The sequence below is a fragment of the Solanum dulcamara genome, chromosome 6 (genome assembly GCF_947179165.1).
Source record: "Solanum dulcamara chromosome 6, daSolDulc1.2, whole genome shotgun sequence".
Lineage (NCBI taxonomy): Eukaryota > Viridiplantae > Streptophyta > Magnoliopsida > Solanales > Solanaceae > Solanum > Solanum dulcamara.
Window position 1 is genome coordinate 55,586,343 of NC_077242.1, and position 72,089 is coordinate 55,658,431.

Here is a 72,089-nt window from a genome sequence, read left to right on the forward strand (position 1 = left end):
TCAGTCGAGGGGTACAATATTTATATAAGGGTAGGTGGAACCTGGATCAAATAAAGAGGATGCGAGACGATGACATAATAAAATCGTACCTATGATCATATCATCTGAAGCCTTAGTTTCTTTTCTAGCTAGGGCATCATAAAAGTGGGCCTGGGCTCCTCTACCTTACGCATATTTGTACTTATCCCGACCCGTATACCAAAACTATTAGTAATAAAATATCAGGGTAGAAGACCAATATTATAACTAAAAACAATATAGAAATAACAGGAACATAAATAAACGGCGAAAGCACACCGAAATATAGACTAACCAAAAAATCCTTTCCAGAAACTGAAAGGCATAAGTACAAAGCTACTACAAAAAAGTACAAGTCCCAAAAGTGGACCACATAAACAAAGTTATCTCAAAATTAGAAAATAGGGAAAATATAAGTACAAAGGCAGACGGGTAAATCCAGTACGCTATGTGCTCACCCTTTCCTCCGATCAAGATAGCAGCTAGGTTGAATCAACGTCAACCACTAGTACTCGAACCTGCATCACATAAACAGATGCAGAGTAAAGTATGAGTAATAAAACAATAGGTACTTAGTATGCATCATAGGCTAACCGAGAAAGATAAGCAAAAGTAAACCAAAATACGAGAAAGCAACCACAACCAAAGACCGAAAAGAAGTATATATAGGTTTGTACACGAGCGTACTCAATAAAAAGGAGAAAGAATCTAGCTAAATCCTTCAGGATCCCATAAACTCGATGGTTACACACATACACAATTATAAGGTAATAACCTAAACGGACCACCATAAGCTCGACAACAGAAAGGATAGTTGAAGTAAAATGAATAGAGCCAATAGAGTTCCAATATTATCACCAATTTTCAGACTTGAACTGAATCATCTCAAAGCCTAAAACTTTAACCCAAAGTTGGGAGTAGATGAAAACATGAACCGATGATTCATTAGGAAATTCGACATTGAACCACATGTAATATGGACCACAGACTTCAACTGGGTAATTTTAGCAAATGAGTCAAAGTGAGTAATCTAGACCTCATATATCAATCGGGTAGCTGTAACCAAGGGGTCAAACATGGTTAAGCTAGACCACGGACTTCAACTGGGTAACTGTAGCTAAGGAAACAATCACAAATAAGCAGGACCATAGATTTGAAATGGGTACTATAGCTAAGAAGTCGATCACAAGTAAGCTAGACAACATACTTCAATTAGGTAACTATAGCTAAGGTATCAGATTGAATTAGAAACAACGACCATTAGAGCGCCACCAGTAGTACCCCTAAACCGGGTGCCATCTATATATCACTACAACCTAAACCATATACAACCAGAATCATCCCAAATACTCCCAGAACTAAAAACCAAGCGATACAGAATCGTTAGGAGAATAGAGAATTATGGAAGTAAGGTCGCAAGAGGTTTTACCACCTAGCTAAAGCTCAGACTATCAGAGTTGAGTCTACTATATCGGTCTATAGGGAGCTAACTATTCAAAACGACATCAAAGAAGTTCTAAGGCCCAACGATACCAAAATTGTGCAAGTCTAAGAAAACACTAGTCTAAGTCTAGACTAAGACCAAACATGCCTCCAAACATATAACCACATTCACAATATACATCAAAAGGCATGGACAATCAACAATAATAAGATCTAAGACAAGAATTATAGGAAGTTAAAATGGTTGACATCCAAACCCCTCCAACTCATATAATTCAATATACAATTATCTAAACATGCTCATTCTCACAATGGGGAAATCATAGCCCACCTATAGGTTGATCATGCGCTTCAACTCACAAAATCTGAGCTTTCTCTTTCTGAACGGCCTCGAAATGCTGCCATGCTTTTAAAAATAGAATCATATTGTTATGGTCATTTGGATACTAAATTCATAATTTTTAGAGACGGACCAAACTTTAGAGCCCAAAATAGAAAATATGGGACCCACATCTAAAATTTCAAAATTAACCCAAAAAGAAGGTCTTGGACACGACCCCAACAAGTGTTCCAAAAAGAACCAAATTTTATACACAAAAATCATCTATAACGACACATGCATCAAAAATCCACATTTCGAGCAAAAGTAAACAAGCATGGCAACATCTATAAGCATTAATTAGTTGAAAACGAAGCTCCCCCGACCCAAACCAAGTATACTACGATGTTCCTTATGGAAAAAACCACTATTTAGCCTCATGAATCATTGAAAACGGAGATAAGATGACCAAGAAATAATCCACCAAAATCCATTAAAATTCCAACTCAAAAATGATAAAGGTGGTAGCTTAAATATCAAATTTACCTCCAACAAAACTTTTAATGCACTCCTCGAGCTCACCAAAGCGTTCCCTTTGGAATTATCTTGAGGTTAGACCTTTAAATCGCCAAAATTGCATTTATATAGATGAAGAAATACAGTTTGAAAGTTCTTCAAAATTTCACTTCAAAAATGGACACTGCAGCAACTAAAATAAAGATTTTACCTCCATCAAATGCACCAAATCAGTTTTTGAGCTTCCCAATGAATTTCTTGTGAAATTCTTTTAAAGATAGTCTCCTGAATCGCCAGATTTGGACTTGAAAAGCTCAAGAAATTGGGATTTAAAGTTGAGAGAAAATGCTAAAAAAATCTACACTGTGCACCAAAATTTCTAGTTTTTGGCTATATATAAAGTCTCTAAGTGGACCCTCGGAATTCGTTCCAAACCAGATAAAATTAAACTAGATATGCTACCCTAATAAATTCAATATTTTGAACTCAATGGCACATTTGAAACTCTCATACGAGACCATTTTAATAAAACTGGATGCCACACCCAAGTGTCATTTAAGCCAAATTCCACAGCGGGCCTTGAGATTAGATCGAAAGCCTCGGAAATTGAACCAAAGGTTGTCCTATACCAAAATCTATATTCCAAAACTAACTCTTCTGCTAGAATTTTGAATTGGAGCACATTTTCTAAAAATATTGACCAAAGTCAAGCATAGGCTAAGTTTCAAAGTCAAAAGAACCAAATATCCCCAAACACGTATCGATTGCCTCAATACTCATGCCAACCATGTTTCTCTCCTAATTTGGTCATTCTGGAGCTGATGGAACCATCAGAATTTGAATTTGAGGTCTCTTTGACCCAAAACTCAAAAAGTCACAACTAAACCAACTTAGGCCTTCAAAATACCAAATCGGGCTCGAGACCTCTAAATATTTAACCAACGCTTCTTCTAGACCAAAAACTATACCCCAAATCCAATGGAGTTGTCGAAATTCTATTCTGAGAATCGAAACTCCAAAAGTTGACCAAAGTAAACCTTGGCCTAAAATTCCTCAAAATTCCCAACACAAGACCTCAAATCTTCGTTACAAGTCCAAAACTGAATCCGTAAACTCTTCTAGACCAATTTCCATATTCTAGACCTACTGGATTCAACATAATTCCATTTTGAGACCCGTAGGTCTAGTTTACCCCAACTACTTCTTTTGAACACTTAAGCTTATGAAAAACTCAAAATTTCCAAAGACAAAACTTTTCGTAGGATTTACTAGAAACCAACATCCCGTACCAATTAGAAATGGCTTAAGGAAACTAAAGGGAGGGGTAAAATAGTTATTTTATAAAGTATTCAAAAATGACATTCAGGGTCATTATATTTTGGAACTGAACCAAAGTTCATTTTAGAAAAAGCATGGCGTTCCAGAGCTAAACATACTGTCATAATTTCAACCCGAGCATATTTACAAAGAATATTGACCAAAATCAATCTTTTTCTAAATTCTAACACTTAAAATGCCAAATCGTGCAAACTCAAAACGATAACCCCGAATCCAAAACCAATGATCATACTAGACCAAATGATCCATTTGTAGCTGATGGAACTAACAAAATCTTCATCGAACATTAGAATATGTAAATGTTGACTAAAGTCAACTCTTATAAGCATTAGACCTCAAAATTAGCCAAACTCACTCAAAACTCACACGACCTATTTAGGAAGCATGCCACTAATCCCAACACATCATAAATGATACAATCAATCTACGAGGAGGGGGAAAATAGTAAACACATAAAAAAACATGGAAATGACCACTAGGGTCATTAAAAATTCCATGTTTCGACTGGTAATTTCATGAACCTGTAGCATCCAAATGATTTATAATTATGCTATTTTAGATGTATGGCTCTGATTATTAAATTATCAAAATTTTATGCTTTCAAATAAAGTATCTCTTAGTTATGATTAATTTTAAAATCATGATTTTGGAGCTACTCTTTATTCTTTTATCAATTTTTTAGAATTACAGTATTATCAGATTATTATTGTATCAGTTTTATGCATGTTTTCTATTAGAGTAATACTTAGCACTGAACAAACTTAGGGATAAAAAATTTTGGTCATGTTCCTTTCGTAGTAATCTCTAATTCTCAGAACTATGTGCTACAACCATAGTATTTGTCTTGAATAGACATTACCTTAGTGGATCCACATTAGCTCAGATTCAACATTTATATCTTGGCAAGTATATTGGGCCCTTTTATTGGAGTAATACACCATACTTCATGTTGTAGCTCATATAGTTATATGTCAGTTTTAGTATCTCCCACAGTCCGTCGGATTTCAATTATTGCATAATTAAGTATTCAGTTTATTTAGTAATATTAGTTCAGTTTATCAGATAATTAGTCATTGCATCTGCATGTTTTACTAATTTAGCATGTTTAATTACCATATTTATCATACATATTCCTCATACTCAATATATTCAAATTAATTACCACATACTTCTACCTATATTGTGTAAGTTTTGATGATTCCCATTCACTCACGATTAATACTATTTTTAGTTAGAAGCAGTTGAGATATTAGTCCTCATGTTTCGAGGATAACTATATCTTTTCATTTCAATATTTTTATTGCATTTACAGATTTTGGAGTTAGCTGGGAGCTTGGTCCTAGTAACTCATATTTTAGTAGAGGCTTTTCAGGCAGACAATTAGCCAAGGTTATATTGCTCCTTAGGATATTTGTGTCTTAGTATATCGAATCTTAAGGATATTTCAATTTTATCTTTTGCATTTGTGTTCATGTCTTACTTCATGTTAATCTTAGTGTCATGCCATTCCATGAAGTTATTTCGGGATCACTTGTTGCTCTAGGAATTTTGTCACAACTAGGGATAGTCTCGGGTCAAGAAATACTTAGTATCAAAGCATCAAGTTTAAGTGTCTTAGGGTGTCCAAAAGTCGTGTTAAGTGAGTCTTATTCATGGATACGAAATATTTATGAATAAGAGGCTGTGAGATGTTTTAGGAAATACTTCACTTTTTTCATACTCTCAGTCGTATGATATACTGTAACTCTATATAATTTCCTTCTAACTCTTCCTTTATACATTTACAAAATCATGTCTTCTAGAATAGCCTATGTTAAAAGGAACCAGAGTTAAGAGCAACAAGCACCACCATCTCCAGTATCCTTTAGCTGAACAAGTGTCTCATGCTGAGTTTAGGGATGCTTTTCAAGTGCTAGCCCAACTTATGGATGCTTAGGCTAAACAAGAGGTTGTGGCCCCAGTCAACCCAATTGCTAAAATGACTGCTACAAGAGTTTATAACTTTACCCCGATAAACTTTCTAGAGTTTTATAGTTTAATGAAGAACGATAATCCGTAAGAGTTCATTGATGGTATCAAAAAGATTATCAAAATCATTTATATCATATAGGTTGAGATTACTGAGTTAGCCTCTTATCAGTTGATGTGAGTGGCTCAGATATGATATAAGTAATGTAAGGATGATAAGTCTAAGGATGCATTCCCACTTGATTGGGAAAAGTTTGAGGATGCTTTTCTTGATATGTTCTCTCCAATGAGTTGAGGGAAGCTAAGGTTTAAGAGTTCATTAATTTTAAGAAGGGTAACATGATGGTGAAGGAGTACTCTTTGAAGTTCACCCCACTCTTAAAGTATACTTTGATTATGGTGGTTGACTCTAGGTCCTGCATGAGTAAGGTAGTCTCTAGTGTTTTTAAGATGGTAGTAAAAGAGTGTAGAATTGTGATATTGATCAAAGAGATGGATATCTCCCTTTTGAGGACTCATACTTAACATATTGAGGAAGAGAAGGTTAAAAAGGGTACTAGGGATAACAAGAGGGCTTAGACAAATAGTATTGACTACTCTCATCAAAAGTCTAGAGGTGGTAGTCGTTCTCAGTTTCGCTTAAAATATTAACGATAATATATGGCGGGAAAGGTCCCCCACCGTACCCCTAACTAAACAAAATAGTTATATACATCAGCGGCCAGTACCAAAAACTAGGTTCCAATATGATGGAGCCTCTTCCAGCTGAGCTGAACAGAGTCCTAAGCTAACGAACTCCCAAAACCTGTATTTGTACCTGCGGACATGAATAATAGCCCCCCGAGAAAAGGGGTCAGTACGACATATGTACGGAGTATGTAAAACATAACATAATATGACTGGAAGCATATCTGAACCAGACAGCAGAGGATAAAATGTCATATAAGAAACCTAAATACCTATATCCTATGTATCATAAAAGCATGCGTGTTCAAATTATACCATATAGCCATCCCTATTAGGGATCCGGTGAATACATTTGTAAAATCATCACAGGCCCAATGCCATCATCCCCTTATTACAACACATCATCATTATATATATACATACGTATCCCAACCCTCTAGTAAGGGGCGGTGGACAATGTAGTGAATTGCACAAATCTGATAACCGACCCGAGACTCGGCGAAGAAGTGTTACAGTATACATAAGAAGATTAGTGAGTAACTAAAAGAAATTTAAATCATTATCAGAGACTCGACCGTATAAGAGGAATAAGCTATCATCTGAGAATCAGAGTAGTAGTGTAATTATGTCAAGTGTCTTCTAACTATCACTCGGGGCTATATCAATTAGGATCTCTGGGACCCTAGACTTGTACTAAAGTAAGGACAAATTTCTAATGGAGCCATATACGTTTGTTATCATATAGTCGGTAAGACTTGGGGCCTGTACCTTTGTTATCTTTCTATCATATAGAAGTCTCCAGGGAAATAGTTCAACTATTATAAGAGTTCGATATTCAAATTGTAAATAGGAGATGTTTACAGATGGAATTACCTCGGAGCTCGTATCATATTTAACTTACAACTAGGACATGCCAAAAGAAGAAAGAAGGTAAGCTCTATATAGTCTGTACTTTCCTTCAGGTGATCATCATATACATATTTCGTACCCGACCCATCATGGTGTTTGGTGAACAACCATGGCATCATAACCCCATTTTCATGCCAAATACATCTCAAGATAAAGGAAGAATAGTTCTACTTACATTACTTTTTAATACGTAGAAGCCTTGAAAGGCAGTACCCAAGCTTTGTAGGGATTCCAACATCGAACAGTGGATCGGTATTATGAGGAGTACTCAGAGTTCTGGGAATGAAATTATCCCCTCAGTTCACATACAATTCACTTAAGGCTAATACATGCCAAAAGGAATGAAAAATAGCTTTACATACTTACTCCAAAACATGCCAAGAGGAAGCTTCGCATACCTCTTATGGGATACTCTTTATTCCGTTCACCTCATCATCCTTCGAACATATTCAACATGGAAGAAATATGAATATAAACAACCCTTGACTTTTAAGCACCTTAAGTTGTATACGAGTATTCATAGAATTCATTTTCTCATTCGTCTTCTTGACTAGTTCTTTAGTTATTTAAGGCGTTACCGGAAATCAGGCATCACCTCCCCTATAACATGCCCTATACGAATTTCCAATTATATCCCTAATCACTAAATCCAACCAAAAATAACAACTTGTAGCTCCTATACAAGTAAAACAAGGAAACATTACACCATACAAATCCCAACCAATTCGCTTAAAATTATGATACCAAAATAGGGTCTTTAATATTTATTTCATAAAACCTTTCACTGTATGATACGAAGGGTCATGTGGATGCAACCATAAGCTCCCCCAACTCCTTTAGAACACTTTTAGGCCCTCCAACACAACACCACACGACCAGCAGCATCCCCCACACGAAAAATGCCTTATTTGGACTACAATTTAACTATAACGATTCCAATTCAGTTTATTTCGAACATCGAGCATTTACCTGACTTTCCTACACTTCCAGAAGTATATAAGATGTATAATACACTTCATAACGACCCCGTAAAGTCCAAATTTAAAGTATAAGCCTTACCTTACCCGAAATTGGCCAAAACCCGCTAAAATTATGCCTCAAAACTTCTCTAGCGCGCTTTAAATGTTGTGGATGCTTGCTGTCCATTTTGGGATGCACAAAGCCATGATTTTATAGTATTAATACTTCCATACCATCATGGTATATTCTATATAATTTATTTATGGAGCAAAATCGGTACTTACCTTATTTTTCTCCCCAAGCCGTCACATTTTTCTTTCTAGGATTAGGGTTTGTTTTCTTGATCTTTGGCTGATGTTTAAGTGTAGGAACTACTGTATAAGTTACATATACACATATATGGGTGGTACCAAGAGGTGACACATGTCATCCCCTAAGGGGGACACGTGTCTAGCCCCTATTGGGCCACTGTGTCCATGCAAGCAAGATGGGGCTACCACGTGGGAGTGGGGAACACCTCCCCCAAGCAGGTGGGTCACCTTCTTGCTTGAGGTTCTACCACATGTCACTCCATCATTGGCTGCCACGCGTCATTTTTTTCCTTTCTCGTGGGTTTGTAATCTCATCTTATCTCAAGATCCTATGTAATCCGGGCCACATAAGCTTGGTATATCCTCAGGTAGCTTAGATACGTACAACTTCTAAGTTAGTAGCCTACATAGGTAAATCGAGTCCTACGACTCATTACTTGGCCTCTAAATCCTTCCAGATTCCTATGCCTCTATTTCCAACCTTATCTACTATGGGTTATCCCATTCTCCCTTCATTAAAGTCATTTGATAATGTTGTAGCTTATCCAGCTCACATGATAATGTCTAAGGAACTTACGAGATATTCCGGGTTTAAAAGTGTTGGGTGTAACAAAAGCGGTACACTCAAGTCCTACATTGGTGCATATTTATGGGACTTGGTTTTTCTAAAACCCACATCCTCTCGGTACTAAATAGTCCTCCCAACATATAGTGCTCATAGGTATTAAAAACCACTTATAGTTTGAAGGCTAAGCTCATAAGTCATATCATAAAAACATACATAAAACAGTAATTTGTGTCATGCTTATTCTCATTGTTAAAATGTGATAAAGGGTTTGAATGACCATAAATAAAATCATGCTAAATTAGTACCATAGATTTAAAATCAAAGTGAACAATGAAAACTGATATTATTGGACAAACCTTATAACTTTATAAAGAACCGTAGCTTTGATTCTAGCAATAAATCGATGTTCTCTGAATATTTAAAAAACATGTAGGCATGAAAGTGAAAGGAATACTCTCATAGAAGCCTTACATACCTTATTGAAGAAGCTTGATGGATAATCTTGGGAGATGAACCCTAGCCTTGGTGTTTTCTTGAAGTTCTTGAGTGAAATCCATGTTATTTTCATTGAACCGCTACAAAATCAACAATTCACTTTGTCCGCTGGTTTCAATATTCGGTGAATGATGTTGTAGTACAAATTTGGGAGTGAATGAGAGGGATAAATGATAAAAACTATTGTTTTTACATGTTTAAGACCATTTAGATAGCTCCCCAGAGGTTTTAGAATTAAAATACCCTCTTAGAAACTCAAAATCGGCAAAAATCATCATTCTATCGTCATCTGAGAGATGGAACATTGCTTGGGTGACGGTCCATCACCCAGACCTTTGTAACTAGCCCAAAAAATGGCCATTCTATTGAAGTGTGATGGCCAATTCTGACATGCCATCACAAGTCTGACAGACTGTCACTTTTATAGTTTACAGCATCTCTGATAAAATGTTCATAACTTTGTACTCCAAACTTGAATTGAAACAAGCTTGATGAAGTTGAAACGAAGACTCAAAGATCTTTAATTTGATAAGTCATCTCACACCTAACTATTTATATGATGAGAGGTACGGTCATTCGAAGTTAACCCTTATATGAACTCATGCGAAAACTTAGCCGATAGAAAAGCTATGAACTCAACTTAGTGCTAGAGACCTCTTATGCCCCTAGACCATATCCGATATACTTACTACACTTGGTAAAAGACTTTAAAACATATGAATAAATAGTACATCACCCATTCTAACCTTATACACTTACGATAAATAGTTCAGATTCATAGGATAGAATTTGTGAGGAAATTGAGACACATAAACATAGAGCATAAGGGCTGGAACTAAAATAGCAAAAGGGTTATTACCTTCGTCATCTTCATCATTAGGAATGAACAGTTGCAGATATCTATATTTCATGTCTTCTTACGCTTCCCACATAGCCTCTTCGATGAATTGATTCCTCTATAAAACTTTCATTGATGCTACCACTTTGGTCCTCAACTTGTGAACCTGACGATCTAAAATCTGAACTAGCACCTCCTCAAAAGAAAAACTATCCTTCGCCCCAATAGTCTCTAATGGAACACTGAGAGAGGGGTTGCCAACACACTTCTTCAACATGGAGGCATGAAACACGTGGTACGCAGCTGCCAACTCCATAGGAACCTCTAGTTCATAAGCTACCTTTGTAATTCTACTCAGAACATGGTAAGGGCCAATATACCGGGACTAAGTTTTCCTTTTTTACCAAAAAGCATTACTCCTTTCATGGGAGAGACCTTTAAGAACACCCAATAATTAATCTCAAACTCTAAATCTCTCTTTCTTACATCGTAGTAAGATTTTTGTTGGCTTTGAAAATTTTTTAAATGCTCTTGAATGAATGCAACCTTTTCCATTACTTGGTGGACCATGCCTGGTCCTATCAACATAGTCTCACCTACCTCAAACCAGCCAATAGGTGACCTACACCTCCTCCTATACAATATTTCAAATTAGGCCAGTTGGATGATGGAGTGATAATTATTGTTATAGGCAAACTCAATAAGAGCTAGGTGGTCATCCTAATTACCATTGAAGTCGATTTCATACGCCCTCAACATATCCTCTATGTTCTGAATAGTACACTCATCTTGACCATCGGTATGCTTATGAAAAGTTGTATTGAGGTACCTACACAGGTGCCTAAACCCTTCTAAAGTGACTTCCAAAAATGCAAAGTGAAATGAGCACCCCTATCAGATATGATGGTCAAAGGGACTCCATGAATCTTGAGTATCTCTTGAATATACAATATGGCATAATCTTTTATGGAATTAGAAGTCCAAATAGGCAAAAAGTGAGCTGACTTAGTCATTCTATCTACAATCATCCAAATGAAATCATGCTGCCGATGAGGAAAAGGTAGACCAGTAATGAAATTCATATTAATCATCTACTATTTACATATTGGAATGCTCATATTCTGAGCCTTACCACCAGGTCTCTGATGCTCAACTTTCACTTGATGGCTATTAGGACACTTTGCCACAAAACTAGCAATATCATTGTTCATGTAGTACTACCAAAACACTTCTCTCAAGTCATGGTACATGTTGTTGGATCTAGGATGAATGGAGTATATAGAGCTATGAGCCTCTGCCAAAATCCAATCTTTCAATCCATCTATATCAGGAGCACACAATCTATCTTGATATTAGTAAATTCCATTCTCACAAATTGAGAAAGTCTTAATCTTTTCCTTGTGAATTGCATATTTGAAATAAAGCAATATGGGATGACTATATTGCTGCTGCTTCACCTCAATCACCAATGAAGACTCAGACCCATTCTGAATTACAACACCTCCCTCATCAGAATCTAAGAGACAAACTCATAATCACACGAGCCTATGCACTTCCTTTATAAGTTTCTTTTTACCATTTTCTACATGTGCCATACTCCACATAGGCAACCTGCTAAAAGCATCTATAAGAACATTAGCCTTACCTAGATGGTAGATCACACTCATATCGTAGTCCTTGAAGAGCTCAAGATATCTTCTTTGTTAGAGATTTAACTCCTTCTAATTCAAAATATATTGCATACTCTTATAATCTGCAAAAATATCGACATATACACCGTAGAGGTAATGGTGCCAAATTTTCAAAGCAAACACCATAGCAGCTAACTCCAGGTCATGATTGGGATAGTTCTTCTCATGGACCTTGAGTTTTTTAGAAGCATAAGCAAAGCCTTTTCCATTCTGCATTAAAACACAGTCAAGACCCACTCTATAGGCATCACAATAAACCATAAAGTCGTATGTACCCTTAGGCAAAGTCAACACTAGAGCAGAAGTTAATTGAGCCTTTAGGTCCTAGAAACTCTTCTCACAACTCTAAGACCACTGAAACTTTACCACCTTTTGTGCTAGACAAGTCAACGAGGAAGAAATAAATGAAAACCCCTTAAAATACTTTCTATAATAACTGGCTAGACCTAAGAAGCTCTTAATGTCAGTCGGAGTAGTGGGCCTAGGCTAGATTTTCACTGACTTGAATTAGAATTCTCACTTGGAAAACTTAGTGAATAACTATTTATCCTTATGAGTTTGGAGGGTAACCCTGAGATGATTTGTATGCTCCTTTTCACTATGGGAGTAGATCAAGATATTATCAATGAACACTATAAAAAATATGTCAAGATGTTGTTTGAACACCCTACTCATAAGGTCTATAAAAGTTGCAGGAGCATTGGTTAGCCCAAATTACATAACAAGAAACTCTTCATGAGTTTGAAAGGAAGTTTTTGGAATATCACACTCACTAAATTTTAACTGATGGTACCCGGATCTGAGATCAATCTTAAAGAAGCAGGTGGCACCTTGAAGCTGGTCGAACAAGTCATCGATTCTGGGAAGTGGGTACTTACTTTTAATAGTGACTTTATTTAATTGATGGAAGTCTATACATTCAGAGAGAACCATCTTCTTTCGCACGAAAAGAACAGGAGCATCTCATGGAGACATACTAGGTCTAATGAACCCTTTGTCTCAAAGATCTTTCAATTGCTCTTTTAATTCTTTTAATATTATGCCCCGTACTTTGGTACTTCGGAATGATTTCTTAAGCTTCTTAAAAGTTTCCATATGACTTAGATTGTCTACCATGCTATCAAATAACTCTAAGGGAAGGAGAATGAGATACCCCATAATAGGTAAGATTGGAAATAGGGTTATAAGAATTTAGAAGGAGTTGGAGGCAAAGTAATGAGTCGTAGGAATCGATCTACTTGCATAATCTACCAACTTGGATTTCCTACATAATTAAGCTACTTGAGTATACGTCGAGATTAAGTAGCAAAGAATGCGTAGGCTCTTGAAGTAAGATGAGATTATGGACCTACGGAAGGGAAATAAGGAAACGATGCGCCTACTCAAAGCAAGTAGGTGATGCATCTACTTAGGCTTAAGTAGGTGATGCAGAAACTTGGGGTGGACCCCATGCAGCCACGTGGCAGCGTATGATTGGTTGCATGAAGTGAGGTGGAACCCTAGGGGGATGCCACGTGTCACATCCTAGGGAAGGATATATATACTTAGTCTTATGACTAAGCCTTCATTTTCCATCCTTTTTACACTTAGAAAAAAATGAGAAATATGGAGAAAGAGAGAAAAGAGAGCATCCACGGTTTAAGAGAAACTAAGGTAAGTTTCCAATTTTCTCTCCGTGAATTAATTATTTACGGCGTTCCTCAACAACATGGAGGTGTATATATGTGTGTTATATGGCTCATAATCTGATTCTCATCCAAATTTCAGCCAAGAACAAGAGAGAAAATGTGAGAGAAAGAAAGAGAGAAAACGCTAGGGAACAGACCCATTTTTGAATTAAACTGTTGTTAGTAATACAAGTATAACTCCTTGTGTAAGGCTTTGTTTCATGTGATTTAAGATGTTTTAGAAATCTATTTGATAGGGCTATAACTTTTATTTAGACTATAAAATCCATTTTGGCTTTTCTCTGCTCGAAAAAGGGTGGTGAAGCATGGGGGAGCTGCTGCCCAGATTTCGTCTTAGAAATTCTACAAGGACTGCTGTTGTTATTTTGGGCATATCGTTCTATACAAAATTTCTGTAGGGTAATTCGAAATTTTATGCGACCCTAAGACACATGTCTATAAATTTCATTGAGGCCACAAATCTTGTTTCCTTCAATTACCCCTTCGAAACTAAGCGACAATACAAGACAGTAGGCTATCCAGAATTCACATTTTGATAGCTTTGGTGAGTTTTGCCCAATTTTGGGAAAGATAAGGTCTTTACTTTCAATTTGAAGTTTATGGTGTTGTTATATGGTGTATTACACCCCTTGTATGCTGCTGGAAGTTTAATAATGTTGTAGAAATACTCGACGTTCGAAATAAACTAAATTAGAATCACTATAGTTAAATTGTAGTCGGAATGAGGCGTTGTGCGTGTGGGGGCTTCTTTAGGTGTGTGGTGGTTTGTTTCAGGGCCTAAAAGTGTTCTAAAATAGGTGGGGAAGCTGGTGGTTGAAGCCACACGACCCTCCTCTTCGTACGGTTAAAGGTTTTATGAACTAGAAACTAAAAACCTTATTTTGGTATCGTAGCTTTGAGCTAGTCGCTTGGAGTTTGTATTATGTAATGTTGAAGTGAATTTATTGTATATATGCTACAGGTTGTTGTTGTTGGTTGGTTGTATTGCTTAGGGATATAATTGGAAATTCGGATAGGGCATGTTATAGGGGAGGTGCTGCCCGATTTCCGTTAATGCCTTAACTGGTTAAGGAACTAGTAGAGAAGGCGAGCGAGGAAATAAATGTTGTGAATACTCGTAGGTAATATAAGATGATGGAAAAATCTAAGGTGGTTGATATTCGTATTGATTCCATGTTAAATAGGTTTGGAGGACGACGATGAGAACGTGATTAAAAAAAGTTCGTAAAAGGTATGTAAAGCTATTCCTTCTTTTGGCATATTTTGGTAAAAGTATGTAAAGCCTATCTATTATTTCTTTTAGGCATGTCCTAGATCTATGTGACAAGTGATATGTGTATGAATCTTTGGGTAACTCTATTCATGAGCTCTGAACATGATTCATGATTCATAATTTATGTTCACTGTTGAATGTTAAGACTCTTAAAGTAGTTAAGCTTCCATTTCTCAAGTCTTCTATATGCTGAGAAGTAGTGTATGTAAAGTTATTCTTCCTCTCTTTTGGCATAACTTAGATGTAAGTATTATGTATATGAAGTTTGAAGTTATTCCACTCTTAACAAGTTGAGTCATTACTTTTCAAGTCTTTCATGTGATAGGAGCTTGTCTTTTCTTGCTTCTAGAAAGACTAGACTAAATGTGCTATAGGATATGGATTTGGATATAGCCCCATTTATAGATTCTGTATGTAACTCATGACTTGTACCCACTTTTGAATGATAAAGTCCTTGAAGTAGTTGAACTATGACCTTTGAGCCTCCTATAGGTTGAATAGGGTTGGGATGTGTAAGCTCCTATACCTAGGGGCTATTGAACATGATTTATGATGATATCTAAGGGAATTTTGATATGTTATAGAGTTTTGCGTGCACGTATATGCATTATGATATATGGATCGGGCCGAATGTACCTCGGCACATTTTTCTATGTAAGGATCGGGTCGTACGTTCCACGACAAGTTATGTATTATACGGATTGGGCCATCGTACCTCGACATTATTATGCATTATACGGATTGGGCCATCATACCTCAGCATCATCATCTAATATATAGATCGGGACATCATACCTCGGCATTATCATGTGACATATGGACTGGGCCGTCGTTCCTTGGCATGTTCTTGTTGTATGCATGGATTGGGCTGTACATCCCACAGTGCTAATAATATGCATACGGCTATCATGATAGATGATGTGTTTATAACACCGAGTCCCTGAGTGGGCCGGATACAATACGTGATAATGGTATACATGACTTCATTTTATGAGATGTAGGTACAGTACCCTATTAAATGCTATACTTGGTTTCCTGCATCCCTGTTTCAGTTGTTATCTCAGTTATGTATGCTTATATACTAAGTACATGTATCGTACTGACCTTCCTTTCTTTGGGGGGCTGTGTTTCATGCCCATAGGTACAGATATTCATTTCGGAGATCTGTCAGCTTAAGATTTCTGCTCAGCTATGTTGGAAGTGCTCCACTGTTTCAGAGCCTGGCTTTTGGGAACTGGTCCTGCGATGTATATATTTGTTTATGCAGGGGTACGGCGGGGGCCCTGTCCCGCCATATGTTGTCGTTCCTATTCTTAGAGATTTGTAGACATATGTGTGTGGGTTATTTAGGAGTTTATTTCAGTTATGCCTATGCAATATGTTGTAAAAGTTATTATGTGGTGGCAGCCTTGTCGGCTGGCTTTCCCTTTCATGACATGATGCAAATGAAAGAGGCTACACGTGTATGGATATTTTATCACCTACTGGGTTCATGTGTTTGGTTCCTATATCTAGGAGGCAATATGAACATGAAATTTTTTTAACCCATTGAGGTTTTTATGAGCAGTATCACATTATACATAATCTAATTTGACTATAGTCGACAGATAGGTACACGGGGATCCAAGTAGGATCCCAGTTATGGCCTACGGGGTTGGGTCATGACATTTAACTCAAAAAGAGCCATTCTATAAGGAGGGATGGAGATAGGTCGCGTATCAAGAAAATTATCTATACCAAAGTCTATCTCCCTATCATGAGGGACTCTAGGAAGATTTTTTGGGAAGACTTCTAGAAACTCACATACTATAGGGACTGACAGAACAGATGGGGTCTTGATATTGGAATCTTTGACCTGAACTATATGGTAGAGATAACCCTTACAGATCATTTTCTTGGCCTTAAGATAAGAGATGAAATGACCTTTAGGTAAGGTGGAACTACCCTTCCACTTTAAGACTAGCTAAATGGGAAATTGAAACTTTATGACACTGGTTCTACAGTCAAACAAGGCTCTTAGCATTCATTTGTCCTTTCATTGGGATTGACAATAAATAAACAAGCGGAAACTATAAAAGAAATCTTCAAATTACATATGTCAAACAATACCTCTAACCTTTAGATTTAGCGGGGGCTAAGACAAGTCCCTAGCTCACCCTCAATAAAAATAGAATGAACTACAATAGTAAGTATCTAAAGGTCTCAACATATCATAATATAGAAATATAAAAGAGTATTGTTCCTCAAACATCAGAACTCACCAAAAGTAGCCTTCAAATGAAATCTTAATTAGCCACGTGGAGGAGAATGAGGAGGAGCACCGGTTCCTACATGGTGATATCATGTAGGCAAAAGTATGCGTTAGTACTTTGAATGTGCAAAGTATATAGGCATTCAATACAATGTAAAATATTTAGGACATTTATAAGGTAAAGTACATAAATGAGTGCATGCATGAGAAATTAAGTAAAGAACATTTAAATCCTGCATTTGTGGAAATATACATGCATGAGTAATCATGTAAATACCATTTAAAATGTTTATTTATGGAAAGTTAACTATAATCGACATTAAGACTATGTGAGCTATTACATGGAATCCAACATAACCTCCTATGTTGGCCGAAGAGTCTACTTGCCTAGGGTAGAACTCCGTCAATTTTACATTCATTCTTTGACTTTAACTTCAAGGGATTTCCTGGATCCTCTAGCCTAAGACTACAAGGGCTCTTATATTGACACATAATTAATGAGACAATGGATTTCTACTAGGATTTCCTTACCGAATCCCACCTCAATGCCCCATTCGGTGCAAAGTCAAATCCCATGAAATAGTTTAATTCTTTAATATAGTCATAGCATATAGCTTGAGAATTCAAAACATCACATTCGATAAAATAGCTCATTAAAACCTTTGGTGATTCAAATATGCAAGAATTATCCTTATTGCATAAAGAATCCATCATTCATATAATTTCATCATTCTTTTATTTCATAAGAATCCCTTTTGATCATAGACATTGCTTTCATAAATATTCATTTGGAGTCAAATCTTTCAAGTTAAAATTTATTAAAAACATAGTAAAACTAGGTGGGTTCTATTCACTTCAACTTTCAAACATGTATGTAAATAGACTTATGCATAAACACTATGAAATCCATCAATTAAATCATGCTTTAAACAACCAAACATGAATTTCAAGTACCTTTAAAGAGTTAAATAGAGATAATACTTCCAAAGCATCAATCCATACATATGAAATCATTTTGCATCAAAATAGATCAATAATAATTAGTTTAACCATGATTCATGCTATTAAGTAGAAATAAGAATTATCTATAAGAAAATCTTGCTTGAAATCAAGAGATTTAATTGAAAGAGCTTTGGAATCCATGGATTGAAGAACCCACAGATAAACACACACGTACCTTAGAGTAAAGCTTGAAGAGAATTGGGTAAATAAATATAATTAATCATATAATCAAAATACTTTAGGTATGAAAGTGGAAGGAATACTCTCATTGAAGCCTTACTTACCTGGAATCCGAAGCTTTACTCAAAATTGAAGAACTCAATGAATATGTTTGAACCCTAGACTTTTCTCCTCGTAGAAGAATTTTGTTTACTACTCAGAGTATATGAATCACCGGAATAGTATTTCTACACTACTAAAATAAAACTATATTTGAGAATGAGTAATAAAGTGTATACAAATAAGAGTTGCTTGAGAAAGCTTGACTGTAATGACCCATTAGGTCGTTTTGAGAACTAGAGCTTTTATTTCATAAAAGACTCATACCATAAATTTCAGATTAAATGCTGGACTATTCGATAACTATGGTTATTTAGTTGAGGGGTAACTTTAGATAATTAATTTAGTTAGTGGGAAAAATTGATAATTTATTTTATAACCTATACCAGTTATCTCATATTTATTAAAATAAAGTAGAATAGAGTTTAATATTTTATTTTTCCACTACTACGCATAACTATTTTATAAAAGAAAAGAAAAGAGAGAAGACGAGAACTTGCCTGCAAAACAAAAACGGCTTTAGGTAAATAAATTTTAGCCGAGCTTTATTCCTTATATATTCATATATTGATGGTTGCATGGATGGGTAGTTTTAATATTATAGCATTGAGTGGGAAAAAATGGAAGAGATTTTTAAGAGGGCTGTAAAATTGATTTGTTTTCTTTTTCTTTTCTATTGGTTGGATATTAATGACAATCATTGGCAAATGATGCAATGTTTGAAAATCGATGAATTGAGCATTAGTCATTATGTTATATTTTGTATATGTATGGAACAAATTGTGGAGAGATTAGTGTCATGCATGTAGTTCGCAGTAAGTTATTTACTAGGCATGTTCTTTATTTCAATTATAGAAATTTCCTGCGGTATTGCATTAAAAATTCAAGGTTTTGGCATATTAAAATAGGTAATTAAATATTGGGTATATTGTATTATACGAATATCATTAGAGTTATGTTAATTGGAGGAATTAAGACTTAACCCTAGTCTTGAGATTTAAAAAATTGATTATAGATTTAGGTAAGTTTTAGATCTAGGCTAGGCATACAGTAATATGGGTGTCTACAGACTCGTTTGCTTATGAATATTGTATGCTTGATAGATTGGAAACGTTCCAAAGCATTGAAGAAAGGAAAATCATTGGTAAATTAGCTTGTTTGGCTTCGATTCTTTAGTTGAGGTAGGTTATGGTTTATTCTATATCATAGATAGACTCTTAATAGAGATTGATAATCATTGAGTAATGTATGAAGTTACTATGCATTTAATTGTTGTGTTTTGGATGGTTGGTATGTTGTTGTAATTGGTCTGAAATTCCAAGAACATGAAATCCATAATCTTGAACTTTCCTTATCAAAAATGGTGCCTTGAATAAAGAAGGCTTGATGAAATATTGTTAATAAAGTGGAATGTAATAATAAAGAACAATAAATTAATTATATTTGAATCGGGTGTCACGTTCCGTCATGGTATATTTGGATCGGGTGTCACATTCTTGCACATTATATTTGGATCGGGTGTCACGTTCTTACACAATATATTTGGATCGGATGTCATGTTTCGACATGGTATATTTGGTTCGTGTGTCATGTTCCAGTACGGTATATTTGGATCGGGTGTCATGTTCTGGCACGGTAATATTAAAGGAAAACAAATTAAAATGACTTAATGCTATCTAATCTCCAACAACTCATTTCTCCAAAGAGCATGATGTGGAGACCTGAGTCCTCATGTGTGGATCTTAATATTGTTGATTGGTTATGTAATTGTTTATTGTGTTGTCACTTGATCTTGATCTTGTTGGTTGTCACTTGTTAAGTGTTATGGTTGATTTCCCACTATTACTTTATGCATACTAATTTCTATTTTGAGTCAGGCAATGATACCTACTCAGTACATATTGTCCCGTACTGACCCGTACTTGTATTTTTCTTTGTTTTATTTTTGTGGAGTGCACTGAGTGTTCCATCGACTTCGACTCGACCTCAACTCTAGCCAGTGTCCAGTACATCAGGTTCCAGGGTGAGCTATTCCTTCTAGTTCGTGTTGGATTCTCTCGAGCATGGCATGATGTCCTTAGTTTTCCGATACATTAAGTTATTTATTTATTGTGGTGTTTGATATTTTCAGACGTAATATTTTAGAATTAGATGTCCTTGAAGTGATGACTTTCAGATTTTGGGAAAACGTATCTAATAGACTTTAATGGTTTAATTACTTCTTACTCTCATAAATTGAGCTTCCGCGTTATTATCATATTTTATAAGTTGGGGTTTGTATCGTTGGTTCTCCCACTTAGGAGGTTAAGTGTTGGTGCCACTCATGACCATTTTGGGTCAACAAAATGAGGAAATAAGGTGGGTATTTATAGGTGTAAAGGAGGAGCCTAACAATAAATAAAATAATTATAAAGAATGATGTTAAAAATTCAAGGGAAGATTGTGATGTCATGGTGATGTAAAATGAAGGACTATTGATGTCATAGGTGATGTCAAATGGATCTAGATCTTCCATAGTTGGTGAGGTAAATCTTTTTTTTACAGAATATCCTTTTTCAAAGCTTCGTTTGAACAAGATAACTTCCTAATTATGCTTTTATGTTTTCATATGTATTGTAGTGCTAGAAGTCTCCTTTCATGTCATTTAAGAATCAACCGAGGTGGATTATACTACAGTGAGATATGATTTTTCTTCTACAAATACTCCATTTTGTCACAACACCAAGTCTTGCAAAAATTAATTTATTTGAACTACTTAGCCTCCGAATATTAAGCTATGGTCTCCACAAAAGTTGTAGAGAATGATGTTGACATTCTTCAGCAACTTGAATAACCTAATTGGGACCATCCTATAAAGATTTATGCCTAAAATACAAAAGCAGTATCATTTTCATCAAGAATTGGAACACCATATACAACATTTTAGGAGGTGTTACAATATCTCCCCCTTGAGAACATTCGTCCTCGAATGAAACAAGACTTAGCTTAAGTAAAGTAGAGTAGAGTGTAAACCAATAACCCATCATTAATGCAGTAGTGCAATTTAAAACATTGTTCAAAACATATTTCTTAATTTTGCGTGCATATGACAAGAAAAGTTGAAATGCAAGGATTTCAAGTAATTGAGAAAGGAAACTTAATACCTTAGGCTTGGGTAGAGGGAAAAAGATAAGGGTATTTCATCATCTTATTCGTTTCCCATGTAGTACTTTCTACTTTTCTATCCCTCCCAAGGGCTTTGATGGATGCAACTTTCCTTAACCTCTTTACTTGCCGGTCCAAAATCTCAATTGTGACCTTCTCTTAGGTCAAGTTTTCTTCAACATTCACTACTTCCAAAGGCACAATGCAGCTTGGATTACCTACACACTTCCTCAATATAGACATATGGAATACTGGATAAACCGAGGCTAACTCAAATGACAAATCACATTCATAGGACACCTTACCAAAAAGCCTTAGGGCCCTACACCTCTATACGAAATTTTATTCCAAGAGTACTACCCCTTACTACCATATTTAACAAACAATGAGACTTAATAAAGAAACACCCAATACATCATATATTCACCTACATGTCATCAATACCACATTCAAGCCTAGTTCTATAACCACTCTAATATACTTATTTGAAACCATTAACAAGAAGTCATCAATAGCCTACTACAATCACTCATATATCTACAACTACACATTCAAGCCTACCATTTTAACCACTTTATGGCTCCATTGAAGTCAATATCACTTAAGAATTTTCATGCCTACCTTAGCATCTCTACATCCACATTTGCATTAAATCCTACCAAGGGCACACCAATATACTCTTACCTATCTAATGCACATAAAAAGATCCATCTAGCTCTTCTTCCATGTCTATAACCTTAAATGGAGTAAGCATGCTACCATTATCATGATACGAAGCACCCACTCTCTCTCTATCTATCATGACTCATCTAATATCCTTAACATTAGAATATCTAACCGACCTTGAAATCTAGGTACTCCATCTCCCTCTTGTGAAAGAACGTCAATCTTTTTATCAACCCCCAATTTCTTTAATTTAACTAAGGTTGGACCTATGTCTTGCCTTGATTTTACATCCGCTACCAATGATGATTCTGAACTATTTTGAACAAGAATACCACCCTTAGTAATATCAATTCCCCTTTGGATTGGAACTCTTCTTGAAGGCATCTTCTGAAAATCGCAAAGAATAATTGTTAGGGGGAAAAGACCTAGAGTATGCTCGATCGTACGAAATAGATCATGAAACAAGGATGGACTCCTATTCATAATTGTGGAACGTTTCACAACCATGAATAAGACCTTATTTGACGCAGTATGCTGGACTCCGAGAACCATTCAAAACCTCGAGCTCTGATACCAAATTTGTCATGACCCAAGCCTAAGGCCTAAATATGAAATGGTGAATGTGGAACCCGAAAGTACCTCAAATAAGCCTCTTAGCATTCATTTATCCTTTCATAGATAATGACAATAAATAAATAAGAAAAAGCCATAATAGTAAATTTTTAACTTATATATATCCAACAATACCTGTAACTTTTAGATTTAGCAGAGGCTAAGACAAGTCCCTAGCTCACCCTCAATCAAAATAGAATGAATTGCCACATAAAGTGTCTAAAGGTCTCAACATATCATAAGAAAGAAATACAAAGGAGTATTTTTTCCCAAGCATGGGAACTCACCAAAAGTAGCCTTCAAATGAATTTCAATTAGTCACGTGGAGGAGAACGAAGAGGAGAACCACTTCCTACATGGTGATATCATGTAGGAAAAAGTATACGTTAGTACTTTTAATGTACTAAGTATGTAGGCATGTAATACAATGTAAAATATTTAGGACATTTATAAGGTAAAGTATATAAATGAGTGCATGCATGAGAAATCAAGTAGATAGCATTTAAATAATACATATGTGGATGTATACATGCATGAGTAATCATGTAAATAGCAGTTGAAATGTTCACTTGTGGAAAGTTGACTATAACCGACATTACGACCATGTGAGATATTACATGGAATCCAACATAACCCTTTACGTTGGCCAGGGAGTCTATGTTGACACATAGTTAATGAGACAAGGGGTAGCTACTAGGATTTTCTTACCAAATCTCACCTCAATGTCCCATTCGGTACTAAGTCAAATCCCACGAAATAGTGTAATACTTCAATATAGTCATAGCATATAGTTTGAGAATTCAAAATATCATATTCGGTAGAATAGCTCATTAGAACCTTTGGTGATTCAAATATACAAGAATTGTCCTTATTTCATAAATAATCCATCATTCATATAATTTCATCATTCTTTTATTTTATAAGACTTCCTTTTGATCATTTGTTTTCATAAACATTTATTTGGAGTCAAAGCTTTCAAGTCAAACGTCATTGAAAATATAGTAAAACTAGGTGGGTTCTATTCACTTAAAACTTTCAAACATGTATGTAAATAGACTTATGCATTAACACTATGAAATCCATCAATTAAATAATGCTTTAAATATCCCACCATGAATTTCAAAAACCTTCAAAGAGCTAAGTGGAGAAAGCTTAATGAACAAAATAGTGATGTTCTGAGCTTTCTTCAATTGACAACTTTGCTATCTTCTCCCCATTAATCCTGTAGGAACGACAATAATTTTATAAGAATCCAATAAACAAAAATTTAAAATAAAAATAGAAAATGAATTACTTCAACTTCTTAAGATATTCGAAATGGAAAACAAATTCTTCATGAATTTCATCAATCATCTGACCTTCTATGTAACCTTGTTTAGAACAATAATACTGCAATCAAATTATATTTTAGTTTTTGATGGGAAATAAAATTATTCAAAAAAACTATAAAACTATAATTAGATACAATATATCTTACTATCTTCAATGAAAAGAAACTATTGCAAGTCTTGACAAAATTTCCATCAATCCACGATTTCCATGTGTTCCCCGTTGTGACATGGAATTGATTTCTGAACTTTTCAATCGCTTGACCAATCGAATCACATTCATAAGTATGTTCACAATATATTTCATAGATATTTTCATTTTTGTAAAAAGCATATCTTTCGAGGTCTAAATCTTTTACATGGACTTGACCTAAACAGTGACTGCAAAAAAGTAGTTATTATTAGAAGTACATTAATTTCAGTAAATATGATAAAACAAAATTCAAAATTAAACATGTGTTCGTATTATATCCAAATCGCAAACCACATTCCAACCTCATTATTTTTCCATCCATTCTAGGGCTTTCCCACCAATAATTCACCTAAAACTATGAATCTTATGGTTATACTAGTGAATTATGGTAAATAAATCAAGAACAACCACCGTTATAACAATCTAAAGTCTTACACCCCAAAATCCTCATTAGCCCGAATTGTTCTCCACCTTAGGATGAACCCAAATTGTCATGACCCAAATCTAGGGCCTAGACGTGAAACGGCGAATGAGACGCTCAGAGGTACCTCACCCAATCTTCTTAGCATTCATTAAGCATTTCATTGGTAATGATAAACAAATCAAGCGGAAACATAAGGTATTTAGGGACTAAGGGACTTCACATTTAATCAGAGACAAAGACAACCTGACTTTCTTTACTCTATCCAATGATACCTTCAACATTAAGACTTGGCGGGGGCAGAGACATGCCTTTAGCTCACCCTCAAGATTTAGTCAAAAGATACTGAAAAAGAGCTCAAATGTCTGAACATCAAAATAAACTAGAAGGAATGAGAGTGTTTTTCTCGGAACTTGGGAACTCACCACTAGAAGTAGCCTTTAAAGAACAATACAGCCACAGCAAGGAGAGTGTGGAGCAACACCAGTCCCAACATGGTGATATTATGTAGGCAAAAGTATGTGTTGGTACTTTGATTGCACTAAGTATGTGAGCATGCTATGAAATGAAGAATATAAGAGAGAGACATGTATAACCAAAATGTATAAGTGAATGCATGCATGAGAAATCATCATGTGAAACTTTAAAACACTCATTTTGTGGGGAAGTGACCATAACCAACATTTAAGACTATACTAGCTATTACATGAAATCCAACATATCCCCCTACGTTGGCACAAGGGGACTACTTGCTAGTGTTACACCTCACACTCTTGAGTTTAGAATGTTTCTTAAGCTTCTTAGAAGTTATCAGGTGGGTCGGATAATCTACGACACTATCAAACAACCCTAAGGAAGGGAGAATGTGATTCCCTATAGTAGAGAAGGTTGGAAATAGAGTCATAAGAAACTGGAAGGAATTGGAGGCCAACAAATTAGTCATAGGACTCGATTTACCTATGTAAGATACTAACTTAGAAGTCTTACATACCTAAGCTACTTGAGGATATACCAAGCTTACGAAGCACGGATTACATAGGCTCTTAAAATAAGATGAGATTACGAACCTGCGAGGAAAAGAAGAAAAGGACATGTGGCAGCACCTCAAGCAAGAAGGTGACCCACCTGCTTGGGGTCAAGTAGATGACCCACCTTCTTGGGAGGGGGGGTGGACCCCACTACCATGTGGTAGCCCCTTTTTGATTGCATGGATATAGTGGCCCAATAGGGGCTGCACATGTGTCACCCTTAGGGGATGACATGTTTCACCTCCTAGGACCACCTATATATATGTATACATGACTATTAACTTCATTTCATGTTCAAAAAAAGTCAGCCAAGGCAAAGAGAAGAACAAAACCATAGTTTGGAGAGAAAAGGGTGACGGCTAGGAGGGAAAAAAAAGGTAAGTCCCAATTTTGTTTAGTAAATTAATTATACAGCATATAACACGATGATATGGAGGTGTTATTAGTATAAAATCATGGCTTGGTACAGCACAAAACGGACAGCAAGCAGCTACGGCATTTAAATTGCGCTAGAGAAGTTCCGAGGCGCAATTTTGGCGAGTTTTTGCCAATTTCGGGTAAGGTAAGGTCTTCCCTTCAAATTTTAAGTTTATGGTGTTGTTATAATTTATATTACACACCTTTTATGCTTCTGTAAGTGTAATAAAGTCATGTAAATATCGATGTTCGAAATAAACTAAATTGGAATTGTTATAGTTAAATTGTAGTCGAAATGAGGCGTTGTGCATGTGGGGGCTTCTGCTGGTGGTGTGGTGGTGTGTTTAGATTCTGGAGCATGTTTTAAAAGAGGTGTGGATGCTTCTATTTTCAGCCACCTGACCCTCCATCTCGTGTAATTAAAGATTTTACAAAACTGAAACTAGAAACCATCTTTTGGTATCGTAGTTTCGAGCTAGTCGTTTGGAGTTTATGTTGTATATTGTTGATGTGAATTGCTTAAAAATATGCTGCAGGTAATTTTTGTTTGTTGGATGTAGGTATTAGGAGTGTTATTGTAACTTTGGATAGGGCACATTATAGAGGAGAGGTTGCCCGATTTCCGTTAACTCGTTAACTAGTTAAGGAAGTAGTCGAGAAGATGAGCAAGGAAATGGGTTCTGTGAACAATCGTGTATAACTTAAGGTGATGAAAATTTAAGTGTTGTTGAAGCTTTCTCTTGGCATGTTTTTGGCATAAGTATGTAAAGCTTTCTTGTTTCTTTTGGAATATCTTAGATATACGTTATGCATGGTTTGTAGATGAAATATGGGGATAGTTCCATTCATAAATCTCCTATAATAGTTGATCTATTGCCTTCTTAAGGCTTCTATAGGATAAAAGGTAATATATGTAGAGCCTAGTGCTCCTTTCTTTTGGGATATCTTAAATGTAAATGAAATGAGGTATGATATGAGTGTGGAGGTTTTTCCAGTTGTAAGTTCCAAATATAGCACGTGACTCATGTTCACTTCTGAATGTTAAGGCTCTTAAGGCAGCTGAGCTATCACCCTCACGCCTTCTATATGTGAAGACATGATCCATGACTCTTAGTCACATCTGAATGTAAAGTTCTTGAGTCTCCTATATGCTGAATGTTAATTGAATGGATAATCTTCTACTCCTAAGGTCTCTGCGATGACAAACGTCTCTTGTTCTATGAGCTGTTTAGTCTTGTCTGGATATACGTCTACTATTTCTGAGACTCCAATCGATATGAGCCATAACGATATTTCTTAGGGTACTTGAAATGAGTACCACCCTAGTCTTCAAGTGCCAGTTCACTTGGTTGTTTCATTGAGTCTCAGATGATAAGTTAAATTGCACATGGTTCCTCGCTACTCTACTCGTGCAGGCTGTTAATACATCTTTCACTGCACTCCATGAAGATTCGGGCATGATAAATTCACTGTGTCCCATGAAGGACCGGGCATGATAAATTCACCGTGTCCGATCAAGGGCCGAGCATGATAAATTCACTACATCCCATGAGGAGCCGGGCATGATAAATTCACCGCATCCTATAAAGGGCCGTGCATGATAAATAATAAAATGATTATTCACCGCGCCCCTTGAAAGGCCGGGCATGATAAATAACGAAATGATTATTCACCATGTCCTATGAAGGGCCAAGCATAATACACAATGAAATGACAGCTTCACCAAGTCCCTCACTAAAGGGATGGATATAATAGACAAGCATACATATGAAAACATAGTAATGTACTTATAAGGTATGAAACGATGTTGTATACGATGGTATGATGCCATATACATTGATCTGGTAACACCGTGTCCTACGACGGGCCGGGAGTGATATGTGAGGGTGATATACATGCTCTTTTTTCATAGGATGCAGGTATAGTGAACTCTTAACTATCATACTTGTTTCCTACATCCCTATTTTAGTTGTTATCTCACTTATGTGTTGTTAAGCTTTATATACTCAATACATATATTGTACTGAACCCCCATTCTCCGAGGGGCTGCGTTTTATGCCTGAAGGTACAGACGCATACTTTGGGGATCCGCCAGCTTAGGGTTGTACTCGGCAAGTTTGGGAGGAGCTCTGTTGAATCAGAGCCAAGCCTTTCTGTATTAGACCTTCTATGTGTCACGACCCAACCCCGTAGGCCACGACTGGGGTCCGACCTGGACCCCCCTGTACACATATCTATCCGTTGTGGCCACATTAAACTGCAAATAAGGCAATATCATGTAACAAAGACCCACTAGGTGATAATATTTTCATAAACCTGTAGCCCTTTTTCATTTGTATCACAACATGAATGGGCATACAAGCCGACAAGGCTGCCATAATGTAATAACATATATCATATATCATGTAGACCCAGCAGAATCAAACTGATATACACAACCCATATATACATGTCTGCAGACCTCTAAAACTAATAATGATAACATATGGCGGGACAGGGCCCCCGTCGTACCCCTGAATAAATAAAATGATGATATACATCAATGTCTAGTGCCCAAACTATGCTCCGATACAATGGAGCCTCTTCCAGCCGAGCTAAGCAGAATCCTAAGTTGACGGACTCTCAAAACCCATACCAGTACCTGCGGGCATGAAATGCAGCCCCCGTATAAAGGGGGTCAGTACAACATATGTACTGTGTATGTAAAACATAACATAATACAACTAGAAGCATATCTGAAGTAGAGAAACAGGGGATAAACTATCAAAAGTGGAAACCTGTACCTATACTCTGTGAGTCATAAAAGCATGCATGCTTAAATTATACAATATAGCCGGACCTTTCAGGGATCCGGTGAATCATATCTGTAGTATCAGTATCAGGCCCCACGCCATCATCACCTTATTACAACACATCATCATTATATATATATACATATGTACCCGGCCCTCTAGTGAAGGGCTCGGTAGATAATGTAGTGAGTTGTGCATGATAACGGACCTGGACCGGGACTCGATGAAAGAAGTGTTACAGTATACACGAGTAGAGTAGTGAGAAACAAAACACAGTTTAAATCATTATCTGAGACTCAATGAAGTCATCAAGTGAACCATCACCTAGGGATCAGGGCAGAAGGTATCTGACGTATACTCTCTAACTGTCACTAAGGACTATGTAAAAAGGAGTTTTTAGAAATCTTAGATGTATGACAATGTGAAATATCTTATAGCAGTCCGAGCATTGATTATCTCAGAGCCTTTCTTTTTTACAAACAAGAGCTTAGTCGAATCAATTGTTATATAGTCATATAGAAGACTCGAAGATAGCAGCTTACTACTTTAAAGTTTAATATTCAAAAGTGAGTGAGGGTCCTGAAGTCATATTCAGAACTTGGGAATTGAATTACCCCCAAAGCTCATATCATATCCTGCTTACATCGAAGACATGCCAAATGAGAAAAGATAGGCTTTACATACCTATACAAAAAACATACCAAGAGAAGCTTCACATACCTTGTCTAAATTATTCCTTATCCTGTTTGCCTCGCCGTCCTTTGAACCTATTCAACATGAAAGTAATATGATATCAACCCCTCTTAACTTTCCATCACCCTAGGTTACACCTTAGTATTAATGGAATCTATTTCCTTAGTCGTTTCCCTGACTAGTTCTGTTATTTGCTAAGGCGTCGCCGAAAATTGGGCAGCACCTCCCCTATAATGTGCCCTATACAAATTTCCAATTAGGTCTCTAATACCTAAAGCCAACCAACAACAACAAACTGCAGAAATTCACACCAACCATATACAACATAAACTCCAAATGACTTATTCAAAAATACGATATCAAAATAGGGTTTCTAGTTTCCATTTTGCAAAACCTTTAACCGTTCGAAGCGGGGGGGGGGGGTCGTGTGGATGCAACCAAAAGATCCACCACCTCATTTAGAACATATTTAGACTCTGAAACCACAATCCACACCCCTGCTGAATCACCTCACAAGAACACCACTTTATTTCGACAACAATTCAACTAAAGCGACTTCAATTTAGTTTATTCCGAACGTCGAACTTTTTACGAATTTTACCCAACTTCCAGCAGCCCAAAAGGTGTGTGATACACTCTATAATAACACCATAAAGTACAAATTTAAAGGAGAAGCCTTACCTTACCCGAAATTGGCCAAAACTAGATAAAATTGTGCCTCGGAACTTTTTCTAGCGCGACTTGAACGCCGTGGCTGCTTGCTTTCCAATTTTTGCTGCACCAAGACATGATTTTATACTTATAATACCTCCATATCATCGTGGTATATGCTAGATAATTAATTTATGGAACGAAATCGGGACTTACCTATTTTTTTTCCCTTGGCCGCCCTTTTTTCCTCTCTAGCTTAGGGTTTTTAGTTTCCTTTGTTGCTGCTGGAGTTTGCGAATACAAACTGAAAATATTACATGATATACATGTATATTGGTGGTCCTAGGAGTCTACATGTGTAAGCCCCTTAGGGTGACACGTGTCCAGCCCATATTGGGCCACCGCATCTATGCAAGCAAGAAAAGACTGCCACATGGTAGTGGGGCCCACCTCCCCCAAGTAGGTGGATCACCTACTTGACCCAAGAAGGTGGGTCACTAACTTCTAGTTTGATCAGGGAAAGCACAGAAAATGAAGGTGTTGCCATGTGTCACCCTCCCATTGGCTGCCCCACGCAATTTTGTTTTCCTCATCATGGGTTCGTAATCTCATTCGTAATGTCGTCTCACTTTAAGAGCCTATGAAACCCTTGCTACGTAAGCCTTGTATGTAATCAAGTAACTCACGTATGTAAGACTTTTAAATTAGTAGTTTACGTAGATAAGTCGAGTCCTACGACTCGTTACTTGGCCTCCAACTCCTTTCGACTTCTCTTGACCCTATTTCCAACCTTCCCTACCATGGGGTGTCATATTCTCCCTTCTTAGAGTTGTTCAATAGGGTCGTAACTTAAGTGGATCACATACTAGCTTCTAAGTAACTTAAGGAACCTTCCGAGTTCAAAGATGTGGGGTGTAACATCCTTCCCCCTTTAGAACATTCGTCCCCGAATGTTAAATGCAACTTCCTTTAAGACTTTATATAAATTATAGAGGGGTTCCTTTTTTTTATTCTATCACATACATTTCCATCTATACTATTAACATACGAGTGCTCAAGAGTTGGAGTTACCTGTAGACATCGGTTACAGGTGCAAATACTTGTGTTTCATGTTCTCTTTAGTTTCCCCGGTCATCCTCTTTCTGGTTTTGGTTTTTCCACCGTATCTTAACGGAAGGCACGTCCTTAGTCTACAATCTTCTAGTTTGCCGATCTAAGAGGGCGATAGGTTTTTCCTCACGGGATTTCATCTCCTGGACCTCATCTATGGAATATACCCTGGGTGACTCGTCAGTACCCTTGCAAAGCATTCTTATCTGAGACTCCAGTCGATATGAGCCATAACGATATTTCTTCAGGTACTTGAAATGAGTACTACCCTGGTCTTCAAGTGCCAGTTCACTTGGTTGTTTCATTGAGTCTCAGATGATGAGTTAAATTGCATATGGTTCCTCGCTACTCTACTCGTGCAGGCTGTTAATACATCTTTCACTACACCCTATGAAGGGCCGGGCATGATAAATTCACCGCGTCCCATGAAGGACCGGGCATGATAAATTCACCGCGTCCGATGAAGGGCCGGGCATGATAAATTTACTATATCCCATGAGGGGCCGGGCATGATAAATTCACCGCATCCTATAAAAGGCCGTGCATGATAAATGATGAAATGATTATTCACCGCGCCCCTTGAAGGGCCGGGCATGATAAATAACGAAATGATTATTCACCGTGTCCTATGAAGGGCCGAGCATAATACACAATAAAATGTCAGCTTCACCAAGTCCCTCACTAAAAGGATGGATATAATAGACAAGCATACATATGAAAACATAGTAATGTACTTATAAGGTATGAAACGATGTTGTATATGATGGTATGATGCCATATACATTGATCTGGTAACACCGTGTCCTACGACGGGCCGGGAGTGATATGTGAGGGTGATATACATATTCTCTTTTCATAGGATGCAGGTATAGTGAACTCTTAACTATCATACTTATTTCCTACATCCCTATTTTAGTTGTTATCTCACTTATGTGCTGTTATGCTTTATATACTCAATACATATATTGTACTGAACCCCCATTCTCTAAGGGGCTGCGTTTTATGCCTGAAGGTACAGACGCATACTTTGGGGATCCGCCAGCTTAGGGTTGTACTCGGCAAGTTTGGGAGGAGCTCTGTTGAATCAGAGCCAAGCCTTTCTGTATTAGACCTTCTATGTGTCAAGACCCAACCCCGTAGGCCACGACTGGGGTCCGACCTGGACCCCCCCTGTACACATATCTATCAGCTGTGGTCACATTGAACTGCAAATAAGGCAATATCATGTAATAAAGACCCACTGTGTGATAACATTTTTATAAACCTGTAGCCCTTTTTCATTTGTATCACAACATGAATGGGCATACAAGCCGACAAGGCTGCCATAATGTAATAACATATATCATATATCATGTAGACCCAGCAGAATCAAACTGATATACACAACCCATATATACATGTCTGTAGACCTCTAAAACTAATAATGACAACATATGGCGGGACAGGGCCCCCGCCGTACCCCTGAATAAATAAAATGATGATATACATCAGTGTCTAGTGCCAAAACTATGCTCCGATACAATAGAGCCTCTTCCAGCCGAGCTAAGCGGAATCCTATGTTGACAGACTCCCAAACCCCGTACCAGTACCTATGGGCATGAAATGCAGCCCCCGTAGGAAGGGGGTCAGTACGACATATGTACTGTGTATGTAAAACATAACATAATACAACTGGAAGCATATCTGAAGTAGAGAAACAGGGGATAAACTATCAAAAGTGGAAACTTGTACATATACTCTGTGAGTCATAAAAACATGCATGCTCAAATTATACAATATAACTGAACCTTTCAGGGATCCGGGGAATCATATCTGTAGTATCAGTATCAGGCCCCACGCCATCGTCACCTTATTACAACACATCATCATCATATATATATATATATATATACATACGTACCCAGCCCTCTAGTGAAGGGCTCGGTAGATAATGCAGTGAGTTGTGTATGATATTGGACCTGACTCAGGACTCGGTGAAAGAAGTGTTACAGTATACACGAGTAGAGTAGTGAGAAACAAAACACAGTTTAAATAATTATCTGAGACTCAATAAAGTCATCAAGTGAACCATCACCTTGGGATCAGGGCAGAAGGTATATGACGTATACTCTCTAACTGTCACTAAGGACTATGTAAAAAAGAGTTTTTAGAAATCTTAGATGTATAACAATGTGAAATATCTTATAGCAGTCCGAGCATTGATTATCTCAGAGCCTTTCTTTTTTACAAACAAGAGCTTAGTCGAATCAATTGTTATACAGTCATATAGAAGACTCGATGATAGCAGCTTACTACTTTAAAGTTTAATATTCAAAAGTGAGTGAGGGTCCTGAAGTCATATTCAGAACTTGGGAATTGAATTACCCCCAAAGCTCATATCATATCCTGCTTACATCTAAGACATGCCAAACGAGAAAAGATAGGCTTTACATACCTATACCAAAAACATACCAAGAGAAGCTTCACATACCTTGTCTAAATTATTCCTTATCCTGTATGCCTCGCCGTCCTTTGAACCTATTTAACATGAAAGTAATATGATATCAACCCCTCTTAACTATTCAGCACCCTAGGTTACACCTTAGTATTAATGGAATCTATTTCCTTAGTCGTTTCCCTGACTAGTTCTGTTATTTGCCAAGGCGTCGCCGAAAATTGGGCAACACCTCCCCTATAATGTGCCCTATCCAAATTTCCAATTAGGTCCCTAATACCTAAAGCCAACCAACAACAACAACCTGCAGCAATTCACACCAACCATATACAACATAAACTCCCAATGACTTATTCAAAAATACGATATCAAAATAGGATTTCTAGTTTCCATTTTGCCAAACCTTTAACCGTTCGAAGTGGGGGGGTCATATGGATGCAACCAGAAGATCAACCAAATCATTTAGAACATATTTAGACCCTGAAACCACAAGCCACACCCCTGCAGAATCACCTCACAAGAACAACACTTTACTTCGACAACAATTCAACTATAGCGACTTCAATTTAGTTTATTCCGAACATCGAACTTTTTACGACTTTTACCCAACTTCCAGAAGCCCAAAAGGTGTGTGATACAATCTATAATAACACCATAAAGTACAAATTTAAAGGAGATGCCTTACCTTACCCGAAATTGGCCAAAACTAGACAAAATTGTGCCTCGGAACTTTTTCTAGCGCGACTTGAACGCCGTGGCTGCTTGCTTTCCAATTTTTGCTGCACCAAGCCAATTTTTGCTGCACCACTATTTTTGAGGCGACGTTGTGTACACGCATCATTTTTTTTGTATCTTAAGCCCCATGCTCTTACTGCATTCTCAACACAGGCCTTTAACTTAGTCAACGCGTACTAAGTGCGTCTTACTAGTGGTTACACTTTATCCCTGCATACTCGTATCACACTAGTCGATTCATACTTACATATCCCCCTTTTAATTTGTATTCGTATTCAATCCCTGACATCTCCTTGAGATGCTTCCGTTAGGAGTTCTTTTCCCAATTACTCGGTGGAGAACTATAAACTATTATCATAAATCATTTTTCAACCATTATTGAAAGAACCTAGAATCTCTGAAACATCACGGTACTTATTTTAATACTTGACGCTCATGGTCTCATTCCGAGTTTATCTTCGAGTTATGAACAACTCGTCTAATTTACAATAGGAGTTGAGGGCTTGGTATTTTCTTCCAAAAAGAGTGAAACTCATTCGTAGGACATGTTATCATTCACCCTGAGCCCTCTGTTTATATTCCTACAGTACAAATACGGCTGGAAATACCGTAGTCTGAACTTTACTACTTAAATAAGCTTTTGTTCCTCCGAAACAAAATTCTTCAAGTGAAAAGGGTTCCCCTTATCGACGACCTGAAGGGTACCTCTTACAGGTTTAGTTGAACACAGTAGGGGTACTTGGTATCAACTTCTCAGATATCTCAAAAATCAATGTTTCATTTTCTTTTCCCCGTTTTGGGAAAAGTTCGATAGAGTTTCCTCTACAGTTCTTACTATCCCATAACCTGCACGCAGAAAATACCAACAATGCCTCATAGGGCCAACACATATATATTCTCATATCCCATCACAGCCGCACAAGGCTTTCAATATCATCTTACACCGCAGCCATACGGGGCTTTCAATATTAACAATAATATAAAAATACTGGACTTACCTTGTATGTCCAACTTCAAACTGCATCTGTGGAATTTCCTGTTTGCCTTCCTTTCAGGTTTCAACTTTACATTTCAATATTAGTTCCATACCTTACCAAACGGATATCTTTTGTGTCTTTACTTTACTTCCCTGCATGCTTCGTAACTTTCCATATCGTCAATTACTTCCTTCGGTTGATATCGTCCTTCTGTTAAGATCCAAGGTCAGTATAAGGAATTTTCCTATGACTCGGATCTATACCACGATCTCAGATATAGAAGAAAGGTAACATCCTAAATATCATGTAGCTTCTTGTTTACATATATGGCGCAAAACACATCGATAACCAAGACTCTACTAGACATATTCTCTAGACAATCCAAGGATGAACTGCTCTGATACCACTTCTTTCAAGACCCAACCCCATAGGCTGCGATTGGGGTCCGACCTAGACCCCCCCTTTACACATATCTGTAAGTTGTGGTCATATTGAACTGCAAATAAGGCAATATCATGTAACAAAGCCCCACTAGGCGATAACATTTTCATAAACCTGTAGCCCTTTTCGTTTGTATCACAACATGAATGGGCACGCAAGCTGATAAGGCTGCCATAACGTAATAACATATATCATATATCATGTAGACCCAGCTGAATCAAACTGACATACACAACTCACATATACATGTCTGCAGACCTCTAAAAATAATAATGACAACATATGGTGGGACAAGGCCCCCGCCGTACCCTTGAATAAATAAAACGATGATATACATCAGTGGCTAGTGCAAAAACTAGGCTCCGATACAATGGAGCCTCTTCTAGCCGAGCTAAGTGGAATCCTATGCTGACGGACTCCCAAAACCCATACCTGTACCTACAGGCATGAAATGCAACCCTTCGAAGGAGGGGTTCAGTACGACATATGTACTGAGTAAGTAAAACATAACATAATATAACTGGAAGCATATCTGAAGTAGAGAAATAGGAGTTAAACTATCAAAGTTGGAAACCTGTACCTGTACTCTGTGAGTCAAAAAAGCATGCATGCTCAAATTATAAAATATAGCCAGCCCTATCAGGGATCCGGTGAATCATATCTGTAGTATCAGTATCAGGCCCCGTGCCATCGTCACCTTATTACAACACATCATTATCATATATATATATATATATATACGTACCCGACCCTCTAGTGAAGGGCTCGGTGGATAATGCAGTGAGTTGTGCATGATAACGGACATAGCCCGGGAGTTGGTGAAAGAAGTATTACAGTATACACGAGTAGAGTAGTGAGAAACAAAACACAGTTTAAATCATTATCTGAGACTCAATGAAGTCATCAAGTGAACCATCACCTACGGATCAGGGTAGAAGGTATCGGACATATACTCTCTAACTGTCACTAAGGACTATGTAAAAAGGAGTTTTTAGAAATCTTAGATGTATGCCAATGTGAAATATCTTATAGCAGTCCGAGCATTGATTATCTCAGAGCCTTTCTTTTTTACAAACAAGATCTTAGTCGAATCAATTGTTATACAGTCATATAGAAGACTCAAAGATAGTAGTTTACTACTTTAAAGTTTAACATTCAAAAGTGACTGAGGGTCCTGAAGTCATATTCAGAACCAAGGAATGGAATTACCCCCAAAGCTCATATCATATCCTGCTTACATCTAAGACATGCCAAACGAGAAAATATAGTCTTTACATACCTATACCAAAAACATACCAAGAGAAGCTTCACATACCTTGTCTGAATTATTCCTTATCCTGTTTGCCTCGCCGTTCTTTGAACCTATTCAACATGAAAGTAATATGAATATCAGCCCCTCTTAACTTTCCAGCACCCTATGTTACACCTTAGTATTAATGGAATCTATTTTCTTAGTCGTTTCCCTGACTAGTTCTGTTATTTGCTAAGGCGTCGCCGAAAATTGGGCAACACCTCCCCTATAATGTGCCCTATCCAAATTTACAATTAGGTCCCTATGACCTATAGACAACCAACAACAACAACCTACAGCAATTCACACCAACCATATACAACATAAACTCCAAACGACTTATTCAAAAATACGATATCAAAATAGGGTTTCTAGTTTCCATTTTGCCAAACCTTTAACCATACGAGGTGGGGGGGTCGTGTGGCTGCAAACAGAAGCTCCACCACCTCATTCATAACATATTTAGACCCTGAAACCACAATCCACACCCCTGCTGAATCACCTCACAAGAACAACATTTTATTTCGACAACAATTCAACTATATTGACTTCAATTTAGTTTATTCCGAACGTCGAACTTTTTATGACTTTTACCCAACTTCCAGAAGCCCAAAAGGTGTGTAATAAACCCTATAATAACACCATAAAGTCCAAATTTAAAGGAGAAGCCTTACCTTACCCAAAATTGGCCAAAACTAGCCAAAATTGTGCCTCAGAACTTTTTCTAGTGCGACTTGAACGTCGTGGCTGCTTGCTATCCGATTTTTGCTGCAACAAGCCATGCTTTTATACTTATAATACCTCCATATCATCATGTTATATGCTAGATAATTAATTTATGGAACGAAATCGGGACTTACCAATTTTTTTCCCTTGGCCGCCCTCTTTTCCTCTGTACCTTAGGGTTTTTAGTTTCCTTTGTTGTTGCTGGAGTTTGTGAATAAAAACTGAAAATATTAGATTATATACATGTATATTGGTTTTCCTAGGAGGCGACATGTGTCATCCCGTAAGGGGAACATGTGTCCAGCCCCTATTGGGCCACCGCATCTATGCAAGCAAGGAGAGGCTGCCATGTGGCAGTGGGGCCCACCTCCCCCAAGCAGGTGGGTCACCTACTTGACCCCAAGCAGGTGGGTCACCTTCTTGCTTAGTTGCTTCCACGTGTCACCCCCCATTGGCTGCCTCGCACAATTTTGTTTTCCTCATCGTGGGTTCGTAATCTCGTTCGTAATGTCGTCTCACTTTAAGAGCCGATGAAACCCTTGCTACGTAAGCTTGGTATGTAATCAAGTAACTCACGTATGTAAGACTTCTGAATTAGTAGTTTACGTAGATAAGTTGAGTCCTACGACTCGTTACTTGGCCTCCAACTCCTTTCGACTTCTCCTCACCCTATTTCCAACCTTCCCTTCCATGGGGTGTCACATTCTCCCTTCTTAGAGTTGTTCAATAGGGTCGTAACTTAAATGGATCACATACTAGCTTCTAAGTAACTTAAGGAACCTTCCGAGTTCAAAGATGTGGGGTGTAACATTCTTCCCCCCTTTAGAACATTCATCCCCGAATGTTAAATGCAACTTCCTTTAAGACTTTATATAAATTATAGATGGGTTCCTTTCCCTTATGCTATCACATACATTTCCATCTATATTATTAACATATGAATGCTCAAGAGTTGGAGTTACTTGTAGACATCGGTTACAGGTGCGAATACTCGTATTTCATGTTCTCTTTAGTTTCCCCGGTCATCCTCTTTCTGGATTTGATTTTTCCACCGTATATTAACGGAAGGCACGTCTTTAGTCTACAATCTTCCAGTTTGCCGATCTAAGAGGGCGATAGGTTTTTCCTCATGGGATTTCATCTCCTGGACCTCATCTATGGAATATACCCTGGGTGACTCGTCAGTACCCTTGCGAAGCATTCTTATCTGATAGACTGGGCATATAGTTTCCAAATGAGGTGGTAAGCTCAACTTACCTTCCACGTTGCCCATATTATGAGTAACTTGATACAGTCTAATATATTTTGGGTTAAGTTCCCTTTTTTGGGTGACTCCGTTGTGAACATCCAATCATCCATTTGAACTCTGAATGTCGACGTCGATTATCTGTATATCATTTCTGCCGATTCTGGGTCGTTAGTCAATAGCTTGCTTAATCATGTCGGGGCCTTTTTAGCTTAGTCTTTCTAACATCGACCCATCCAATAGGGGACTTACACATCTTGCTCTACCAATCTTGTACGGGGCCATTGGGATACGGGAGTATTAGTTATTATTATAGGAAACTTGATAAGTGATAGATAATCATCCCAGCTATATTTGAAGTTAACAACACCAGCTCATGACATATCTTCTTGCATCTTATAGTATGCTCAGTCTGTTCAACAGCTCGAAGGAAAATGTGATACGAAGACCTGTCTGTGCTCCCAATCTCTTCTTGGACTGATCTCTAGACGTTAATCATAATTAAAGTCCCTCTATTCGAGATATTAACTAGGGAAACGTCATAGAACCTTACCATTCTCCATGTTCTATAACTCCCCCTAATTTCAGCAACATAGGTGCTCTTGATTGGAAGCAAATGGGCTGATTCATTAGCCTACTCACAATAACCCATATAGCAGCCTACTCTTACAGAGTATAAAATAGGTGCGTAATGACGTTAATAACTAGGGAATCGTTAACCTCGTATAGTCCTTCTCGACTCTTTTCAAAACTTTAATTGGCATTCAATATTTTGGGTCCTTCTTCCCCTTTTTTTCTAATCCTTAGGGTTGGCTACCCCCGCTTGTAATCCTATAGATCTATTATCTTGTGTCATTCTCTACCTTTACAAGATTATGAGAGGGTACAAGAAATATCCCAGTGCTATCTCGTTAGTTCTCATGTCTTACATTGCCTTTCTCTCCCTTATACTACATTCGATGTTGGGGTAGGTCTTTGGTCCAATCGTGGCCATGTCTTACCTTACCCATAGTACTAATTCCATCTCGGTAGTTTAGCTTAACCTACTTTCGCATTTCTCGGTAGTTGATTGCAACTTGGGCTCCTTCGCCTGGGATAATAGTTGTGGGGACTCCGTAAGGTCCTACTACTCCTTTACCCTACAATTTTACACCTTCTCGGCTGAGTATGCAGCCTTTGATCGAAGGAGCAGGGGCTAATATCGTTAATCCATAGTTAATATTCCCTTTAGAGCCATCTGTCGATGGAGTGCGAAGTGAGTGTTGTAGCCCCGGTCATATTGTGGAATTTTCGACCTTGGGTATTACCTCTTATCATTCGTAAATTACATCAGGTGGTACCCTTACCTTTTGGGTTTTGCTTTTTCGCTCTCAGAGTTGGCTGCCAAGTGGTGTCGAAATTCCCTCGTCCACTGGCCCATATAGCCATTCTGTGGTTTTCCTCTCATTAACTGGTACTATGTTGAAGAGTTGTGGCATTTGAATATGTCGTCAGTTAGCAATTAGCTAATCCTTCTTATTTTGCTTAAGCCCTTGTTACAATTGCCTTAACGTAACGTATAGTATTCCAGGAACATAATCTCATGTCGTTCCTCCGCCGCTAGTTCCGATTCTTCCATCTCGCGTGATCATACCAGCACTAATGCATTAAGTTCCATAAGAATTTTGAGGTTAAGTGTGCTGGGGTGAGAGTAATACTTGGATGGGTGACCTCCCTGGGAAGTCTTTGTGTCGCGTTTCATTGTAATCCTTGTCATAATGTGTGGGGCACTCAACTTAGCTCCAGATTTACCTCAGTGTTGTCTTACGAGTCTTTATGTTTTGCCCTGTTCTTTCGTCCGTTATCTTGCATCCAATATCGGCGTAGACCTTTAGCTCCACTATCCTCTATTCACTTTGTGTTCTCCTCATTTTCTACCACAGGAGGCTTTCTATTCCCTTTTCTTTGGTTATTTATCTATCGCAACATCATTTGCGACTAACTCTAGACCCAACATTTTGGCTTTTGGTCTAGCATGCTGTCATTATCCTTCGTAATATCTCTTAAGTTGGTTGATATCCTTTCATGGTTACACTCTTTTGTTTTTTTATATGCAGCCGCCTTCTAGTGTTATGTTGTTCAGGGTCTCGTCACAAACTTCTTAACGCTTCCTTATGTAGCATTCTGGCTTCCATCCAATTATTGGTAGCCTCCGGACCTTCTTGACTTGGTTCGGCAAGATATCTTATTGAAGTTTAGACGTCCATCTCAGATATATTCCCCTATCGATTGCCTTCACCTTACTTTTGCCATTTTCTCATTAACTTCCCCTCTTTAGAGGGTACTCGTACTTTCATTTGTCTGTACTTTGTTCTACATCTCTATGTCCAATCTCAATTTTTGTCCAATTCCTTTTACCAATCTATTTGATACTGCATTATGTCTCCATCTATCTGCATATTTTATAACCTGACTATCCGCGTACGGAGTCTTGACTAAATTACGAAGCGACGAGAACCTTTCCATATCTAATGTGATGTCTTGTCTACTAATCGGTACTTGAATAATGGGACCCAGGGGACAACTCATCCAAGGCCACCTTCTACTTTTCCTTTTCCAAGAATTACTTAGCACCTGTAGTCATTCCAATTCAAATTAGGCAGTGCTAGTATTCCAACAATAACTATTTAAGGTTTTCTTGAAGTAGTAGCTTTACCCCAACCTATATCCTTTATTCTTTGGGGTGAATGTAGGTTACACCAATTATTCCTTAAGTTTGTTGTCCTCGTCCCTTAAGGGTTCCATTATTTCTGGGGCGACGTTGTGTACACGCGTTATTTTTTTTGTATCTTAAGCCCCATGCTCTTACAGCGTTCTCAACGCAGGCATTTAATTTAGTCAACGCGTACTAAGTGCGTCTTACTATTGTTTCCACTTTATCCCTGCATACTCATATCACACTGGTCAATTCATACTTACATATCCCCCTTTTAATTCGTATTCGTATTCAGTCCCTGACATCTCTTTAAGATGATTCCGTTAGGAGTTCTTTTCCCAATTAGTCAGTGGAGAACTATAAACTGTTATCATAAATCTTTTTTCAACCATTGTTGAAAGAACCCAGAATCTCTGAAATATCACGGTACTTATTTTAATACTTGACCCTCCTGGTCTCATTCCGAGTTTATCTTCGAGTTATGAACAACTTGTCTAATTTACAATAGGAGTTGAGGGCTTGGTATTTTTTTCCAAAAAGAGTGAAACTCATTCGCGGGACATCTTATCATTCACCCTGAGCCCTCTGTTTATATTCCTACAGTACAAATACGGCTGGAAATACCGTAGTATGAACTTTACTACTTAAATAAGCTTTTGTTCCTCCGAAACAAAATTCTTCAAGTGAAAAGGGTGCCCCTTATCGACGACCTGAAGGGTACCTCTTACAGCTTTAGTTGAACACAGTAGGGGTACTTGGTATCAACTTCTCAGACATCTCAAAAATCTATGTTTCATTTTCTTTTCCTCGTTCTGGGAAAATTTCGGCAGAGTTTCCTCTACACTTCTTACTGTCCCATAACCTGCACGTAGAAAATACCAACAACGCCTCACAGGGACAACACATATATATATTCATATCCTATCACAGCCGCACAAGGCTTTCAATATCATCTTACACCGTAGCCACACAGGGCTTTTAATATTAACAATAATATAAAAGTACTGGACTTACCTCGTATGTCCAACTTCAAACTGCATCTGTGGCATTTCCTGTTTGCCTTCCTTTCAGGTTTCAACTTTACATTTCAATATTAGTTCAATACCTTACCAAATAGATATCTTCCGTCGCTTAACTTTACTAACTTGCATGCTTCGTAACTATCCATATCCTCAATTACTTTTTTCGGTTGATATCGTTCTTCTGTTAAGATCCAAGGTTAGTATAAGGAATTTTCCTATGACTCAGATCTATAGCATGATCTCAGATGTAGATGAAAGGTAATATCCTAAATATCCTGTAGCTTCTTGTTTATAGATGTGGCGTGCAACACATCGATAACCAAGACTCTACTAGACATAGTCTGCAGACAATCCAAGGACAAACTACTTTGACACCACTTCTGTCATGACCCGACCCCGTAGGCCGCGACTGGGGTCCGACCTAGACCCCCCCGTACACATATCTATCAGTTGTGGTCATATTGAACTGTAAATAAGGCAATATCATGATACTGATACTATAGATATGATTCATTGGATCCCTGAAAGGGCTGGCTATATTGTATAATTTGAGCATGCATGCTTTTATGACTCATAGAGTACAGGTACAGGTTTCAAATTTTGATAGTTTATCCCCTGTTTCTCTACTTCAGATATGCTTCCAGTTGTATTATGTTATGTTTTACATACTCAGTACATATGTCGTAGTGACCCCCTTTCTTCGAGGGGCTGCGTTTCATGCCCGCAGATACATGATATTACCTTATTTGTAGTTCAATATGACCACAACTAATAGGTATGTATACGGGGGTCCAAGTCGGACCTCAGTCGCGGCCTACGGGGTTGGGTCGTGATAGAAGTGGTATCAAAGCAGTTCGTCCTTAGAGTGTATACAGACCGTGTCTAGTAGAGTTCTATTTATCAATGTGTTGTGCACCATATCTATAGACAGGAGGCTACAAGACATTTAGGATGTTACTTTCTTTCAGATCTAAGATCATGCGATAGAGCCGAGTCATAGGGAATGAAATTTCTCCTACTAACCTGTGCTTTCAGCAAAAGGGAAATATCGATAGAAGAAAGTAACTGACGATACTAGAAGTTACAAGGCACACAGGTAAGCAAAGGCATGAAGGATCTATGTCAGGTAAGTTGTTGCAATATGATTGACATATAAAGTTGAAAAATGAAAGGAAAAGTATACAGGAAATTGCAATAGGTGCAGTTCGAGTGGACATATGAGGTAAGTCCATTTTCATACTGCTAATTGTGGGCGCCTTGTGTGGCTACAATATGAGATGATATGACTATATATATGTATGCCCTATGAGGTATTATTGGCATTTTCTGTGTGCAGGTGTTGAGATAGTACGAAATACAGAGAAAACTCTACCCAAATTTTCTTAGAAATAAGAAGAGAATGAGATACAGGGTTATAGTATGTCTTGAAAGGTTGTACCCATAACAATGATGAGATTTGACTAAACAAGTATGGATGACCTTGAGAAATGAGTTAATTGTTGAATTGTTGGCAATAGAAACTTGGAGGTCGATACTGGTATAGTAGAACAAAGTTGGAAAAGACCTATAAGCCAACGAAGATGATTTAGAGAAGATTGATAGATCTGGATAAAATGATATAGTAAGGCATCGCCTGAATTGATACATAGGGATAAACTATGACGAGTTATAGTTGAAAGAAGTAACAGTATGATTAAGATAAGAGTGCAAGGGAAAAAGAATTGTGACAGAAGTGAAGTGTTAATAAGATAGCTTGTGAGATATTAAGGATAAGACTAGCTAAGGGTAAGTAACCCATAGTAAGAATCATGAAGAAGGTCAAGCAGTATTATACTATCAGACTGAATGCGAACAGGATACCATGTGAATATAATAAAGGTCGTTATGAGAATAAGTAAATCTTAGTAAGGAAGTTCTAACAAAGGCACCCAAGATATACATAGGTAACTTAATACGAGTACAGAATGAAAGGAGAATGTATGGTCATAAATTTAAAGAGATAGTAAAACAATGTGGTGTTAAGGTAGAACACAAATAGATAGTGACATGGGTACACCCTAAAGGGGGGAAGTGGCTTCAAGTGAGATCCCACACTGGCACGAATTAACAAGATCGAAAAGCCAGTAATGAATGGATAGAAGCGATAATGTCGAAGATAGTTTTGAGAATTATTAGTAAGGACCTTGAATAGTATAACATCAAAGAATGGGTGCATATAAAGGGGATGAACACGACAAGGGAATCACAATAAGAACTTAAAGATATTGTAAGGGATAGCCAGGATACACTTGACTAAAGGTCAAGATGTTGGTAACAGAGTTACTGTCCACCGGCATTGTGAGATACAAGTAGCCAAAGAGAAGGGATAAACAAACCTCTCTGATATTAGAATATGATAAGACTGAAGAGTAAGTGAAAGAAGTGAAACAAGTATGATAAAAGATACTGTAAGTGTGTGTTAGTACAATGACATGTGTAGAGCAAAGTAAGCCAAGGGCAGAAAAAACTATGACTAAAATGGAATGCACTTCGTGCAAGTTGCACAAGAATAGTTGTGCAGCCTACGAACATTGGTATACTAATAGTAAGATCAAGTGATTACATGATAAAAAGAAGGCGGAAATAGCAATGTAATTGCCATATTTAGAATCTATTAAAGAAAAGTGTAAGATGGTTCGAGGCAGAACTAGTAAGATATAATCAGTATTAAGGAAAAAATCCATAGTGGAGCCCTGATCTCGACTGAAGGAGGTAAGACATTAGTATAGCAACGCTAAGGCATTCTCTGGACTGCTTTAAGTACCTACACACGTTGGTGTAAGGATTACAATATATTGTGTGGTAAGAGAACTGGAGAGAAGATTTGAGTAAAAGCGTAGGATAGCATGCCTAAAGGGTTACAAGTTGGATTAAGAATGGTACAATAGATTAAACAAAAATTTTACATTAGAGGCTTGATAGCCTATTATGGGGAATGTGAACCCTGACTTGGAAATGGAAAGCAGCCAATATGGATTATAGTACGGGCTAACCTCGCATTCTAAGGAACCATGAATTCATAAGGGTTATGGTGGATAGGCTGACGGAATCAACTCATTCCCTTCCAGTTAAGAAGGCATATTCAGTTGAGGGTTATGCGATATGACATAGAAAGGAAACAATAAGATTTCACGGAGTTCCCACACCTATTATCTCAAATAGGGAAATTTAAGTTACAGCTAACCACAGGAGATCATTCCGAAAAGGATTGGGAACACAGATGAATCTTAGTACGACATTTTTCCCTTTGATTAATGGATAGGCCCAGAGAGGACCAGCAAATTATTGATGAAGTAAACCTTATTCAGGAAAAACTATTAAAAGCCCATAGTTAACAAAATTGATACGCAGATAGTCGACGTCAACCTTTTGAGTTGAAATAGATGAATGAGTATTTATGAAAGCATCACCAAGGAAAGGTTTAATAGAATTTGGCAAAAAGGGGATACATTGGCCCTTATCGGATCAATGCTCCATAAATATATAAGCAACCCTCCTAGAATATTCTCTGTGGATGAGGTCCATACAACAGAGAAGTTATCCTACAAGTAGCGACCTATCGTCATCTTGGGTCAGCAAATTAGAAAGTTGTAAACTAAGGACGTGGCTCTCATCAAAGCAGTTGATGAAATAAAGATAGAGAAAAATATCCGGAGGGGTTCCCTACATCTACAAGTAATCTAAACTCCTAAATCAATGATGTTGATGAGTAGGAGACCTATGGGTGACAACTGATATTGAGAATTCCCAAAGTCCCGATAAGACCTTATAAGATTAAAGAACATTCTAGGACGAATATTCTAAAGGGGTAAAGGAGGTTACACCCCACACTCTTGAGTTCAGAATGTTTCTTAAGCTTCTTAGAAGTTATCAGGTGGGCCGGATAATCTACGACACAATCAAACAACCCTAAGAAAGGGAGAATGTGATTTCCTATAGTAGAGAAGGTTGGAAATAGAGTCATAAAAATCCGGAAGGAATTGGAGGCCAAGTAATGAGTCGTAGGAATCGATTTACCTATGAAAGCTACTAAATTAGAATTCTTACATACCTAATCTACTTGAGTATATACCAAGCTTACGAAGCACGGATTATATAGGCTCTTAAAATAAGACAAGATTAGGAACCCGCGAGGAAGAGAAAAAAAGGACACGTGGCAGCACCTCAAGCAAGCAGGTGACCCACATTCTTGGGGTCAAGTAGGTGACCCACCTTCTTGGGTTGGTGGACCCCACTGCCATGTGGCAGCCCCTCCTTGATTGCATGGATATGGTGGCCCAATAGGGGATGGACACGTGTCACCCTTAGGGGCCGACACATGTCACATCTTAGGACCACCTATATATATGTATACATGACTATTAACTTCATTTCATGTTCAAAAAATTCAGCCAAGGCAAAGAGAAGAACAAAACCCTAGTTTGGAGAGAAAAGGGTGACGGCTAGGAGGAAAAAAAAAGGTAAGTCCCAATTTCATTTCGTAAATTAATTATCTAGAGTATAAAAGGATGATATGGAGGTATTAGTAGCATAAATTCATGGCTTGGTGCAGCAAAATACGGACAGCAAGCAGCTACGATGTTTAAATTGCGCTAAACAAGTTCTGAGGAGCAATTTTGGCGAGTTTTTGCCAATTTCGGGTAAGGTAAGGTCTTCCCTTCCAATTTGAAGTTTATGGTGTTTTTATAGGGTGTATTACACACCTTTTATGCTGATTTAAGTGTAATAAAGTCGTGAAAATGCTCGATGTTCGAAATAAACTAAATTCGGATCGTTATAGTTAAATTGTAGTCAAAATAAGGCGTTGCGCGTGTGGGGGCTGCTGGTGGTGGTGTGGTGGTTTGTTAATATGCTGAATCATGTCTTAAAATAGGTGTGGGTTCTTCTGGTTTCAGACACCCTACCCTCCATCTCGTGTAATTAAAGGTTTTACAAAACTGAAACTAGAAACCCTCTTTTGGTATCGTAGTTTTGAGCGAGTCATTTGGAGTTTATGTTATATATTGTTGATATGAATTGCTTAAACATATGCTTCAGGTCATTGTTTTTGGTTGGTTTTAGGTATTAGGAGTGTAACTGGAAATTCGGATAGGGCACATTATAGAGGAGATGCTGCCCGATTTCCGTTAACTCGTTAACTAGTTAAGGAACTAGTCGAAAAGACGAGTGAGGAAATGGGTTCTGTGAACACTCATGTATAACTTAAGGTGCTGAAAAGTTAAGGGTTGTTTATTATTTTCATTAATTCCATGTTAAATAGGTTTGGAGGACGACGACGTGAGCGTGACAAAGAATAACCCATAAGAGGTATGTAAAGCTTTCTCTTGGCATGTTTTTGGCATAAGTATGTAAAGCTATTATTGTTTCTTTTGGCATGTCTTAGATATAAGTTATACATGGTTTTTATATGAAATATGGGTATAATTCCATTCGTAAAGCTCCGAGTACAGTTCATAATCCTTATCCACTTCGTGATGGTAGAACTCCTGTAATAGTTGAGCTATTGCCTTCTTAAGGCTTCTATAGGATAAAAGGTAATATATGTAGAGCCTAGTGCTCCTTTCTTTTGGGATGTCTTAAACGTAAATAAAATGAGGTATGATATTAGTGTGAAGGTAGTTCCATTTGTAAGTTCCAAATATAGCACGTGACTCATGTTAACTTCTAAATGCTAAAGCTCTTAAGGTAGCTGAGCTATCACCCTCGTGCCTTCTATATGCGAAGACATGATCCATGACTCTTAGTCACATGTGAACATAAAGTTCTTGAGTCTCCTATATGCTGAATGTTAATTGAATGTATAAGCTCCTACTCCTAAGGTCTCTGCGATGACAAACGTCTCTTGTTCTACAAGCTGTTTAGTCTTGTCTGGATATACGTCTAATATTCCTGAGACTCTTGTAGATATGACCCCTAACTATATTTCGCAGGGTACTTGAAATGAGTACTACCCTGGTCTTCAAGTGCTAGTTCACTTGGTTGTTTCTTTGAGTCTTAGATGATGAGGTAATTTGCATATGGTTCCTCGCTATTCTACTCATGCAGGCTGTTAATACATCTTTCATTGCACCCCATGAAGGGCTGGGAACGATTAATTCACCGCGTCCTATGAAGGGCCGGGCATGATAAATTCACCGCGTCCTATGAAGGGCTAGGCATGATAAATTCACCATGTCCCATGAAGGGCCGAGCTTGATAAATGATGAAATAATTATTCACCGCGCCCCATAAAGGGCCAAGCATGATAAATGACAAAATGATTATTCACCGCATCCCATAAAGGGCAAGACATGATACACGATGAAATGACAGCTTCACTGCGTCCCTTACTAAAGGGTCGGATATAATAGACAAACATACATATGAAAACATAGTAATGTACTTGTAAGGTATGAAACGATGTCGTATACGATGGTTTGATGCCATATACATTGATCTGGTAACACCGAGTCCCACGGCGGGTCAGAGTGATATGTGAGGGTGATATACATGCTCTCTTTTCATAGGATGCAGGTATAGTGAACTCTTAACTGTCATACTTGTTTCCTGCATCCCTATTTCAGTTGTTATCTCAATTATGTGCTGTTATGCTTTATATACTCAGTACATATATTATACTGACCCCCCGTTCTTCGGGGGGCTGTGTTTCATGCCCGCAGGTACAGACGCACGCTTTGGGGATCCGCCAACTTAATTTTCCATTCGGCAAGTTTGGGAGGAGCTCCATTGAATTGGAGCCAAGCCTTTGGGTATTAGACCTTCTATGTATATATTTGTATATTCAGGGGTACGGCGGGGGCCCTGTCCCGCCATATGTTGCTATTACTATTCTTAGAGGTTTGTAGACATATGTATGTGGGTTGTTTGTGAGTTTGTTTTGATTGTGCCTATACGGCATGTTGTAAATGTTTTTTTATGTTACAGCAGCCTTATTGGCTTGTGTGCCCTTTCATGATATGGTACGAATGAAAGAGGCCACACTTACACAAGAAATTTTTAACTCATTGGGATTTTGTAAGTAGTATCACTTTGTGCATAGATCGATTTGACTACAGTTGATAGGTATGTATACGGGGGTCTAAGTCGGACCCCAGTCGCAGCCCACGGGGTTGGATCGTGACAGCCAGGTAGAACTTTGATCAACTTTAAACATTCTTTAACTTTAACTTTAACTTTAATGGCTAATCGTGGATCTACTAGCCTAAAATAGCCGATAAGGGCCCCTATGGGGGCACATAGTTAATGCAACATGAGACTTTGTCTAAAGGCCCCTTCGGTCAAGTCTCCATCTACATGCTACATTCGGTGCTAGGTCAAATCCCATAAAATAACATTTATACATCAATATAGCCTAAGCATTATATAACTTTCAAATTAAAACATCAATCCGTGGAATATCTCATTAAAACCTTTCATTTAATTCAATACGAGAATTGTCCCTTCGCATTGAAAACTTATTTTGGCTAAGAAGCCCTTCATCGATCAATCATATCATAAAGACTCGTTTTTATAAGCATTTTCTTCATAACATTCATTTGGGGTCAAACTTCATTTCAACTTTCTTTTATTATAAGAAACTAGGTGTGTTCATTTCATAAAAACCTTTCAATACCTTTAAAGAATTCTTGCATGCATGAGAGAAATGGAAATGCATAAAATACACATTCTTAAAACAACCCACCATATATGCCTTAAAACTTGTTTCAAGCCTTCATATAAGCACTTTAATAACATTATAACTTCATGAAATAAAGATTCAATATAGATAAATATATGTAAGAAAACTTCGAATATATCACAATCTATGCATTTAATATCATCGTATAAAAGTCCATAGAATTTTATCATTTTGAATTAAAATGCTAGGTTGAGAAAACATTTGAGCTCCATGGGTGGAAGGACCCATAGATGAAAACCCACATACCTTGGGGTGAGGGGGATAAAACCCTTAATTCAAAATTTGAAAAGAAATGGAGGCTTGATCTTCTTAGAGTGAAACCCTAGAAACTTTCTTGAAGATCGAGGAAGACTTGAGAGCACTTGGGAGGTTAAGGTTTGAGTTCTTAGGATGAGAGTGAGAGTGAATGATTGTAGGAAGACTTAGAGACTTTTATATAGGAGAAATCATCCCTCAAAATGACTCCATATTTATTTAGAACATAGGAAAAAATAGAATGCCCCTTTAAAAATCTGGCCGGAAGAGACTTCATGGGGACCCTTCACGGTCCGTGGTGGGGTCCCGTGATAAGGGACTTAGAGAAATTTAGAAAAAAGACTTGCAGGGTAGTTTTTGAAGTTTCTTCACGGATACCTTGACGGCCCGTGAAACTCATCACGGCTCGTAGACCCTACCTTGGGAAAATTCTTGAGGACTTTGGGGAGGTCTCACCATGGAGGGCTTCACGACCTGTGGTTCTCAACACGTTTTGTGGTTCTCTATAGTGGTTATCCCCCTGCAGTCTGAGCCTCTGAATCTCTACCATGGTGGCACACCACGGTCCGTGGTGCTTACCACTATCTGTAAAGGCTTCCGTGGTCACCTTTTAGCTAGTTTTCTGCAACTTTCTGAGAATTCTTCCTTGGTTCTTAGTTTAGCACCTTTCACATTTCTGGGGTATTACACAAAACCTCCATTAGGGTCACAATAATCAATTTTAAGGCCTAATAATCAAAATACCAAGTTAGGAGACCGATTTGCTTACCTTTACAAATTATTTTGAGGGAAATTGGTTGAAATTTGCCCTAGGTCTCCCTTTCTTTTTCCTAAAACTTTCTTGGACAATAATGGATGAGTTTGGATAGTTTGCTGCGTTTATTGCAGCCTAATCGAGCCCCCTAATCTCGCTATAGTGGCTCCAATCCTTCTAAGGCAACCCGGATCGACCCTCAATCTCACTATAGAAGCTCCAATCCAGGGTAAGTTCTTTAGGTGAAGACGACCAACTTTGACTGGTATTTGGCCATTTTTGCTTCATTATTAAAAAAACATAAAAGAATTTTTGAGCATTAACCTGTAAATTGAAAGATTTTAACTGTTTCAAATAAATGGTTTGTCATTTGATTACCTTCAATTTCTGGTATTTCAAGAAAAACATTCAGAATCTTTCCAATTGGTTTAAAGAATAATAACTTTTGTGGGAGGTCAACCAATCATATAGTAGTACCAATCAATGTACTTAGCAGTCTTGATACAATCCTACCAAATTTAACTTCTTGTTAGACATAAAATCATTAAATCTGGTTAGTAAAGGCAATCCAAGTAAGTACATCAACTTAATATATGTTTGATTGTTCAAAGAAATAGTGAACCTAATTTCTAGTGTTACAACTCATTTTAGATAATTATTCTAGTGTGCAATTAAACCAATTTAACTGCTTACATATTCAATGAAAAAGAGCGAATTTACAAGTTCAACCAACCTATTTTAAATTAAAAATCTAAGTGGTTGAATCCGATTCTTGAGAAAGTCGTTCTTTTATCTACCATTATAGACAATCTCATATCTATTCTATGGAATTTGAACCTCAGCTTTCTATTGCGATTCCTTACTTGTATCTAGTATCTAATTAGCTCTTTTAGTGCTTACTTTTCACAATTTTGGCAAAAAGACTAAATTACTCCATTCAAACAAAATCTTATTATTTTTGTTCATAATCCCATCAAAATTCATCCAAGCCACTTACTTTGTCCAACCATACTTGGATTTCCTTGTTGCAAAATCCATCCGAGTAATAAATTTCCATCTGTAATAATGATAGGTTTGTCATTACATCATAAGTTGCATCCAAAATATAAAGACAAAAATTTTCACCTCCACTAGTAGTACTTCATTGTCAACTAAAATCTCATGCTCGTACAGACTCCTGAAACTAACATGGCATTGATTGGTATCTCTACACTAAAGATTCAATCTATCGTATTGAGTGATTCCATTGACTTCAAGGGGTGCTCATTTTTTTGGATTTAGGATACCATCATTTATATGTAAGCCTTTTTTCTAATGAAGATAATATGTAAAGCCTTCTTTCATCATAGTATTAATTACCTGTACAGTTTGATTCCTCCAAGTTATCTTAGGGGAGCAAGTTTAGTGATTTCTCCTCTACCACCCCATTTATTTTGTATTACACTATTGATTAATAAAATAGGATGAGGATAGAATATAACAGAATCATATGCTAACACATTTTTTGTTATTCTTAGAAACAAAAGTATTTAGGCTCTGTGTTATCACATCTAGTGATTAACTAGTGAACACTCAGCTGTTCTCCTTTAATTGGAATACTCTCCCCAACTTACCAAGTGATATTTGTTATATTATCTTCTTCCTCCAACAAAACATTCCTCACTAGTTTATTAAGTAAGGATGTGAAAGACAGGAAATTTATTGGGTATGTCACTGTTCAAAGATCTTGCATCATCCAACCTTTCCTCCATTCCAGTCAATAGTTACCAAAATTTAGCTTTTTTCAATTCAAGCAGAAAAACCTAAATAATTTGACAAGAAGGGTAGCCACAGTCAATCAGATTTCAGTCGGTTCGCAAATAAAAGAAGTAGCTCATCAATTGTGATAAGTTCAGACTAGCTCATGTTGACTCGGAACCAGAATTAGTATATGATATCAGATACTCATACTAGTTAAGTGCATAGATTCTAGTCAATCCTAAACAATATATTAGTCATGAAGTATCCTAGTAATGTGTTGAAAATGAATCTCTAACCTAACTCTATCCCAAAATAATTTTTTATTGTGAACAAGGTTATACTTACTTCCTCATCATCAAGAAACTTAAATAGATTCTTTGTAGAACAAATCAGTTGTTGTTCTAATCCTTGTACCGCAAACTCTTTAAAACGTTTAAGTATGACATGAGCTGCAAAAGAAACACATCTATAATCTCAATTTATATTTTTCTATGGGAACTCATTAAATTTGGGAGAAGTTTAAGAAAACAAAAAAACTTTAGAAAGTTGTTGTCTAAAACAAGACACAAATTTGTATTGCTATGAACCATTTCATTAAAAGTAAATAAAAAGTTTAAATTTAAATTATTACTGAATATAGAAATGTATCATTTTAACTTGACTGGTAAGTCTACTATTTACTTAAGGCTGTTAAGTGGGCTGGGCCGGGTTAAACTGGTCCACTAAATTTTTTGTCCACCGATTTATTGGGCTGGACTGGGCCAGTCATCCCTTGCTGGGTTGGGGCGGTCCGGGCCCAACAGTTCCACAAGGTCAGACGGCCCAGCCAATGCCCATTATGGGTATAGTGGCCGGGCCTTGTTGGGCCCGTTAGGCTCAATTTTTTTTTTGATGTTTATGTATTCAAAAATTTGAGTCAATCATCAATATAGTGTATCATTATCTATTTAATTTAAAAGTAATTATAACATTTTATATATTTAAAATATATAATAATATACTTATATTATATTATATATATACTTACAATGTATATCAAATATAATTAAATATATTATTTATTATAATGATATACTTACATTAAATTATATATACGAAGAATATATACCAAATATAATTACAATATACTATCTTCTATAATGATATAGTAACATTATATTATATATATACTTACAATGTATATCAAATATACTCACAATATACTATCTATTATAATAATATATTTACATTATATATTATATACATACATACAAAGTATACTAAATATACTCACAATATAATATCTATTATAATAATATACTTACATTATATATTATATACATACATACAAAGTATACTAAATATACTCACAATATGTTATCTATTATAATAATATACTTACATTATATTATATATACTTACAATGTATATCTAATAATATTCACAATATACAATTTATTATAATATACTCACAATATACTATCTATTATAGTGATATAGTTACAGTATACCACATATACTTGCAATGTATATCTAATATACTCATAATATATATTATTATAGTGATATACATACATTATATTATATATATACTTACAAAGTGTACAAATATACTTCCAATATACTATCCATTATAGTAATATACTTAAATTATACTATATATACTTACAATGTATATCAAATATACTCACAATATACTATCTATTATAGTGATATACTCACAATATATTATCTATTATAATATACTCACAATACACTATTATTATAGTGATATAGTTACATTATACTACATATACTTACAACGTATATGTAATATACTCACAATATACTATCTATTATAATAATATACTTACATTAGATATTATATCTATATACGTACAAAGTATACTAAATATACTCACAATATGCTATCTATTATATAATATATATATATATATATATAAATTATATTATATATACCTACAATGTATATCTAATAATATTCCCAATATCTATTATAATATACTCACAATATACTATCTATTATAGTGATATAGTTACATTATACTGCATATACTTACAATGTATATCTAATAAATTCACAATATACTATATTATAGTGATATACTTACATTATATTATATATATACTTACAAAGTGTACCAAATATACTCCCAATATATTATTTATTATAGTGATATACTTACATTATACTATATATCCATACAATATATATATAAAATATGCTTACAATATACTATCTATTATAGTGATATACTCACAATATATTATCTATTATAATTAATACTTACATTATATTATATATACTTACAATGTAAACCAAATATACTCACATTATATTATCTTTCACAATATACTCATAACACACTATTTATTATAGTGATATAATTACATTATAATACTACATATACTTATAATATATATCTAATATACTCACAATATACTATCTATTATAGTGATATTCTCTCAATATACTATCTATTATAATTATATACTTACATTATATTATATATACTTACAATGTATACCAAATATATACTCACAATATATTATTTGTTATAATATAGTCACAATATACTATTTATTATAGTGATATAGTTACATTATATTGCATATAGTTATAATGTATATCTAATATACTCACAATATATTATCTATTACAATGCTATAGTTACATTATATATTTTATATATACGAATAATGCATACCAAAAATACTTACAATATATTATCTATTATAGTGATATACTCACAATATCCTATCTATTATAATTATAGAATTTCTTTATACTATATATACTTATAATGTAACTGGTAAAGTTGCTGCCATGTGACCAGGAGGTCACGGGTTCAAGCCTTGGAAACAGCCTCTGGCAGAAATGCAAGGCAAGGCTGCGTACAATAGACCCTTGTGGTCAGGCCTTTCCCCGGACCCCGCGCATAGCGGGAGCTTTAGTGCACCGGGCTGCCCTTTTTTATATATACTTATAATGTATAGCAAATGTACTCACAATATATTATCTATTATAATATACTCATAATATACTATTTATTATTGTGATATAGTTATATAATATTACATATACTTATAATTTATATCTAATATACTCACAATATACTATCTATTATAGTATAATATACTATCTATTATAACTATATATAATTAAATTAAATTATATATACTTATATTGTATATCAAATATACTCACAATATATTATATATTGTCATATACTCACAGTATACTATTTATTGTAGAGATATAGTTACATTATACTATATATAAATATAATGTATATAAAATATACTCACAATATACTATCTATTATAGTCATATAGTCACAATATATTATCTATTATAATTATATACTTATATTATATTATCTATTATAATTATATACTTACATTATATTATATATGTATATATACTTATAAAGTATACTTAATATACTCACAATATACTATCTATTATAATTATATATGTACATTATATATATATATATATATATATATATGTATATATATATATACACTTACAAATTATACCAAATATACTCATAATATATTATCTATTATAATTATATTTTTTCAAGTATTGAGATCTTATATTGACTATAAATTTAATTTTTAATAAATGATTATGAAATTATTTGTATATAATAAATTGTAATTTCTACAAATCTTATAGTGACTACAAATTATTTAATTGAATCATACAAAATTTATGGGGAAAAAAAATTAAGAAATGCAAAGACTCAATGGGTCTTTGTAACACCCCCTAAAACGTTGTATGTGGTATTTTAATTCTCGATGAAAATGATACTACTTCTATATTTTGGACATAACTTTTCATAGATTAGTCCAAATTAGGTGATTCAAATTTCTGAATAACCCCAACGGCATTACCTACAACTTTCAGGAGATCATATCTTAAGATTCAGAGGATACGTAGGTCAAATAAATTAATTTTTATAAGATATGATATTATAATGAAATAGAGTATTTGTAGAAGAATTATACGTCTAGATCTACAATTCATATGAGACACCAAATCCTAATTAGGAAGTTATCTTATTCAAAAGCAGCTCTGAAAAAGGGTATTCCATTAAAAGAAAGTTCATCTCACCAACCATGAAAAAATCTAGATCCATTTGACATCATTCATGAGATCACAATCCTCCATTGAATTTTCTAGATCATCCTTTGTAATTATTTTTATTTATTGTTAGGTCCCTCCTCCACACCTATAAATACCCACCTTATTTCCTCATTTTATACAGCAAGCTTTCTCAAGCAACTCTTCTTTCTATACACTTCTTTACTCATTTTCAAATATAGTTTTAATTTTTAGTAGTGTAGAAATACTATTCCAGTGATTCTTATATTTTAGGTAGTACACAAAATACTCCGGTAAGGAAAAAATGCTAGGGGTTCAAGAGTGGTCATTGAATTCTTCAATTCAGAGTAAAGCTTCGAATCCAGGTATGTAAGGCTATTCATTGCATTGGATTTAGTTCTTCCATGCGCCAAATATTTAAATTCATCGTAATTGAGTTATAGTTGAGTTTTACCCATATCTTGAATTCTAAATAAGTTAATTCTTCTTTTATTGAGTTAGATATATTTATGCATTGAGATTTTTAGTATTTTTATCTCTCATATTATTGGAATTATTATTGATATCTACTTTCCTATTAACCCTAATTGATTTGATGTTCGTGAATGTTTTTTATACGTGTTTTGATTAAAGATGTTGGATTTTAATATTTATTGACAAAAATAGTGATTTGAATTAATACTATATATGTATTTTATTGAGTTTTGAAAGAGAAAAAGAATTGAGTTTAAATGAATTTGAGTAAATGATGTTTTGAGCAAGATGTTTTGATGAGATGTAAATAATGTTTTGAAGTGTAATGCTTGGTGAAGAGGTAATAAGATGAGTTTGATGTTTTTCCAATAAGACTAGATGATGATGTTAATATGAGCACATATTTTGGGAGTAGTATTGAGCATCGAGTTGGGTAAGAGTTTAATTGACTCAAACCCCAAAAATACGTAGCCAGCGTAGGATGAAGGCTATACTTGTTAAGTCCTAAAAAGAGGACTTTGATGATTGGATCTAAGATGGTGATGTCCTTTACCTTGATAGGGTATTGAATGGATGTGGAAACGACATCGCTTCGTTGTATCATCACTAGCTCATAAGTGATGGTTTTCGGTTAGAGAAACTCCCAACTAAGTAAGCATTGCTTATTATTATTATTTTTAACTTACATTACATATTGATGTTAAGATGATGTTGAGTTCTAAGCTGAGTCTTCCTGAGTGGAGTTTCTTGATATTTGTCCTTACTTTCCTGCCATTTTACATATTCGTACGTTCCATTTACTGACGTCATTCGACCTGCATCGTTTTATGATGCAGATACAAGTGTTAGACATCCTTAATAGGTGCATCGTTGAAGATCAATGCCTTCTAGCTATTTGGTGAGTCCTTCTTGTATTCGAAGAAACTCTTTATCATTTTATTATTGTTGAGTATTATGTTTCTTTTGAGGTAGCCATGGACATGTCATTGGAACCGTCTGATAGTGTTAGAGGCTTCATAGACAGAGTTTGATGATGTAATTGGAGTAGTTCTCCTTTGAAACTACTTCTTCTAAGGATTATTTCTTTCATTTGATGTTGATGATGGCGAGCCCACATAAGTATTCTTATTTTCACTTAAGTCTTCCGCTGATGAATGAATGAGTGATGAGACCAAGTGGTTCTCTTGGAGGCTAGAGATGGTTTCTGAGTGCCGGCCACGTCTAGGGTACTCTGTCGGGGTGGGAAAGTCTTTGATTTTATTAATTTATTGATAAAATTCAAAACAGACAAAGTTACAAGCTTATAATTAGTTGTATATAATAAATTGTAATTTCTACATATTTCAAATCCTTTTCTCCAATTCATATGTATTAACATTAACAGAAATTGCCTCATAATTTTTAAAATCAACTAATCCGTAATTTGGACTAGCTTGTGCCGAAAGATCTCCAATTGACATTATTTCTTCAAGTTCTTCTTCTTCTTCTTTCGTATCTTCTGATCTTCCTCCATTTCTACGCTCTGATCTAATTCAATCTCTGAGGCAAACTAAAATATTTATGGCATTACTTCCCAAAGAGTGTTGATTGCCTCTGATCTGCTGCCTTCTTTGACTAAATGCGGTCTCCGATGCAACAATTTACATTGGAATATTTAGCACATCCCTAGCCATGGTTGATAGTACTGGATATTATTTTTGATTGTTCTTCCACCATTCTAGTGTAGTGACACTATTTTCATCGTAGGTCTCTAGAACCTATCTAAAATAATAATTAAGCTCATCTCGATTTATGCTCCGTTATGATGTAGGCTCTATTCTATTCCAAATAGATAAATTAGTAACACCATGGGCAGGCATACCACGTGCCTATCTTTTAGAAGATGATGGCTAATCAGAAAGACGAGATAGAGGAACAGTATGAATAGGGGTAGCATTATAAAGTAAATCGATATAATGAGTATATAATATTTGAATATGATCATTTGTATCACTCATCACCTTAAACATACTAGGTTCTTCATCTTTTTCAATTTTTATAGAATTATATATAAGGAGAACACATTCAGACATAATACTAAATTTCATATACGGATTTAACATAGCACCAATTAAATAAATAGGAGGAATAGGAAAAAAGTATTTTAAAATTTTTTCTATCATTCCGCCGACAACTTCTTTGTAATCACCTTTTTTTATCAATCATATGGGCTTCTATATAACCTAGTTGAGAATAATAATCCTGCAAACAAATTAAATTTTACTTTCTGATGAGAAATGAAATTATTAAAAAAACTATAAAACTATAATTAGATAAACAATATATCTTACTATCTTCAATGGAAAGAAACTATTGCGAGTATTGACAAAATTTCCATCAATCCACTATTTCCATGTGTTCCATGTTGTGACATGTAATGTATTTTTGGACTTTTCAATCACTTGACCAATCGAATCACAATCATAAGTATGTTCACAATATTTTTCATAATTTGTTTTTATTTGTAAAAAATATATCTTTCGGGGTTTCCATCTATTACATGGACTTGACAGAAGCAGTGACTGCAAAAAAGTACTTATTAGAAGTACATTGATTTCAGGAAATATGATAAAATAAAATCTAAAATTAAACATGTATCCGAATTATATCCAAATCCCAAATCACATGCCAACCTCATTATTTTTCCATGCGTCCTAGGGCTTTCCCACCAATAATTTACCTAAAACTATGAAATTTATGGTTATACTAGTGGATTACAGTAAATAAATCAACAACAACCATTGTTATAACAATATAAGGTCTTACATTTTAGATAATTATTCTTGTGTGACATATAAGTTAGGATCATAGTATGTATCAACATTAAAAGATTAGTCCATAATAAAATATCATAAATAAAATTAGCTTTTCACATTTTCAACATCGTATAAAAGAATAGGTTATCAACATTGCTTGAAATCTTTTGTCAATCACTTTAGGTCCTCTAGTAAGAACGTTTGAAGCACTTATATGTTATTTATTAATAATCATAGTACCTTGCAATCCACATTACTTGGTTGGCAAACATTACCTTGAGCTTGAACTTGCAGAGCGTTAAAAATATTTTGCATCTTACCCGGGGAAAATGATATGTCAAGTACAGAATTGACAATTCATCCCAATTTTTTTCAGGCCTAGAAAGCCCAGAACTAGAAAAAATATGATTGATTCTCATAATAATAAAATTCTTTTGAAAATATTGTCGAATTCAAAATAGATGTCTGGTAGCATATCAGTTAATTCAACACAATAGGAATTAACACTCGATTCTGTTGGGTAGCATGCAATTGAACCAATTTAATTGCTTACTTATTCAATGAAACATAGTGAATTTACTAGATCACCCAATCTATTTTAATTTTAAAATATAAGTGGTTGAGTCCGAATCTTTAGAAAGTCATTCATTTATGTATCATAATAGACAATCTTATATCCATTGAATGGAATTCCAACCTGAACTTTCTATTACGATTCCTTACTTGTATTTAGTATCTAATTGGATCTTCTAGTGGTTACTCTTCACAATTTTGGCAAAATGGCTAAATTGCTCCATTCAAACTAAATATTATTATTTTTGTTCATAATCCCATCAAAATTCATCCAGGCCACATACTTTGTCCAACCATATTTGAATTTCCTTGTTGCAAAATCCATCCGAGAAATAAATTTCCACCCTTAATGATGATAGGTTTGTCACTGCATCCAAAATATAATGACAAAAAGTTTCACCTCCACTAGTGGTACTTCATTGTCAATTAAAATCACGTGCTCGTACAGACTCTTGAAACTAACACAACATTGATTGGTATCTCTGCACTAAAGATTCAATCTATAGTATTGAGTGATTCCACTGAATTGAAGGGTGCTAATATTTTTGGACTTACGATACCATCATTTATATGGAAGTCTTTTTTCTAATGAAGATAATATGTAAAGCCTTCTTTATCATAGTATCGATTACATGTATAGTTTGATTCCTCCACGCTATCGTAGGGAGAAATTTAGTGAATTCTCCTCTACACACCCCATTTGTTTTGTATTACACTATTGATTAATAAAAAAGGACAAAGATAGAATATAACAGTCATATGCTAACATATTTTTTGTTATTTTTAGAAAGAAAAGTATTTAGGCTCTGTGTTATCACATGTAGTGATTAACTAGTAAACACTCAGCTTCTCTCCTTCAATTGGAACACACTCCCCAACTTACCAAGTGATATTTCCTATATCATCTTCTTCATCCAACAAAACATTCCTCACTAGATTATTAAGTGAGGATGTACAAGACAGGAAATTTGTTGGGTATGTCACTGTTCAAGGATCCTGCAACATCCAACCTTTCCTCCATTCCATTCAACGATTACCAAAATTTAGCATTTTTCAATTCAAGCAGAAAAACCTAAATAGTTTGACAGGAAGTTTAGCCACAGCCAATCAGATTTTATCTATTCGCAAATAAAAGAAATACCTCATCAATTGGGATAAGTTCAAACTAGCTCATGTTGACTCGTAACCAGGATTAGTATATGATATCAGATAATCATACTCGTTAAGTGCATTGATTGTAGTCATTCTCATACAATATATTAGACATCAAGTATTCTAGAAATGTGTTGAAAATGAATCTCTAACCTAACTCTATTCCAAAAAACTTTTTGATTGTGAACAGGGTTATACTTACTTCCTCATTATCAACAAACTTGAATAGATTCTTAATAGCATAAATCAGTTCTTGTTCTAACCCTTGTACCACAAACTCTTTAAAACATTTAAGTATGACATGAGCTGCAAAAGAAACACAACTATAATTTCAATTTATATTTTCTAAGGAAACTCATTAAATTTAGACGAAGTTTAAGAAAACAAAAAAAATTTAGAAACTTTTGCTTTAAAACAAGACAAAAATTAGTATTGCTATAAACCATTTCATTTAAAGTAAATAGGAAGTTTAAATTTAAATTATTACTGAATATAGAAAGGTGTCATTTTAACTGAAATGGTAAGTGTTCCATAACCTGATAAGAAATAAATATATCCCATTTGTACAAATGGTGATGTTTTGAGCTTTCTGAATTGACAACTTCGTTATCTTCTCCTCATTAATCCTGTAGGGACGACAATCATCTATAAAAATCCGATAAACAAACATTTAAAATAAGAATAGAAAATGATTTTCTTCAACTTCTTAAGATACTCGAATTGGACAACCAATTCTTCATGAATTTCATTAATCACCTCGGCTTCTATGTAACCTAGTTTAGAATAATAATCCTGCAAACAAATTAAAATTTACTTTTTCATGAGAAATGAAATTATTAAAAAAAATAACTGTGAAACTATAATTAGATATACAATACATCTTACTATATTCAATGGAAAGAAACTATTGCAAGTCTTGACAAAATTTCCATCAATCCATAATTTCCATGTGTTCCCCGTTGTGACATTGAATTGATTTTTGAACTTTACAATTGGTTGACCAATCGAATCACAGTCATAAGTATGTTCACAATATTTTTCATAGATCATTTTTCATAAATCAGTTGTTGTTCTCACCCTTGTACTGCAAACTCTTTAAAACGTTTAAGCATGACATGAGCTACAAAAAACACAATTATAATCTCAATTTATATAATTTGGAACTCATTAAATTTGGACGAAGTTTAAGAAAAAAAAACTTTAGAAACTTTTGGTCTAAAACAAGACAGAAATTTGTATTGCTATAAACTATTTCATTAAAAGTAAATGGGAAGTTTAAATTTAAATTATTATAGAATATAGAAATGTGTCATTTTAACTAGAATAGTAAATGCCATTACCTTATAAGAAATAAATATATGCCATTTGTACAAATGGTGATGTTTTGAGCTTTCTAAATTGACAACTTTGTTATCTTCTCCCCATTAATCCTATAGGGATGACAATCATCTATAAGAATTCGATAAATAAAAATTTAAAATAAGAATAGAAAATGAATAACTTCAACTTCTTAAGATACTCGAATCGGACAACAAATTCTTCATGAATTTCATCAATCAACTGGGCTATTATGTAACCTAGTTTAGAATAATAATCTTGCAAACAAATTAAATTTTACTTTTTGATAAGAAATGAAATTATTAAAAAACAACTATGAAACTTTAATTAGATATATAATATATCTTACTATCTTCAGTGGAAAGAAACTATTGAGAGTCTTGACAAAATATTTCCATCAATCCATGATTTCCATGTGTTCCTCGTACTGACATGAAATTAATTTTTGAACTTCTCAATCATTTGACCAATCGAGTCACAATCATATGTACGTTCACAATATGTTTTATAGATCTTTTCTTTCTTGTAAAATGTAACACCCTGTGTTATTTTATCCTTGACTAAATTTGAGAACCTGGCGCAAAGTTGAGGAAAGTGGTATGTACAAGTTGCTATGAGTCAACCTCTGATTCGTAGAAGATTCTACGGATTGTAGGATGGAATCGTGGTGTTGGGATTGAGGAGGAAGAATTTGATCAAGTGTGAAGAGGAATTACGAGTTACCTAACGTCTCGTAAGAATGTTGACGACTCGTAAACCGAGACGTAGAGAGTCTTTGCTTAAGTTCTGAAATCACAAGTCTCAGTACTTTGGCTATGAGTCATCAGGATGGATCGTAAAGGTTCCTACGAGTGGTCGAAATACCTGACACTTAGCCAAATTCCAGACCCTGAATTTCAATTCTACGAGTCAAGTTGACGACCCGTCAAAGAGTCTACGAGTTGCAATAATGGCTCGTATGAAAAGAACAGAGACTTAGTTTTCTCTAATTTTTAAGGACCTGCAGGATGAGTTGAGTCTACGACTTCTCGAGTCTTGGAGGACTCTAAGACACGAGTCATAGACCCCAACATTTTCTAGCCCAATTCCACGTCTGAAGATGACAAGTCGTAGATATTTCTACAAGTCATATTGATGACTTAGAGACGACAAAGTTCAGGATTTTAATGAGGATAAATTAAACTTTTCACATCCCTACTAGATAAAACCATGGTGTTTTAGGACTAAATTAAGTCCCTTAACAGTACCCTGAATGCATAACCTCCCATTAACACTTAGATTATGTGAAAGCGAGGATTTGAGAAGAGGAGAAAGGCTAGGGTTCAATTTCTACAATCGAGGTCTTAAAACTCTTAATTGTTTTTCGAGTTCAGGGATGTAAGGCTAACTAAATCAAGGTTTAAGTTCTTCCATGTGCCCCTAAGTATACGATTAGTTAAGTAGTAAGTGATATAGGACTCCTACGAATGAATCTTTGAAAGATCTCTTCAAACCCTAGTATATTTTTGCATAAATTCGCATGATTGTTAGTTTTAATAAATTAAACACTCAAAATAAATGATTTTGTTTCTCCCTACATGAACCCTTTTTAGTATTAAATTACAATATCTTACACAATGATTGAGTCTAAAAGTTTGATTGGTAATGTAGAATGAGCATGAGTCGAACATGAGTTGGATAGTAGAAGTCTAAATGATTGTTGATTTGGAGTTTTGTCGGGTCATGAATGAATCTTGAAAAGAATATCTAATTGAAAGAAGTGATGATTGAGATGATGATTGAGTTGATTAGAGTCTAATGTGAATATATGGATTGACTTGTATAAACTAATTGATCTGTGTCTTTTGTGCATATTGAGTCTTAGGAGGAGTATTGAGCACCGATTTGGGTATTAGTGTAGTTATAAGACAATTCCATGAACTACTTCGCTAGTGTAGGATAGAGGTTTAAACCTCTTACGTCCCAAAATGATGGACTTCGATTGATTGTGGATCCAATGATAGTGATTCGTTCTTTATCCTAGCAAGGTATTGGATGGGTGTGGCAATGACACCGCCTCATTATACATCACCGACTCATAGTTGATGCTTTTCGGTTAGAGAAACCCCCAATTAGGATATGATCTTGCATGAGAGGATTATTAGATTGAGATTATAGATGATTGAGTCTATTTGAGTAACATTTGCTAAATTCTAAATTTTTGCATAACCTTTGAGTTGATTGATGAGCTTGAGGTATATAATTGTTGACTGTTTCTCTTTTCTGCTATTTTATATACTCATACATTTTATGTAGTGACGCCATTTGGATCGTATGATTTCATGATAAAGATACCAGTGTTAGAGATCCTCAACAGGTGCATCATTGACGATCACTTCTACTCTTAGATTTGGTGAGTCCTCCTTGCATCCAGAGGCACTCTAGATTAGTTATCTTTTCTTTAAAGTATTTCTTTTTGGGTAGCCATGGAATTGTCATTGGTACTTTCTGAATAGTATTAGAGGCTTCATAGACAGACAATTTATAGCATCGAGTAGATGTTTTGGTTTCGAAAACTATCCTTATGATATGGAGTTGATTGAGATTTGTTTTAAATACATTAGTCTTCTCGAAATGTCTATTTGGTTAGCCCACTTGAATCTTCCACTGAGTGATTAAATATGTGATTGCACCAAGTGTTTTTCTTAGGGACCAGCAATGGTCTTTAAGTGCCGGTCATATCTAGGGTACCCTCTTGGAGTGTGACAAACTTGGTATCAGAGCATAGAGTTCAAGAGTCCTAGGGAGTCTATGAAGCCGTGTCTATTAGAGTCTTGATTATAGGTGTATTATGCATCACACTTATAATCATGAGGGTATATAACATTAGGAGTTCATGCGAAATAGTTTAACTCTAAAAGTCCCTTCCTAATTTGTGCGTTATGCATTTGCAGATAATGCCTCAAAAATGTACCGCTAATAGAGGAATGCAGCCAGCACCAAGATCCCTCAGTCTGAGATGCCCCTACCTTCTAGAGTGAGAACTAGGGGTCAACCTTCCCAATCTGGGGAGGAAACCAAATGCCTACTACTTATCCTGCATCAACTTCAGAGTCCCATTTTTGAAGAGCGATTGCTATGCTCACTCAATAGGTAGCTGCCCGAAATGTTAGCACAGTTCACCAGCTCTTATCTCTAGTTCTCAAGATCCATCTGCTTCCATGATAATTAGATAATTCTTGAGAATGAACCCACCAATTTTCATGGGTTCTAATGCTGAGGAGGACCCCCAAAACTTTATTAATGAGATGTAGAAAATGTTAAAAAAATGGATTCTACTGAGATTGTGGGAGTTGAGTTGGTTTCTTATCAGCTCAAGAATATTGCTAATGTCTGGTATAACCAGTGGGAGAAGAGTTGTGGTGATGATATTGAGCCTTCTATTTGGGATGAGTTTGAGGGAGCATTCCTTGATCACTTCATTCCTAGAAAATTAAGGGAAGCAAAAGTAGAAAAGTTTGTGAATTTGAAGCAAGAGGGTATGAAAGTTAAGGAGTATAGTCTGATGTTCATCCAACTGTACAGATATACTTCAGAGATGATCCCAGACATGAGATCAAAGATGAGGAAGTTTGTCTCTGGCCTAGGAAAACATATGAAAAAAGAGTGTAAGGCATAATTTCTAATTTCTGATATGGATATTTCTAGGTTGATGGTGTAAGCCTAGCAAGTTCATAATGATAAGAAGAAAGACAGAGAAAAACACTTGAGCAAGAAGGCCAAATCAGCTGGGCATGAGAATGAGTAGAGATAAGGTAAGGGCAACAGGTCCTTCCAGAAGAGGTTTTCTAACTATTCTTAGTCGACAGTAAGTGCACCAGCCCCCAGCCACAAGTATGACCAAAAGGCACAAAGCCACCAGAACTTCAGAGCTCAGGGTTCTCAATCCCAAGCTAGTGTGGCTCCAGGTTCAAAGGGGAAGCCACCATGTAGTAAATGTGGCAAACTCCACTTGGGAGAATGCCGAGATGGAAGTAATGGTTGCTACAAATATGGTAAGATAGGCTATTTTTAGTGGTAGTGTCAGATGTGGGACAAAAGAGTCCAATCCTCTACTACAACACCCCTAACTAGAGGTAATCAGAGAGGTACCACTATAGGTACGAGTGAATGTTCAAACTGCCTTTATGCTATGTCTAATCACCAATATCAGGAGAATTCACCAAATGTTGTCACTGGTATGCTTTGAGTCTTCTCTTTCGATTGTTATGCTTTGCTTGACTCAGGTGCTACATTGTCATTTGTGACTCCTTATGTGTGTAATACGTTTGATAGAATCCCTGACTATCTTCTTGAGCATTTTAGTTTCTCTACACCTGTTAGTGAATCTATCTTAGCTGAGAGGGTCTATAGAGAATGCACTATGTCAACCTATCATAAGGATACCATGGCTGACTTAGTTGAATTAGACATGGTTGATTTTAATGTGATTCTTGGCATGGACTGACTTTATGCATGTTATGTTTCTGTTGAATATAGAACTAGTTAAGTTCCAATTCCTAAATAAACCTGTCTTAGAATAGAAGGATAGTCTTGTGGTGCATAAGGGTAAGTTTATCTTCTACCTTAAGGCTAGAAAGTTGATCTCTAAGGGGTGTATCTATAACATCGTTAGAGTGAAAGATGATAGTGTTAAGTCCCCTACTCTTGAGTTAGTCCTAATTGTAAATGAGTTTCTTGAAGATCTGCCTAGAGTCCCTCCTGATAGTTAGATTGACTTTGGGATTGATGTCCTTTCTGATACGCAACCTATCTCTATTCCGCCATATAGAATGGCTCCTACTGAGTTAAAAGAATTAAACTAATAGTTGAAAGATCTCCTAGATAAGGGATGCATTAGGTCGAGCGTCTCCCTTGGGGATCTCCTGTCCTTTTTGTGCAAAAAAAGGATGGATCATTGAGAATGTATGTTGACTATTGTCAACTGAACAAGGTCACCATAAAGAACAAGTATCTTCTTTCTAGGATAGATGATTTATTTTACCAGCTTTAGGGTGCCACTTGATTCTCAAATATAGACCTCAGATCAAGCTACCACCAGCTGAAAGTGAGAGAATGTGACATCCCAAAGACTACTTTTCAAACCCGATATGGTCATTTTGAGTTTCTTGTTATGTATTTTGGTTTGACTAACGCTCCTATAATATTTATGGACTTGATAAATCTACTGTTCAAATAGTACTTGTATATATTTGGGAATGTGTTCATCGAAAACATACTGGTCTACTCCAGAAATAAGGAGGAGCACGCCAATTATATCAGAATTATTCTTTAGACTCTTAAAGATAGAGAGTTATATGCTAAATTTTCAAAGTGTCAATTTTGGATTGCTTCTGTGGCATTCTTAGGCCATGTTGTATCCGGTGAGGGTACATGAGTTGATTCGCAGAAGATTAAAGCGGTAAAGAATTGGCCCAAGCCCACATCCCCAACTAACATAAAAAGTTTCTTGGGTTTGGCTGGTTACTAATGGAGGTTTGTTGAATGCTTTTCATCTATATCATCTCCATTGACTAAGATATGTTAGAAGAAAGCGAAGTTCTAATGGTTAGAACCTTGTGAGAAAAGTTTTCAAGAGATGGAAATGAGATTGACTATTGCTCTAGTTTTATCCCTACCTGAGGGGACAGATGGATTTGTTATCTATTGTGAGACGTCCAAAGTTGGATTGGGTTGTGTATTAATGCAGAAGGGTAAGGTTATTTCCTATACTTCCAGACAAGTTAAAATTCATGTGAGGAACTACCTGACTCATGACCTTGAGTTGGCAGCTATAGTATTCGCTCTCAAGATTTGGCATCATTATCTCTATGGTGTGTATGTTGATGTGTTCACAGACTATAAGAGCCTACAATATGTATTTACTCAAAAAGAGCTGAATCTGATTCATGGAAGATGGCTTGAGCTGCTCAAGGATGATGATATGAGTATTATGTACCACCCAAGTAAAGCTAATGTTGTTGCTAATGCTCTTAGCAGGTTATCTATGGGGGAGCACTACCCATGTGGAAGAGGGAATAAATGAGTTGGCTAAGTAGGTGCATAGACTCGCTCGTTTAGGAGTTCAACTTATTGATGCTAGTGATGCTGGTACCATTGTTCAGAATGGGGATGATTCATCGTTAGTTGTAGAGGTGAAAGAAAAGAAAGATAAAGATCCCATCCTCCTACAATTGAAAGGTGATGTCCATAAATAGAAGGTAATGTCGTTTTCCAAAGGGGGAGATAGAGTGTTGAGGTATCAAGGGAGATTGTATGTTCCAAGTGTTGATAGCATTCAAGAAAGAAATATGGCAGAGGCCCATAGCTCCAAGTATTCCATCCATCCAGGTTCTACAAAGATATACCATGACTTAAGAGAAGTATATTAGTGGAGTGGAATGAAGAGGGATATAGCAAAGTTTGTGTCCAAGTTCCCGAACTGCCAGCAAGTCAATGTTGAGAACCAAAGGCCTTGTGGGGTAGCTCAGAACATTAAGATTCTAGAATGGAAGTGGGAGATGATAAATATGTACTTCATTATAGGTTTACCGTGATTTCGCAGGCAACATGACTCTATTTAGGTGATTGTGGACAGGATGACCAAATCAGCCCATTTCTTATATGTTAAGAATACAGACACCGTAGAGGACTATGCCCGATTGTAACTTTGAGAAATTGTTGTACTTCATGGGGTCCCCTTGTCTATCATCTAGTATAGGGGATCTCAATTCACTGCTCAGTTCTAGAAGTCATTCTAGAAAGTTTTGGGTTCGAAGGTGAATCTTAGTACCGCTTTCCATCCTCAAACAGATGGTCAGGTTGAGTGTACTATTCAGACCCTTGAGGATATGTTAAGAGCTTGTGTTATCAACTTCAAAGGTAATTGGGAATACCAATTGCCACTTATTGAGTTTACTTACAATAATAGCTTTCATTCGAGCATTCAAATGGCTCCATATGAGGCTTTTTATGGAAGGAGGTGTAGATCACCAATTGGTTGGTTAGAAGTTAGTGAAGCTAAGTTGATTGGACCAGGTTTGGTTCATCAAGCTATGGAAAAATTAAATATTATCCAAGAAAGGTTCAAGACTGCACAAAGTTGTCAGAAGTCCTACACTAATATTAGAAGGAGAAACTTGGAGTTTGAGGTAAATGATTAGGTGTACCAAAAATTTTCGCCTATGAAGGTAGTTACGAGATTTGGGAGGAAATGAAAATTGAGTCCCCAATGCATTAGTCCTTACCAGATTATAAGGAGAGTTGACAACGTCTATTATGAGTTAGAGCTTCCGCCAGAGTTAGATGTCGTTCATCCGGTGTTCCATATTTCTATTCTTAAGAAATACCTGGGAGATCCTTCACTCATTGTTCCTAAATAAAACATTGGAATGAAAGATAGTTTATCCTATGAGAAGATTCCCGTCCAAATTCTTGATTGACAGGTTCGTATATTGAGGTACAAAGAGGTTTCTTCAGTTAAAGTTCTATGGAGAAATCAATTCATTGAGAAAGCTACATGGGAAACCTAGGAGGATATCAAATCCAAGTACCAGCACTTATTTTTTTCTCCTAGGGTCAATGGTGAAGGTACTATTCCTACTCTTCTCTTTCAATTTACCCCTTCCTGAGTTGACGAATTGAGTAAGTTAATCTTGGATTAGAATCTTTTGAGTTCTTATGATTGTATTAATGCCTTGTGTAAACCCTTATTTTGGTCTTCATTCAAGCATGAATGATTCAAAGGAGGAGATATTGTAACACCCCGTGTTATTTTATCCTTTACTAAATTTGAGAACCTAGCGCAAAGTCGAGGAAAGTTGTCACGCCCCAAGAGGGTACCCTAAGCATGGCCGGCACTCACAAACCATATCTGGCTTTCGAGAGAACCATTTGGTCTCATTACTCATTTATTCATCAGCGGAAGACTTAAGAATACTAATGTGGGATTGTCATCATCAACATCAAAGGAAAAATAGATAATTCTTAGAAGAAGTAGTTTCT

The 72,089-nt window shown here is 36.1% G+C and overlaps 1 pseudogene; it reads left to right on the top strand.

Annotated features, from left to right (window-relative positions):
- The first annotated feature begins 41,078 nt into the window (after positions 1-41,078).
- On the top strand, positions 41,079-41,198 carry LOC129893576 (5S ribosomal RNA; annotated as a pseudogene).
- Positions 41,199-72,089: the final 30,891 nt, after the last annotated feature.